The sequence below is a fragment of the Acomys minous genome, assembly GCF_964271855.1.
Source record: "Acomys minous genome assembly, chromosome: 6".
Classification (NCBI taxonomy): domain Eukaryota; kingdom Metazoa; phylum Chordata; class Mammalia; order Rodentia; family Muridae; genus Acomys; species Acomys minous.
The window spans coordinates 120,416,128-120,468,175 of NC_140487.1; the positions used below are offsets into that span (position 1 = coordinate 120,416,128).

Consider the following 52,048-nt stretch of genomic DNA (forward strand, 5'->3'; position numbering starts at 1 on the left):
ACTTGGGTTTGAGTTTTGTGCAGGGTGATAGATATGAGTCTATTTGTGTTCTTCTACATGTAGACACCCTGATAGATCAGCACCATTTGCTGAAAATGCTTGCTTTTATTTTTTTTATTGTATAATTCTGGCATCTTTATAAAAAATCAGGTGTGTCCACATGAATATGGATTTACATCTGGGTCTTCAATTTGATTCCGTTGACCACAACCTGTCTGTTTTTATGCCAACCATGCAGTTTTTATTACTATAGCTCCGAGTTACAGCTTGGACCAGGGATGGTGAGACCTCCAGAAATTCTTTTATTACACAGAACTTTGGTTTTTTAAAACTATCCTGGGTTCCTGGTTTTTCCGTATGAAGCTGAGTATTGTTCTTTCAAGATCTGTAAGGACTTGTGTTGGAATTTTGATTGGTATTGCATTGAACTTGTAGATTGTTTTTGGTAATTTGGCCATTTTTTTTCTATGTTAACCCTATAACATGGGTTTTTTGGAGACAAACTTTATTTTTATTTTTTGATTATGTGTGTGTAGGACTGCACATGAGTGTGTAGAGGCACACATGAGTGCTACACCCATGGAAATCAGAAGAGGGCATTGAACTCCATGGGGCTAGAATTACAGGTGAGTATGACCCACCTGCTGTAAGTGATGGGACCCCTCACTCTGACCCTACGTAAAAGCAATATGTGCTTTTAACCACTCAACCATCTCTCCAGCCTGGCAAGGACAAGGCTCTTTGTTGTTGTTATTGCTGTTTGGTTTGTTTTTGAGATAAGGCCTCACTGCAGAGCACTGGATGTGCTGGAACTCTCTGTAAGGCTAGGTTTGCCTCAAGCTCTGCTTGCACTATAATGGTGGGACCATCTATATCCTTAATAAAACTGTCCTTTGGGTGCTCATCCTTTTAGTAAGGGACAATCATGGTAGAAGGCCACACTACTATAGGCTCCTTCTTAGTATCCAGACCATGGAGATACTGTTCCAACTGCCTCTGCCTCCTGGATACTAGGACTAAAGGCATGTGCCACCACACTAGGCATTAGTGCTATTTTTAAATCCCATCTTCTATTCTCACCATAATAGGTACAAGTAACCCACACTTTCCCCCATTGGGCCTTTTTTACCTTACTGATTGCAGAAAGCTAGAGAGATGACACTTTAGAGTAAAACGGGGAGTGACCTCACTAGGCTAAAGTAAAGACATTTTATTTCCAATGGCAGGAAGAGTATACCAACAGTCACTATGATCTGTCCACAGGGATGCTGACAGTAAATGAGAAACCATAGTGCCCATGAATAAACTCTATTACCAAATTTTTAGATGATCACTGGATGTAAGAGAAAAGTGATCAAAATCTATTGCCATGACCCACTCAACCCCCACAGGTGAGTACAGACCAAGTCTCCATAAGGAAGGGCTCTGAGTCTTTGCAACAGCTATATACTTATTTTGTTGTTGTTTGTTTTGCTTTTGTTTTTCAAGGCAGGGTTTCTATGTAGCCTTGGCTGTCCTGGAACTTACTTTGTAGATCAGACTGGCCTCAGACTCAGAGATCTGCCTGCCTCTGTCCCCCGAGTGCTGGGATTAAAGGCATTTGCCACCGCCACCTGGCATTTAATATTTAACTAACTGATTTGTTATGTGAGACAATGTTTTATGATGATTCCTGGCCTTGACTTTGGGTGGGGGAGAATCTCTTGATTTTGCTTTTTAGGGAAATATTGTTACAGGTAGGAACTACCTTGCCCAGCTCTTGGTCTGTTTTAAATCTACTCTAAAACTTCATATTGCAAAGATCCTTAGAAACTATACACAGGAAAAAGAAAATAATCCATTTTCTAGGAATAATCACCACTCATCTGCTGTGGATGGATATTATTCCTGAAGGATAACATAGCTAGTGAGGTTCCTGAGGTCAAGATAGGATCTTCCTGTGATTGGCGGACAGGCCACCTCTAGCCTCAGTTGGGCTTCTCGATCCACAGATAGATTTTTTTTTAGGTGTTCCCTCTGCTTGCTAGCTGTGTTGTCTATGTAATAGGTATACTGGGACACTCAAAAAGCTGGTCACAGAGTGGGAGTCACTATGGCAGAGTCATGTGGACCTCACCCTCTCTGCACAGATGGTGAGGAAAATCAGTGCTGTATCGCACAAAACACTGCAGACCTCAAGCTCATCAAAGACCTAAAAACAAAACAAAACAAAACAAAAAAAACCAAAACCACACTCTCCTTTCACTCTAAGTCACCCGCCTGAAATGCTCCTAACCCTGACACACCTTGGGAATGAGTGTGCATGGTCCTGGGGTTACTCACGCTGTGATTCCGATTACAGCTGCTCCCCAGCTGTGATGGCTCCACTGAATCAGGTAAACAGAGTGCCAGGCACTTGGAAAAGCAGTAGGTCACCTGCTCTGTGTCTTTCCCCCATTATCAGTTAGTAAGAGCAAAACTATCTGCCTCTCCGTGGCAGGGCCAGCAGGGCGCGTCTTGCACCATCATTACAGACACAGTCTGTCCTGCTTTGTGCCCTGAAAAACTATGCAGATGGCCTTTCTCCAAACCTCATACTTCCCTGTTGCACTGAAGGACTTATGCGGGTCCCATTATATAAACAGAGAGTAAATACTTCAGCTAATGGAGTACTTAGACTCCAGCCAGAATAATATATATGTGTGTGTGTGTGTGTGTGTGTGTGTGTGTGTGTGTGTGTGTGTGTGTGTGTGTGTATATTTCAAGGCACAGAAGCTGCTCTTGGGAAAGAAAGTTTATATTGGAGCACGACCATAAATAAGTCAGCACCATACCATCAAGTGTTAGGTGTGCCTTGGGAAAGTAGTTTAACTTTGCAGCAAACCTGGCTGAGTTGCACTCAAGCATCTTACTTCCACTCCCTATTGTGACAAAACACTCTAATAAAAGCAACTTAAAGGAGAAAGGGTTTGTTTTAGCTCACAGTTCAAGGTACGACTCATCACGGTCAAGGGAAATCAGAGCAATGGAATTTTGAGGCAGCCGGCCACATTTCACCAAGAAGCAGAGAGCCATGGATGCATACACGCTAGAACTCAACTTGTTTCCTCTACACAGTCCAAGATCCCCTCCCCAGGGAATGGGGAATGGTCATTACAGTTAAGATGATCTTCCCACATGAGTTCATAAAATTAAGATAGTCCCTCTGGTGGGCATGCCGAGAAGCCCGTCTTCTGGGTGATTCTGGGGCCTTTCAAGTTGACAACTAGCACTATCCACGACACACAGAGGCTGTTCACTTTTAAATGGGATGTCTGAGGTGTGCTTCAGGAGCCAGGCACTAGAGTGAGCATATTATGTAGGCCCTACAGTTGGAGAAGTTAATACACCAGGAGCCCAATGCTAGAGAATCATGTGCCCCCAGGTGCCTGGATGGATCAGCACAGCAGAATCAGAGAGACTATCCCACATTTCCCAATATTCCTTTAGCTCCTCCCACCAAGGAAACGCAACAATGCTCTGGGTTCCAAGGGAGAACCATTTCAAGGCAATGACAAAGGACCTCAAAATGAGTCTGTGATTTTTCTTTTTTGTTGTTTTGTTTTGTTTTTGTCTTTCGAGACACAGTTTCTCTGTGTAGCTTTGGCTGTCCTGGACTTGCTTTGTAGACCAGGCTGGCCTCGAACTGACAGAGATCCACCTGCCTCTGCCTCACAGAGTGCTGGGATTAGAGGTGGGCACCACTGTGTGCAGAAGAAGCCTAAGATTTGTATCTGACCTGCAAGTTACCCAATTAGACTACTGAGATACACTGAGAATACATGGACACCAGACTCAGGTTCAAAGTGTTTCTTTCTTGTAGCAGAACTGCTGAGACCCACATGGCTTGGGTCCCAGAATCTGGGCTAGAGGCAGAGAAGAAGTGAAGAAAACACAGACACACAGACGTATGTACAGCAAAACTGGGATGTGGAGGGATTCTGCTGACATTACTGATACTTTGGGAACCCGAAACCTTTCAGCATGTTTATTAGGTACAGCAAGGAAGAGGGGTTAGTTTCTACCGGATCTGTCTGAAGGTGGGCGGTCTCAGGTTGTAGACATCCAAGAAGAGGGAGCCACGCTTGTTAGTCTTTGCACATACACACTGATCAGTCACCCCTAACTACTTATCTAGAGGATCCTGGTGACACATCTCCGTGTGTACATCCCGTGTATGAACTGTGTGTGGTGCCTGGCTGTCCCTCACAGAGGACCTCACTCTGTATCTATTGGACAGCACAGAAAGCATCGCATGAGCAAGGAATAGGACTCTTTACAGAAAACTCTAACAGAGTTTACATGGGATTAAGTCACTGGATCCAACTGAGCGCAACTGGCCCAGATAACAAACATCATCGTTTATCAACCAGTGTCCATAAGGGCTTGCTTTTAACTTCTGTATTTGTTGCTTTCAGCTAATGATACACATGCATTACCTGAATTAGGGTATGGAAGAGTACATAACATAAGATTATAGTCATGCATTAGCTTAGGTTGTATGTTTTTCGGTCTAGATAAATGTTTTAAGTTGACAGAGATGAGATATGATAGATACTGATTTTCATTCAGAGTTTTAGACTCACCAAGATAGGAAAGATGTCCTCTGTAAGGTTGCCAAATACAATTAGCCAAAACACCATAAATGTAACATTTATATAATTCCTGACTGTTTCATGGTTCTTTTCGCTGTGTGTAATTTTTTATTTATGTATAATAATATAAATTTATATGCCAAAGAATAAAATCTTTAGAAAAAAAAAAGCTTGGCCACTTGAGAAATTCAAGGCAGGTAAAGTTGTCTGTTGCATTGTTCTCTTAAATTCAGGTTAAACAGTTTGAATATAGAGTAGGGAATCAGTCTTAAGTCTTAAATGAATGCAGGGTATACTATTAACTCTGGCTGTGAGATCCAGCAAACATTTTAATCTCTTGGTTGTGAGAGATATTGTCATAACATTGCATCACCACTTCCAAAGAGTAAGTTCAGGCCCTTGGGAAGGAGGTGGCATTTGAGATTATGGGATCCAGAGAGTGGGGGCATTTCTTAGAGGATACAGGTTGACAGAGCATCCAATGAGTGATACTGGCTTATCTAAAACTATCGGATTCTCAGGGAGCTATGCTGATTTTGTAGTACCCACAGCCTCCTATTACTACGGTTCCCACTTGAAACCAGCAGGAAGACTCTGTTTTTATCTGTTGTTTGTTGTTGGCCTGAGGCAGCCAACATGTCAGTGTGTATTATAAAGGTGTAAAGAACGTTTATCAGCAGGCTGGGAAGGTAGCACATTGGGTGACGTGCTTGCTACACAAATGCAAGGATCTGTGCTCAGATCCCCAACACCCATATAAAAAAATTCTGGTACAGTGACATGGTTGTAAGCGTATTATTGGAGCAGGGAAGAGAAAGCCTGATCCCATAGCTATAGCCCATAGACAGCCAGCCTAGCAAAGATAATGAGCCCAAGGTTCAGTGATAGTGACTATCTCAAGAAGTAGGGTGGAAACTGATGAAGGAAGATGCTGCCTGCCAACCTCAGAACTCCCATATGCACATACATTGGTGAGTGTACCTGCACTTACATGTGCACACACACCCTCATACTATGCATGATTGTGCACACTCTTGCACACATGCACAGCACTTATGTTTATGAGAGGTGCTACATATGTTGTGGCTCATCCTCTCCCCTGATAACGTATCTCAACGCTGTTAACACTGTAGAGCCAGAAAAGCCTAACTGTGGTCTCTGCCCCCCTGAGAGCTTCTGGTTGACTCCAACTCTTCCACTCTGCATAAGTCTCACTGTGGCATCCTGCACTCATATACTCGTGAACACTAGACACTGAAAGAAAACAACACAAACACAGCAGCTTACAGTGCAGCCCTCTGGAATTTCAAAGCAGTCAGATCTCTGAAAACTATATTGCATCAGGGAAGAAAGCCGACAGCCTCGAGGAAAGGCTGCAACAGTTTCTTGTTTTTCCTACTGCTGAGGAGGAGGTGGCTTCTGTCTTTACCAACTGGTCTGGAGAAAAGGGCACCAGGAAGATGAATGACAGCTTCCCATAGGCCATGGGTTGTGTTTACATGATTCAGTGGAGATGTTACATCTAGGGGTCAGCTGCAGTTGTAGTCACCTTCTGAGTAATTTTAGGCTCACCTATAGGCATCATGCAAGGCCTGTCTGACTTTCGAACATTCCAGTCAGGTGAGTGGAATCAGAGTATGATACGTCCTCCATAGTCACACTGAGTTTTACAGTGCACCACGGGATGCAGGGTGACTTCCACCTTACTACCTTGGCAAGAAGGAGAAAGCCCAAGGGACTTCTCTACGGCCCTTCTTAACCGCAGGGCGTCTCAATTTGTGGTCAGAATCAGTGTGGGGTTCCTTGCGTCTCTCGGTGTACCTTTCTGCAGGACACATCCCAGCAAAAAGGTCATAAGAAACAAATGTGTTCATAGACCAAGAACACTTCCGGAAATTAGTCTTGGTCTGTCCCCTAACCATAATAAGCCCTTCTGACTTCAGGAGCCGCCACAGCAGTATTGTACCTCAAGATTAATATCCATGCAGAACAGATGTCCAGTGATCCTTGGGGAAACTGTATCTTCTTTTTTCTGCATAGTCTCCATCTGTCAAATGGTTGTAGATCCCTGGTGGGCTTGGAACCATTTGGCAGAAGATTAAAAACAGATACATGGAACGAGCCAAGGGAGGAAGTAGGAAAATGGGCAGTTTGCTGCCATCTGGTGGCAACATAAGAAGGCCGTGACTTGAAGAGTAAAGTACATGTAAATTAAAATATGTAGTTGGTACAACGAGTCACAGTCCATTCATTCTCAAGGAGAGCTGACCTTCACTTCATATCTTTGAACTAACTTGGATTTGGAAACTACGTGAGAAACCCAGAGCTTCATCTTGTTGATTTACATAATATCACTAAATTTTGCATGTTTTCTTTTTATTTTGTCTTATGTGTATAGGTGTTTTGCCTTCATGTGTATCTGTGCACTATGTAACTGGAAGGAATAGGGGAAGATGTTTTAATGTCATCAATCACCTCCCATCTCTATAAGGAATTTCCCTTTGTTTAGAAAAAGCATTCTGATGGATGTAATCATATGGTTGGTATTATTATTATTATTATTATTATTACTATTACTATTACTATTACTACTACTACTACTACTACTACTACTACTACTACTACTACTACTACTACTACTATTAAATACAGTTCTTTGCCTGCAAGTACACGTGCAGGCCAGAAGAGGGCATCAGATCATGTTATAGATGACTGTGAGGCACCATGTGGTTGCTGGGAATTGAACTCGGGACATCTGGCAGAACAGTCAGTGCTCTTAACCTCTGAGCCATCTCTCCAGCCCCAGATTTCAATTCTTAATGAGTTATAGTCTAATGGTTTTGTGGGCCTGTGAAACTTCTGCTGGGAGAGTTCTAGCATATTAATTTTATGGAATGAAGGCTGCCCACTGAGTGTAAGTTCAAGTCCACCAACCACATCTTTAGGTCTGTGGGATGGCAGCATTCCACTCTGGGGACCCGTGGTGCTCACTATTTCTTTCCTGTAGGCATACAGTTATTGTGTAAGTCAAATGCTGGTTTATGTATCTGGTTGCCTCACTTGTGCTGAGACTCTCTTGTCTCACTGTTGTAGGAACACTGCTCTCTCCAATTGTCCCCTGGTATGTCAACAAAGCAGCTTACAGGAGAGAGAATAGGGCCTGGACTTCCTGCAAGCCTGGGGTAGGGGAGTTAGAGGAGGAAGTGAGGGGATTGAGCCACGGAAGGGGCCCAAGAGACAAAGGAGAGAGAGAGCTGGGACAGCGAAAGGTACAAAATGCAAGTATCTTTAGGATATACGCTGGGAAGAAACCAGACTAACTTAGAGAGTTAAGAATAGGCCTATAACTGCTGCTCAGTTATTGTGCTGTGAAGCTTATTATTAAACAAATATAAAAGCGTCTCAATTATTTGTGTGAGAGCCAGGTTAAGAGAGAAACAGAGAAATAAACACAGTCTGTTTGTTTGTTTATTTTTCATTAATTTATCCATATTACATCTCAATGATTAACCCTTCCCTTGTATCCTCCTATTCCTCCCTTCCTCCCGCTTCCCCCCTTCTCCCCTCCCCTATGTCTGTGATTGAGGGAGACCTCCTCCCCCTATATATGCTCTTAGATTATTGAGTCTCTTCTTGGTAACTTGCTATCCTTCCTCTGAGTGCCGCCAGGCCTCCCCATCCAGGGGACAACATGGTCAGAAAAGGAGGCACCAGAGTTTGTGTGAGAGTCAGATCTCATTCTCCACTCAATGGTGGAGAATATCCTGGTCATCAGCTAGGTCTGGGTAGGGGTTCGAAGTTTACTGCCTATATTCTCCTTGGCTGGTGCCTTAGTGTGAGGAGGACCCCAGGACCCAGATCTGCCTGTCATAAAGTTCTTCTTGTAGGTTTCCAGGACCCTCTGGATCCTTCTATTTCCCCATTCTTCCATGCTACTCTCACCTAAAATCTCAATAGGATGTCTTCTCCTCTGACCCACTTTCCTGGTAAGTAAAGTTTTTCATGGGATGTATCCCTTGGACTAGTGTCTCTATATAAGTGAGTATATACTGTTTGTCCCTTTTTGCTTCTGGGTGAACTCACTCATTATGATAATTTCTAGATCAATTCACTTGTCCACAAATTTCGGGAATTCCTTGTTTTTAATAGCTGAGTAGTATTCCATAGTGTAAATGTACCACAGTTTCTTAGTCCATTCTTCTACTGAGGGACACATAGGCTGTTTCCATGTTCTGGATATTATGAATAAAGCAGAGCCTGGAACACAATTTCCTGAACAGTACACTAACAGCACAGGCCTTAACGTTAACAATTAATAAATGGGACCTCATGAGGCTGAGAAGCTTCTGTAAGGCAGGAGACACTGTCAGCACAACAAAGCGACAGCCTACAGATGGGGAAAAGATCTTCACTAACCCTTCATCTGACAAAGGTCTAATATCCAAAATATATAAAGAACTCAAGAAATTAAGCACCACAAAACCAAATAACCTAATTGAGAAATGGGGCTCAGAACTAAACAGAGAATTCTCAACAGAGGAATATCAAATGGCTGAGAAACACTTAAAGAAATGCTCATCCTCATTAGTCATCAGAGAAATGCAAATCAAAACGACACTGAGATTCCATCTTACACCCATCAGAATGGCTAAGATCAAAAACTCAAGTGACACCACATGTTGGTGAGGATGTGGAGAGAGAGGAACACTCCTTCATTGCTGGTGGGAATGCAAACTAGTACAGCCACTTTGGAAAGCTATCTGGTGCTTTCTCAGAAAAATGGGAATAGGGCTTCCTCAAGACCCAGCTATTCCACTCCTTGGAATATACCCAGAAAATGCCCTACCATACAACAGGGACATATGCTCAACCATGTTCATAGCTGGGTTTTTTTGTTTTTACAAATACAGTTTTATAAAAAAAAATATGAACACTTTCCCCTTAAACGATAATACCCTCTGTGTCTGAAGCTGAAAACAGAAAACAACAACAACAACAACAACAACAACAACAACAGCAAAACCCAAACCAGTATCTTTCTGCTTCTCTTGGGTAGGACCCTGGACAGTTGCCCTTGGTTCAGGGTTCTCTCAGCTCTGATGGAGGGTCAGCTAGAGCTCTTGTTATCTCAAGGCTCATCAGGAGAGGATCAATTTGAGAAGCCTCAGGAATTTACTGGCTATCTCTAAAGCAGTGGCTCTCAATGTTGCTAAAGCTGCAACCCTTTAATGCAGTTCCTCATGTTGTGGTGACCCCATTCAGAAAACTATTCACATTGCTACTTCATAGCTATAATATTGCTACTGTCGCAATTGTAGTGTAAATATATGTGTTTTCTGCTGGTCTTTGTAACTAGGCTTTTGGCTACGTATTGACTTATTATAACTACCACCCTTCTTAGTCCCAATCCCCTCTATCTCCCAACACTAGATAGGTTAAAAAAAAAAAGATAGATGGTAAAGAGGGTGTATATCTCTTTAGACTACTTCCTGCTAATTAGGACATTGAGTTCCTTGTGGCAAGGCTAATCTTTCTTGTCAGGATATCTCCAACCAGCAACCATCAATCCAGCAACCATCAATCCAGCAAACGGCAATCCAGCAAACAGCAACAGCAAAAGCAGCAGCAGAAGCAGCAGGTGCAGCAGCTTCCACTACTTCTCTGGGGCTCTGGCATTTTTTCTACTCTCTTAAGGGTCCTCAGAATTCCAAACATAAGCTAGCTGCAGCTGGCAACCTCTCGCTCCTCCTAGAGCATGAGACAAAGCACAGTTAGTTACTATGGGCAATCTGAAGCAATTCCATATCCAACACTGGAGATTAAAACAAAAAAAAACATATTTATACAACATAACTGTGTTATAAAAGAAATCAAAATTGGGCTAGAGAGATGTCTCAGAGGTTAAGAACACTGACTGCTTTTCTAAAGGTCATGAGTTCAATTTCCAGCAACTACATGGTGGCTCACAAACGCCTATAATGAGATCTGGCGCCCTCTTCTGGCTTACAGGCAGAATACTGTATACATAATAAATAAATCTGAGAGAGAGAGAGAGAGAGAGAGAGAGAGAGAGAGAGAGAGAGAGAGAGAGCGCAAAATTGTCACTATATGTCTTAGTGAAAGTTTTTGTGCCATGCTGGTGAGGATGTGGAGAAAGAGAAACACTCCTTAATTGCTGGTGGGAATGCAAACTTGTACAACCACTTTGGAAATCTATCTGACACTTTCTCAGAAAACTGGGAATAGGGCTTCCTCAAGACCCAGCTATTCCACTCTTTGGAATATACCCAGAAAATGCTCCCCCACACAACAAGGACATATGCTCAACCATGTTCATAGCAGCCTTATTCATAATAGCCAGAACATGGAAACAACCTAAATGTCCCTCAGTTGAAGAATGGATAAAGAAACTGTGGTGCATTTACACTATGGAATACTACTCAGCTATTAAAACCAAGGAAATCCTGAAATTTTTGGGCAAATTGATGGAACTAGAAATGATCATACTGAGTGAGTTAATCCAGAAGCAGAAAGACTCACATGGTATATACTCACTTATAATTGGGCACTAGCCCAAAAGGGATGTCCCATGAAAGTCTTCACTTACCAGGAGATTGGGATAGATGTGGGGACATCCCACTGGGACTCTAGGTAAGACAAATATAGGAGATGGGGAGATAGAAGGACCCAGAGGGTCCTAGAAACCTACAAGAAGAACACCATGACAGGTGGATCAGGGCCCAGGGGTGTCTGCTCAAACTATTGCAGTAACCAAGGACAATTCATGTAGTAAACACTGAACCCCTACTCTGATCTAGCCAATAGTCAGCACATTCTCCAGTGGAGAACGGGGACTCACTCTGACATGAACTCTGGTGCCCCATATTTGACCACCTCTTCTGTGTGGGGAGGCCTGAGGGCACTCAAAGAAAGAATAAGCAGGCTACCAAAGATGAGATTTGATAGCCTATGACCATATAGAGGGGGAGGAGGTCCCTCTCAGTCACAGACATAGGGGAGGGGAATAGGGTGAAAGCTGGAGGGAGGGAGGAATGGGAGGATACAAGTGATGGGATAACAATTGAGTTGTAATCTGAATAAATTAATAAAATAAAATAAAAAGAGTTTTTGTGCCTTTGTGAAAGAGCCATCCGATCCCCCAAAGGATCACAACTCACAGGTTGAGAATAGCTGATCTAAAGTCCCGAATGCTCCCCTCAACAGAGCATGGCACAATAGTGTGCAACTTCAAAGGACTCATTTGGTATCATTTCTGTAGGAGACGAAGCAAGCTATCTGTGGATGTTCTAGTGTTTTATTCACACAGAGAAGAGAAGTACCAAGGTCACCAAGGGTTCAGCATGTTTTGACATTGAGCAGATGGGGAGAGGGAGTAGAGAACAGATAGGTAAGGGAGGGGCGTGTCTGGTTGCTCCCTCCTTTGTGTTCTTCCTCATTGTGGCTCTCCTGGTTACCTGCTCTAATCTCTGCTTTCACACTTGAGAGGAGAGTCACAGAGCACAGTATGCACTTTACCTTCACTTCAATTCTCCTGACCTCCCAGAGACCTGGCTGTGGATCGGCATCTCCTTCCATATAGTCTTCCCTGCACTGGAAGTCCATTTGCTACCCGGAGTTGTCAACGCTTCGGATGATGAAAGACTGACCTGCTTTGGGGACAAGTTGCTAGAGCTCCACTGCTTCTGGGTAGGAGCAGGGCCAGGTTGTGATCTGGTGAAACCAGTTCACACGGGAAGTGGGGGGGGGCGGGGGGAGTTTGCTTTCAACATCAAGAAGAGCTTTAAAAAGGTGAAGCCAGGCCATGGTGAGTCTCTGTAGGTTATAAAGTGCCTTGGGTTTGTGCTTGAGATGCTCAATGAAGCCTTCTTAAGGCACAGATTTTCCTCCACTCACTGTGAACAAAGAGTAGTACCATGGTTTTTTTGTTTTCCGTCGGACTCTTCCTCGCTGTCATGTGTCTTCTGGTCCTGGGAGTCAATGCTTGGGTTCTCATAGACACTCTCCTCAATACTGAAGTACCTCCTTCCATCCCACACCCGACGAAGCTTCGGATCCTCTACTACATTTTCCATCTGATGGTGACATGGGTAACTTTTGTTTCTTAATGACTATGCTCTGTGAGGGTGGACATAACATTAGCGGCAGGGAAGTGTTTTTTTAAAAATCCGCATAGCCTAACAGTCCAGTGTGTGCTGCTCAGTAGTGATATGCCACATGCTGTGTTATTGACAACGGGCAGAGCTATGCCCACTTAATGAGCTGAGCGTCTTATCTTTTCACTTGCCATACAGGGGTTGTGTTAGCAAGGAAGACATTTATAGGGTCTATTTCTATTTTTTTTCTTTTTTTGATTTTTCAAGACACGGTTTCTCTCTGTAGCCTTGGCTGTCCTGGACTCACTTTGTAGATCAGGCTGGCCTCAAACTCACAGAGATCCACCTGCCTCTGCCTCCCAAGTGCTGAGATTAAAGGTGGGCACCACCATGCCTGGCTTGGAGTCTATTTCTTAAAAGAAATAATCTTTGGTTTTATACACTTTGGATTGGCAAATGCACAGTTCATAATGACCTTGCCTAGGGTAATGTGAATCTTTTTGTTCCTGCTGAGTTGGTTAAAATATGTCCTTTGGTTCTTTGGTAAGAGCCTTCCGTTGGTGTCCTGTGGTCCAATAAGCTCCCAATTCTCAGAGCTGATGGTTTTTGTTTGTTTTGCTTTGCTTTGTTTTGTCTCTTAAATATTTTTGGATGGTTGGAACTAGTAGACACAAACCACAAAACTAGATTTATTATCTCCTAGAGGAGAGTTAGAGGTAACCAGCGAAAACTTAATCTATTATATAGAGTCTGAGGGAGATGAAAAAAAAAATGTCCTGTCCTTTGTCTCATCTGAGGCCCCCAGACAAAGGACAGAATAACTGAGGACCAATTTTGTTTCTATTAGTAGTATTATGACTCCCTTGAACCTTGAGACTGTTAAACCAAAGGTCAGGCTGGCAAGTTTATATGCCACATATGAAAGACTAATAAAAGTGTAGAGAAATAAGAGGGAGAAGGCTGTGAGTACAGTAAACTATGACCTGGGAGCATATGTGTTTTGGAATAGAGTCCAATGTGTCTGTAACAGTAAGTGGAGGAAGGGATGAATTTAACTTCAGGGAAGCTGTGGTCAGGGACCAGGTGGGGCCCTGGGGGCCTTGGAAGATAATCAGTGTTGCCCAAGTGAGATGGGTTGTCCAGCTAGCAGATTACAGCTCTCTGATTACCATAAAAGATATTGTGTAAATTTTCTGTTGGTATCATAAACAGGAATAATGTTAGAGAGTAAAGCATATCTTGGGCCATTTTTTGGTGCTATAACAAAAATGGACGAGCCCTTCTTTTTACTCTCTGAATACACACACACACACACACACACACACACAAATACTGTGCATTTAAAAAGTTGCAATCAATCAGAAAGAGGACGAATTTTCTTATATTGTAAATGCTTTCAATAAGACAGGGACACGTGTTGCTAGTTTCCATAATAATGGGAGATTTTTTTTTCAGGCTGCTGAGGGAGAATTGTTAACTGTCTAACTAAACTGTGGATCCTATGTGTCACATTATCAACCTGCTAGGGAATATGTACCCACTAGTACAATAATGGCATGACTGTCATGGGGTAATCAATCACCTCCTGATTAGATTTTATGCCCACTTCACAGGAGGTACCCCATATCTCGTGCTGCGAAGTCTGGCCAAAAGTCAGTTGCTGGGGGAAGTTAAAAGTCCTACTGAGTAAGCCAGCATCTTGTTTTGCTAAGAGGCATGACACGCCCATCCAATTAATTTCTATAAGTGTGTTTGTTCCTCTGCATTAATTTATCTTTGATCAGAGGGGCATCTCTTTTCAGTGGTTAACAATGACTATAGGGGCTCATAGCTGGACAGAAAACTGAGAATAGATGACTGTGGAATGCTCATCCATAAATGAGACGTCTAGAGCATCCTCTCTAAGGCTTAGGAACCATTGTAGAGGAAGGGTTGGAAAGAACGGAAGAACCAGAAGTGGAGGAAACACTTTGGAACTCCCAGCAGCTCTGACAAGATCTCCACAAGACCGGGTCCATCGATATGGATGGGGGTAGGATCTCACAAGGCCCTGTCCCTTGCTAAGGTTGTTAATGTTTAATGGGGGAAGGAAAAGGGCATTCTAAAGTGTTATAGATAGTGGTAAGTCCCTCCTGAAAACAACTCTTCACCCATGTTCCTGTAAGTATAGCTAATGAAATTTACCGGGTCACAAAGAAACAAAATGGGAGTTGGGAAGGAGAAGGTGACCAGTGGGAGCAGGCAACAGTAGTAATGTATTATATACAAGTATCAAATGTCTAAATGGAATTTTTGTAGTTTTTTTTCTTTTCTTTTTTTTTTCTTTCTCCTCCTCCTTCTTCTTCTTCCTCTTGTTTTTTTTTTTTTGTTGTTGTTGTTGTTGTTTTGGTTTTTCAAGACAAGATTTCAATGTGTAGCCTTGGCTGCCTTGGACTCACTTTGTAGACCAGGCTGGCCTCAAACTCATAGCAAACTGTCTGTCTCTCCCTCCCGGAGTGCTGGGATTATCGGTGTGCACCACCATGGCTGGCTATGGAGCATATTTTTGTCTATAATTAATATACACTACAAGATTTCTACAGTTATTGCTGTTGTTGGTTTTTGTTTTTGGTTTTTGGTTTGGTGTTTTTGAGACAGGGTCTTTCTGTGTTAGGCTTGGCTGTCCTAAATTCACTTTGTAAACCAGGCTGGCCTTGAGCTCATAGAGATCTGTCTGCCTCTGCCTTCCAGGTGTTGGGATTAAAGGCATGCCTCACCACACCTGGCTCTAGAGTGTTTTTTTAAAATCTTTTTAGGCTTTTGAGAATTTCACACAGGAATACTAATGTGCAATTATGTCATTTCTCTCCTTACCCCTTCACACTCCAGCTCCTCCTGTGGTCTGCTCATAGTGTGTGTGTGTCTGTGTGTGTGTGTGTGTGTGTGTGTGTGTGTGTGTGTGTCCTACAGAGTCCATTTAGTGTTGCTGCTCACATGTACATTTGTTCAGTGCTGAACACTTGATAACCTATAGGGAACTCTTTCTGGTGAAAACTGATTCTTCCTTTCTCAGCGGCCATGGATTGCCTGCAGGTCTCACCTAGACAGAGCCTTGTGTGGATCTTGTTTAGGCAACCCTATTGCTGAGATTGCATGGGTCAGCTTCCCTGTCATGTCTAAAAGACCATATCAAGCAGCACACACCCTGGTCCTCAGCCATTTACAGTCTTTCTGTTCTTCCTCTTTCACCTTTCTCCCCGTGCCTAAGGCTTAAAGCCTTGTGTTGTAGACATACCAACTTGGGCTGGACACTTATCAGGCACTTATTCTCTGTATTTTGTCCAACTGTGGCTTCCTGTAATGGTCTCCTATGTTGTAAGAAGTGTCTTTGATGAGGGATGCAAGCTTCATTTATCTGTGGGCTCCAGGATAAATATTTACAACACAGCAAGGAATGATGTTTACTCAGGAAAACAGAAGTAGTAGGTTCTGCTCCAAGGGCTATGGCCACTCCAACCACGGAGGGCTGCCAAGGTTTACACCAATCATGAAATCCCTCCTACTGAATGGCCCTTAAGTCCAATTAGGTGGCTGTTGGTTACCAACCAGATAAGAGATCCACTACTGTACCATTGGAGACATATTGACAGACTAGTCACTGCTGTGATTCATAGACTTTACAGAGAGGTAGGACTACTGATGACTTTTCTTCTTTACTGATTTTCTTAACATGTTCTGATACTATGGGAGCTAGTCCTTAGGGAGGAAGCTTATAGGTCACTTCCAACTCTATCCTCCAAGTCCTGTGGTGTCTTCTGCAACAGGGGTTTCTTATCTTCAAGTTCTTGAAGACAACCAAAGACAATGGCAGGATTGTTATGTTATTTATGTTTATATTGGACATAGCATATATATATATATATATATGTATATGTTATATTGGAAATAGCTTATATTGTTTGAGGAGTCTCTTGGACTTCCCTGATCTACAACTTAAAGGGATATTTTTCATGCCTGGTTCTAGGATTTGTGTTTAATAATGAATGGCTCTTGGGAACTCTGAGCCTCTCACAGGCAGTCAGCTAGTATGTAAGGATGGGGAGGAAGGATGAAAAAAAAGTTATAGGAAGAAGATGTAAACTTTTGCAACTTTCAGATGAACTAAATTATTGATCACCTAAATGTTTGGGATGCAACATGTGCAGCTTAATGAGGTCCTCTTCTCTGAGTCAATTCATCCACAAGTGACTTAACTCAACCAGCTCTTGGGTAACTTTCTTGGAAACATCAAAGTGACTTTAGAGTATCGGTACATCAATCCTTGCAGTGAGGTTTCCTTAAGTAACTATGGTCGTTCCACTTTGCATAAGGACGAGATACAGAAAATGCTGTAGGGAAAGTGGTAAGACTCTCAGATGACCCTCACCCCCACCCAATCCAAGAAGGATAGTAGAGGTCACATAAAGGAAAGCTGGTTGTGGTGGTCTGTGCAGCCTAAGGAGCTCCTGACAGAGATTCCACTGACATGTAGCAGGATCTTGACTTACGTCACAGAAACAGTTTGCAGAATGAATTGGTCTGAAACACAGTCAGAGTTCATTAAACACAATGTACACAGTCAGAATTGAGTGAGGGCATTAAGAAAAAGAGACACACTTCAGTATCCTACTGTATCTGTGGATGTTGGTTTGGAGGTTTAAAAAAAAAAGATTTATTTATTATTATGTATACAGCGCTCTGCCTGCATGTACACCTGCAGGCCAGAAGAGGGCATCACATCACATTATAGATGGTTGTGAGCCACCATGTGGTTGCTGGGAATTGAACTCAGGACCTTTAGAAGAACAACCAGTGCTCTTAATCTCTGAGCCATGTCTCCAGCCCCCTCTGTATACATTTTTTGAATGAGTTTTTCCAAAAGGGTCACTTCTACCAACATATTACATGACTCTATTAGTCATTTTTAGTTCGTACTGCACTAATGGCCAGTGTGATTGAAAAAACAGTCCCAAATTTCACAATCAATGCTTCACAGGAATAATTCAGGCTGGATTCTTTTGAAAGTGGCAGGAACCATTAAGAAAGTTAAGTTCACTGGGCAGTGGTGGCTCACGCCTTTAATCCCAGGATTTAAGAGGCAGAGGCAGGGGGATCTTTGTGAGTTCGAGGCCACCCTGGTCTACAAAATGAGTCTAGGACAGCCAAGGCTACACAGAGAAATCCTGTCTCAAAACAGCAGCAGCAGCAGCAGCAACAACAACAAAGAAAAGAAAAGAAAAGAAAAGAAAAGAAAAGAAAAGAAAAGAAAGTTAAGTTCATACACCTACCATGGTAGTAGGGAGGTGGAAGGGTAGGGGTGAAGGGAGAGAGGGGTAGGGGTAAGAGGGGGAGAGATGGAAGGAGGGAGGATTTCTCTCCTAGATGAGATTGTAGGCTGATTGTTGAGGGGGAATTATGCAGGATTATTTGTGAACACACTCCTGATTAGAAAACAAAAAACAAAAAAGATAAAGCAAGGCAGGGGATGGTGGTCCACCCCTGTACTTCCAGCACTTAGGAGGCAGAGGCAGGCTGAGGCCAGCCTATTTTACATAGTGAGTTCCTGGCCATGTGTTTCAGAAATGAATAAACAAACAAACCAAAAAAAGTGGGGCTGGAGAGATGGGCCAGTGGCTAAGAACACTTGTTGCCCTTGAGGAAGTCCAGGGTTCAGTTCCAGGCACGCACATCTTGGCGCACAACTGCCTACAACTCCAGTTCTAGGGGATCTGAAACCCTCTTCCAGCCTCTGTGGGCACTAGGCACTCATACCATGCATAGACACTCACACAGGCAAAACCCTAAAACACATAAACTAAAAACAAATCTTCTTTAAAAGTCGAGAATTCTCCTCATGCTTGTTACATAAAGAGGTGAAAGCAGCCATCAATCTTTACTCATTGGAGTAAAGAGATATCCTACCTCATCTCTTTTCCCTTCCTGCATCCCCTTAATTTTCTGTCTTTCCACCCACCTCTCCACCAGGGGACTATATTCGAGAAGTTGAGAATTTGCTCCATGCCAAGATTTTTTCAGACTGTACAAGATGCAATGGCCACGAAGAGGAACCACAACGTGGTAGTGACTGATCTGTGTTTTGGGGAAGTCCCAGTGAGGCTGTTCCAGCCCAAGGCAACTTCTTCCAGTCTTAGGCGAGGCATCCTCTTCTACCACGGAGGCGGTGCAGTGGCAGGCAGCTTGGGTAAGAAGCATCCCCCGGGGCATGGGGCAAGTAGTACCTCATACCTGCGTCACGTCAACTACACACCCATAGGCCCTTTCAGGGTGGAGCCAAAACAAGCAACAATTGAGGATCCTTCACTAGTGAATAGAGTAATGTTGAGAGTCACATCTACGCAATCAACTACACACCCATAGGCCCTTTTAGGGTGGAGCCAAAACAAGAAACAACTGAGGATCCTTCAGTAGTGAATAGAGTAATGTTGAGAGTCACATCTATGCAATCAACTACACACCCATAGGCCCTTTCAGGATGGAGCCAAAACAAGCAACAACTGAGGATCCTTCACTAGTGAATAGAGTAATGTTGAGAGTCACATCTATGCAGTAGTCTCAGGTGGATGGTGAAAAGCAATATCCAAGATCCCAGCATAACAGGTATGGATGATTCATTTCCCTTTCTCTTCCCTCTCCTCCTCCCCCCTCTCTTCTCCTTCCATCCTTTCCCTTCCACTCACAGCCAGCATCGTATCTACTCTGTCCCACAATGATGCCAATCCCATGTATTTGACTCAATGCTGTTGGGATTACTATGTCTGCCCCCCCCCCACTCCATACCCTTGTAAGGATGTCATAGTTCTATTTTATCCCTTTGGGCCAATCCTTCCTTGAATCAGAGGGATCTTTGAAGATACAGCAAGCAACCTGTCATTGCTTATCTTCAGCTTCTCCTATGCCCCTCAGCGACCTTTCTGAACTGCCTCACCCTGAGGTTAAATCCCACCCACTGCACTATGTTACAAACACATCTGTGGTCTGGGGATAGGCCCCCCCTACCATCTTGGCTACCATTTTTGCTTTAAAAAAAATGCACGAGTCAGTGGATGTTTATACAAGTTACTGCACAAAAGGAGACATCGGTGAGTGAACTGGTACATATACACTTGGGTGGATGAATGTGTGGAAGCTTGCGTGCGTGCGTGTCCAAATTTTCCCCGTGAGAGGGCAACTTCTCCCCTCTCCTCTCCCTGACTCGGGGTCACTTTACTGCCACCTAGTGGTGGAAATATCCATGTTAGTTATAGAGCTGGAGACGTTACCATGGTACCCCCGTCTCTCTCTCTCTCAGTCACAAACTATGTATGTGTCTCATCTATGAGACCCATGTGTATTCTCCGTCATCCAAACCCACTAGGAAGAGCACTTCACCCCAAGTCTCCAGTCCCTGTGGATGGCAAAAGCAATGATGGCTTAGCAGATAGTTCCAGACCACATACTTATTAGCTTCAGCCCCTCTCGAGGCTCAGGGGACACTTGTTCAAGAAGACTCAGTCCCTGACCTATGAACTTGTGAGTCAAAAGAGAAGGCTGGGCCATGCAGGAGAACACAAATAAAGAGGTGCCTCCAGAGTGAATTCCAGGGCATCTAGTGATATACAGAGAAACTCTGCCTTGAAAAAACAAACAAACAAACAAATAAACAGATGAGAGCAGTACTTAATATACTGCTCCAGGGATGCATTAATGCTGAAAGACGTACTGTCTAGAACTTCAGATGCACCGAAGATACCATTTTGGAGGCTGGAGAGATAGGTCAGTGGTGAAGACCACCTCCTGCAGAAAACCCAGTCACAGAACCTACAAGGGTGGATCACAAGCACCCTTAACTCCACCTCTAAGCCATCTGACATTTTCTCCTGGCCTCTGCAGTTGCTCAGATGACATATACTCACACAGATACAGAAATGACACATATACCGAAATAAAAATGGAAAAATCTATTATTAAATGTACTATACAAAATTATTAATACTCCCAAGCTGTCAATCTTAGCTTTGCAGTCTTGGCATTGTCCCTTTCAGATCCTTAACTTTTCTTGGCCTTCAGTTTTCTATCCCTGTAGAAGTTGAGTCTCTCTGTCACTCAAGCTCAGACACTCAGAAGCTTGAGACGAATGCCTGGCTTTGCCCAGGTAGAACCGGTGCCTCCTCACTTCAGAGGAGACAAGGATAGAGACAGACAGAGGACCTCAACTTCATGGCTGCACAGCAGGGGACATCCTAGGGCTATGGTGGACACTCCTTATGAGCTAATTTTTACTTGCTCTTCTCTTTCAGATTACTTCCATAGTCTGTGCAGTTTCTTGGCCCAGGAAACAGACTCAGTCCTCCTGTCAGTCGGGTGAGTGGCAGGGACACTCAGTTACTCTGTTTTTTTTTTTTCATTGCTATGAATTCTACCTGAAACCAATCTGTGTCTCAGAAGGACACGTATTACAGAAGAGAGGAAAAAGAACTAGAAGCCTCTTGAGAAACATATTTAGCTTTGGCATGTACCAGGCTGGTCACAGTATAGCTGTATCATTGGGATAAGATGGAACCTTTCTGAGGACTTTGGGAAAGGCACCATTTTCGTTAACACCCAGTTGACTTACCCACAGTGGGTTTCCACTGTGTCTGGACATGAATATTACCACTAGAATTCATGTCTCCAATAATCTCCCAGACAATGAAGATTCGTGAACAGGCCCCGCAGAGAGGCTGCATGAAACTATTCTGAGATTGGTCAGTGTGCCATTCTGCTAGATGCTTGCAGAGATCTGGTCCATGGACCAGTGCCTGTTGAATGACTCAGGCAGAGGAGGGATCTGTTCTGCCAAAGGGCCTCTGTGGAAATGGCCTGGGAGGAAATGCCTGAATATAGGGAGATTTTCTCCTCTCCTCCCCCCCATCTCTCCTCTCCTCCTCTTTCTTATTTTTTCCCTCTTGTCTCTCTTCTCTGAATGCAAGCAACTTAATTTTTACATTAACTTCAGTTCCCCATCTCTGTGTATAGGCAGTCAGACCAGCAGGACTTTTGATGGGCATTTTTCCCCTGTCAATTCAGATTATTTTTCTGCTTTCAAAGACAAATGCTTTGTTTTCTATTTTTATTGATGTATTTATGGGGTCATGCAAATATGGAGGTCAGAGCACAACTTGCCAGATTTAGTTCTCTCCTGCCACCACGTAGGTCCCAGCGAATTCAGGTCCGGTCAGGAGGCTTGGAAGCAGGCTCCTTAATATCTTCAGCCCATGATTGGCCTGATCATTTCTAGGCCTCGCCCAGTGAGTCGGAATGGAGGGACCAAGCTGTTTTTGACTCTGGCAAAATTCTTTAGGCTCACCTAGGGGTAAAAGGGGAGGGGTTTAATAACTATTCTTACTTGTTTAGTTATTTCAGGATTTAATCCAGTTTGGTCTCGGGTGCATAGAAGACCAGGTTCAAATGCACTCCACCCACCCCTACACATATTGTTACACTGTTTTATTTTATTATTTTATTTTAATCTTTTCTCTTCAGGTACAGAAAGCTTCCTGGCTACTGTCATCCTTTTGCTATTCAAGATTGTGTGAATGCCTCAATTCATTTCCTGAAGTCCCCGAAAACCTACGGGGTAGATCCCTCCCGGGTTGTCGTCTGTGGAGAAAGCCTCGGAGGCACAGCTGCGGCCGTCGTCACCCAGACCTTATTGGGCAGACCAGATCTTCCACAGATCCGGGCTCAAGTTCTTATTTATCCAATCCTTCAGGCCGTCAATTTACAGTTACCATCACATCTGCAGAACCAAAATATCCCATTACTTACCAAATACATCATGTACAAATTTATGTATAGGTATCTAGCCATTGACTCCTCCTGGAAGGATGCCATATTGACAGGAGCTAATGTCCCCCCAGATACCTGGATGAAATACCAGAAATGGCTTGACTCTGACAATATTCCCCAGAGGTTCAGGGACAAATTTCAGCAACCCAAGTTTCCTGCTCCTTTTAACAAGGCAGCTTATCTAGAAACCAAACACATGCAAGACCCAGGATTTTCCCCTCTTTTAGCAGATAATAAGGTCATTGCCCAACTTCCAGAGGCATTGTTAGTGAGCATGCACTGGGACATGCTCCGAGATGACACTTTGCTCTACAAGAAGCGTTTGGAAGACCAGGGGGTGCCTGTGACCTGGTACCATGTGGAGGACGGTTTCCATGGATGCATAACCTTGTTTGATAATAAGACTTTTTCTTTTCCTTGTACCTGGAGTTTAATAAATGCCATTGTGAGTTTCACAAAGGGCATTTGAAGGGTCATGCATAGAAAGAAGTGGTAGAGCATTTGCCTGCCACAATAAGGCTCTCAGCTAAATGTTTAGCACTACACACTGACCGGGCAAGCGCGCGCGCACACACACACACACACACACACACACACACACACACACACACACACACACACAGAGAGAGAGAGAGAGAGAGAGAGACAGACAGACAGACAGACAGACAGACAGACAGACAGACAGAGACAGAGACAGAGATAGAGGCAAAGGGGTTGACAGAGAGATAGATGATAGATAGATAGATAGATAGATAGATAGATAGATACATACATACATACATACATACATAGACAGACAGATAGTGTACAGAAGGCTTCTGACCTTATTGACCTTAGTTGACTTCCAGTTTTCAGGGAAACAAATGTGGAGTTGGTGCACGAACAAACCCGAAATGCCAGGCGTGAGGTAAAAGTCTACTGACTGAAGGCTTGCAGCCCTAACCACGCCCACTGCTGCAGTGAGGAACATTCTCCACCATCCTTATTTGTAGAGTGAATATGAAAGAAGAAAGTCAATGCCTTTATATTTTCTTGAATTTCAACCTATGTTCTATATCAATAAATGTGAACAAATAGTAAGAATGTCAATGCTGTAGTCTCTGTGCTGCATAACAACACATCTTGGGCCAACTCCTGATGAGGGAGGCATGTCTCTTTATTGATGAGATCAAAGCTACTGTTGACAGGACAACTCACTTGGGTTCAGAGGAATCCCTACCACCAATTTGGCTACCCTTGGGCTGAGCGATTGCAATATTAAAGACACATTTTCAGGAAAGAGAGGTAGGAAAAGAAAAGGAGGAGGAAATAGAAAGAAAAGGTGAAACCACAAGAAGTTTTTCCTAGGCTCAAGTCTTTAGTTAGACATGCAAGGTCAGGCCCCTGCCTACCACATGGTACTCAGATCCAAAGTTGCTCTGGAAGGTTCTGGAGGCTACCTGGGCTATGAAAATGCATTTTAAATGACTTACTTTTTATTTTATGTGTATGCATGCTTGCCTGGCTATGAACTGACACATGGGGTGCTGGAAACTGAACTTCAGTCCTCCACAAGAGCAGCAAATTTGCCTAGCTGCTGAGCTAGTTAGCTCTTCTTTCTTTAAAAAAAAAGTGATATAAAATAAAGGTGTGCATGTTCATATCCCAGATGGTTTCCTTACCATTTTCAGAATTTGTTTATTTCCTTATTCACTTCACATCCCAATCATAGCCACCCTGCTCTCCTACCAGTCTCTCCCTCCCTTCCTCATCTGCCCTCCCCTACACTTCAGAAAAGGGAAGTCAGGCCCCTTCCCTCAGCTCATCAGGACTGAGCCCATCCTCTTTCACAGTGGCCTGGAAAGGAAGCCCCACCAGGGGAAGTGATCGAAAGCAGGCAACAGAGTCTATGTTAGAGATGGCTCCTGCTACCTTTATTAGGAGACCCACATGAAGACCATGCTGCCCATTGAGAATATGCATGTAGGGGGCCTAGGTCCAGTTCATGCATGGTTCTTGGTTGGTGTTTCAGTCTCCATAATCTCCCCCATGGCTCAGGTAGTTGGCTCTGTTGGTCTTGTGGTGCTCCTGTCCCCTCCAGGTCCCTTTATCCTTCTCCCCCACTTTCCCACGAGACTCCCTGCATTATGCCTAATGTTTGGCTGTGGGTCTCAACATCAGTTTCTATCTGCTGCTGAGTGGAACCTTTCAGAAGACGGCTATGCTAGGCTCCCGTCCGCAAGCATAGGAGAGTATCATAAATAGTCTGAGGGGTTGGCTCTCTCCCATGGGGTGGGTCTCAGATTGGGCCAGGCATTGGTTGAACACTTCCTCAATCTCTGCCCATGGCTTCTTTTCTCTCTGCAGGCCATCTGTCCTCCCACTCTCAGTCTTCCCACATCTGATCCCCACCCTCATTTCCCTCCGAACTCCCTCTCTTATCCTGTTCCCTCTCTTCAACCACTTCCCCTGTCTATTTTATTTCCCCTTCTGGGAGATATTCAAGTATGCTCCCTTGGGCCCACCTTGTTACTTAGCTTCTTAGAGTCTGTGAATTGTAGCATGGTCATCCTGTACTACACAGATAAAATCTGCTTCTGAGTACATTACCATGTGTGTCTTTCTTGGGTATGGGTTATCTCACTCAGGATGATATTTTCTAGTTCTGTCAATTTGCCTGAAAATTTCACAATCCAGGCCATTTAAAGAAATGCATTTCAAGATCATCTTCAGCTACACACTGAGTTGGGAACTAGCCTGGACTATGTGGATCATTGTCTCAAAAGAAATCCTCTTTTTTCCCCTTTTGAGACAGGGTCTCATTATGTAGCCCTGGGCAGTCACACAATTATATTCTCCTCTGCCTCATGAATATTAAAAATAATAGTGCCCACAATGACTACTGTCTGAAAACGAAGTAACAAAGTAGCTTTCTTTATCTAGTGAGCATACATAGCCTTCTGATTATTAGAAAATCTTGGCCTTTGCCTGGTCAACAAAAGTATCTTATCATAGAAACAGGAAATGCCTTCCGCTTTTCATGGTGGGGTGGCTAAGTAGCTTATGTACAGCCTGACTTTTCTATGGGCCTATAGATGCCCCAGGTCCCACTGCTCTCCACATGCGATGAAGTGGTGAAACTTTATGCACAACCATAGCTTTTCTGAGTCCAGTACTAATGTTCATCATTGCTACAATTGTGACAAACTACCCACGAAAACAACTCAAGGAAGTAGAGAGAGATTTTGGAATGAGGTTCCAGAAGTTTCCACTCATCATGGCTGGGAGGCTGTGACAGAACAGACCAACTTACATGGGAGACAAGAAGCAGTGAGAGAAAATGGCCAGCATAGGCTCTCTCCTGATCCATTTCCATGAACAGTTTTTAGGGTGTTGCCCTGTACATTCAAGGCTGCAGTGCAAGGAAGGATGGAGAAAAGCAGTAGAGATGTAGGCAAGTGCCTGAGGCTAAGGCCCTGTGCCATTCTTCCTCATGTTTCTTGTGGTACACAGTACAGTTTGGATCATAGAAACATCAGCTCTTCCCACTCCAGCTTTCATCTGCGCTCTCCCCCCCCCCCTTTTATAAAGGTATCCATGCTTGCGTGTATTCCTCTCCATCCCCACCAGTGCAATCCTATCTCAAGATCCTTACACTAACTCAGTTTGATGACATACACAGCAACCATCACCTAAATGATGGTCACCTGCTGTTCAGGTGATATATCTTTGAAGACCAGCATCAGCATCCTGCCAGTGACCAACCTGAATGCCCAATCATGTGTACTTGGTACCTAAAAATACACTTCGGATAACATAGGTGCTTTTTTAATTTAATTTTATTTATTTTTTATTTTTTATTTTTTGATTATTTATTAAATCAGCAGCTTAAAACATATTTATTTATTTATTTGTTTATTTATTTATTTATTTACTTATTTATTTATATGAGTGCTCGATCTGCATTCATACCTGCATGTGTGAAGAGAGCGTGAGATCACGTTATAAATGGTTGTGGTTGCTGGGAATTGAACTCAGGACCTCTGGAAGAGCAGACAGTGCTCTTAACCACTGAGCCATCTCTCCACCCCCCCCCCAATAGGTGCTTCTTTACCCATATCTCAGCAAGAACGCAATCACAAAGTGCCATGTTCCTCTTGTTTCTTCTCTACCACCAACAAGGATTACTAACGTTACAGGACTAAAAACCTGGCAGGACTGACTTCTTATTTTGATAGTAGGAATAAACCCAGGACCTCCGGCAAATTATCACACACTTTACAAAGACCCTGTACCATCATTCCTTGATTGCTTTAAAATGTGGTGCATTAATGACTAATTTGAGCTTTGTGTACCCACTACATTAGAAGATTCTTGCAGTGAAAAAAAATAGTCCAAGAGGAGGGGAAAACCCATACCAGAGCATTGCAGGTGGACAGTGGTCTAACACTGAAAAAATCCAACAAAGGAAGTGGCTATGGATATGGGAATTAGGTTTCTTGTTTTACGTTTTTGAAAAGTGTGCTCAGTGCTGGAAAGATGGCTCAGTTCATAAAGTAAGAATTGGAGCTCAGGACACTTAAAATCTGATCAGGTATAGTAATAGGAAGGTATGTAGGAAGTTAGACATAGCGGGTCCCCAGGTCAAGCTGCCTAGGACTAGTGAGCTCCAGATTCAGGGAAAAACCGTGCCTTGATAGATACAGTAGAAAGCAACTGAGGAAGACACCCGATTTCAACCTCTATACGCACATGTGCACACATGCACGAGAGTATACACACAGGTGTGTGTGGGGGTGTGTGTAGGTGTGTACATGCTCATAGGAAAGGTGTTTACTCTCTCAAAATTAGCCAATCTAGGTTAGGGCAACACATTTCTATCAGCATGGCCTTAAACCTCAAAATATGTGAGTGTGGGACATAAGATTCATACAAGGAGCAATTGTGAAACTCATTTCTGATATTAAGCAATGAGGGTGGTGAATAGAGGGGAAAGGTGACATGGGATAAGATGGGTCATTCTAGACACCTCCCAGTGCCCTTTCTCACTGTGTGGTTCGCCAACCTCTCCAATCACCGATTTCACACCTGACAGGAGGGTTACAGAGCATCTTCTATGACTTCAGTGAGTTTCATCAGCCTCCACCTGGCATCACTTTTCAGACAACCCCTTCCCCAAGAGTTCCCATCTCCTAATCAGGTGGAAGACTCCATGGGTTGTGTGAGATGAAGGACTGTTCTGTCCTGGGGAGAAGGTACAAGGGCTCCCCACTGCCACCGGCTGGGCAGGGACCTCTCTGGGTTGGGGTTGGTTTGTTGCAATCAGCTCACATGGGGCTTCTTCCAAGATCTCTATGGGTTTGAAAAGGGGTGAGGTTAGGCCATGGTGCTTCTCTGAAGGATTTGAGGGTGAAACGTTCCATGAAGTCTTCCCAGGGCTCAGGTTTTCCTCAGCTCACTTTGAAGGAGTAAGAGAGCCATGTTTCCCTTGGTAGAATTGCTCCTCATAACCATGTGCTTCCTGGTCCTGGGTTCGCGTAGACCACCTCCTTCCTATTGACGTGCTTCCTACCATCACACATCTGGTGACATTTCAGATCCTGCACTACTGCTCTCAATGGATGGTGACATGGGTAAATTTTATTTCTTAATCATCACGCCCCGCTGGGGTAGGCAGAACTTTAGCCCAAGGAAAGCGTTTTGCAAAGATCCACATAGTCAGCCTAACAGCCATTGTGTGTTGGTCAGTAGTGATACACTGGATGAAATATTGAGGGCTTCTTACAAACAACACGGCTGTCCAGTGAGCTGTATGTGCCCTGTTAATTCCTTTACTTTACACATTAATAAGCCATGGGGAAGACACCGAGGGGCTGGTTTCTAATGAGAAACAGCCTGAGAACCCTTACAAATGCCATTTGTAGGTGTAGTCTGTGGTGACTCTCCCAGGGTTGAGCAGGTGGCTCATTAAGTCTTTACCTCTTTGGTTAAAAGACTTCTGGTTCCTCCTCAGGAAAACAAGAACTTTTAGTTAGGGATATGTGAGCTCAGCCTCCTGAGGCGTGCTTAAGACTATGGTTATTGACCAGTTTGGTATGGTTAGAGACAGCCATCATGAGCTAGGGCCCTGGGTTTTTAATATCTTCCAGGCAAGAGTTGCTGACAGTAAAAAAGTTGATTATAGAGTGGGAGAAAAGTCTTATCCTCTCTTAAGTTCAGTCCTGGATTATAGAAAACTAAATAGACAAAGGAAAATTTAACTTAAAATTAATTTGATATATGAATAGCTTTATATGACCTGAGGTGGCAGGGGGGGGGGTGTTTTCTATGTGCAGAATATTAAGAAGTGATTAGCCTAAGGGCTTAGAAGATCTTTAAAGCAAACTGGAGAGGCGGCTCGGTAATTAGTTCTCTTGCAAAGAACCCGAGTTCAGTCCCTAGCACACAAATAGTAGCTCACAACCATTTTAAATTCCAATGCTGGGGGATCTCTTGCCTACCTTTGGCCTCCAAGAGGACCAGGTGCATCCACAGTACACACGCAGGCATGTAAGGAGAGTACTTATTCACATAAAATAAAAAAATATTTTTTAACCTCAAAAGAAAGTTGAAATTAAAAGGCAAGGGAGTTTAGAATCTGGGTGTGGCAAACCCCCTATTGTTCACTGTGGGAGGGATCTCTGGAAGTTTTTGTTGAGTTCATGAAGCTTCCCCTCAGTGTAGACTGATGGAAATCTAAGTCATTTTTCCTGCCCTTCTTTGTATAGGAATATGTTGAGATACTGTCCCAGTGGACAAAGCTCAGGAACTCTGCTATCCTCAGACAAATACACTATTTCCATTAGAGATCATGGAGTCTTTAAGTATCTTCTAAAGTCGCAGTGCTCCTCTTGCTGAGAGAGGCGAGCGTGTGACAATACAATATAGGTCAAATGCAGCAACTGTGGTCCACTGCCATGCCTTGCTTCATCTGTGCCTTCTGGGTCCATGGATGTGTTAAGAGTGACCGCTAACTCGTTAACTTAGCCATCGCCTTAGCTCTACAGTGGTCGCATTGCTGATCTGCTCCTCCTAGAGAGATATACACAGCTCTCAGGTCCCAGTCATGCTCCTTTCTCCCTTGGGAATGACAGAGGTCATGACATCAGGCTTAGTGATGGCCACATCCCCATCAGCTGCCTCCTTCACATTTGGAGAGTATCATATTGTCACTGCCAAGGACATGAGTGATGCTCAAGAAATCGGGGGAAAGGCAGCCAGACTTTGTAAAGGCTACTCTATTCAGACTAGCCTGAAATAGATGAGGATTACTCTCTGCTTTGTGGATGAGGCAACTGCAAGGGAGGGCATAAACAAAGTTTGGGGAAGCAGTGAGGGCTGGACACAGGCACTATAGCTTCAAAGACTGTGCAGAGGGGGCTGGAGTCTGTGACAGGTTTTGTAACAAGCCTAGGCTTTGCTGTGGACTCCAAAGAAGAGAGAGCCAGAGTCATGTGGGCCTAGAAACCAGAAAGATTGGCTTTCCTTACACTCTTTGAAGGCATGGCAAAGCCATAAGCAACCATGGAAATAAAATATATCATGGTAGAAATTAGGTGAGACTGACATAGAACTAAGTTATTGGGCCACAGGTCTTTTCTACAAAGGCTACCAGAAGAAAATTGAGTCTGAAGGTAGACATGGCTCTTCTTTCTTTAGTGTTCAAATCTCCCTTGCCCTACATCTTCATGAACACCTGTGTATATTCATGCACCTTGAGAGAAACCAGTTGTGCCACATTCAAGTGGAAGCTTTGCACAGAGTTCACAGTTGAGATGGGCAGCTGCATGGGCACCATCTGAAGGGCAGGAAGGATAGAGGAGCCTTGAAAGCCTCTAACTGTTTTCTCTTTGCCACAGAGGAATATACTCGAGAAGCTGAGCAGTTCCTCCACGCCCCACTTTTTCCACTTTGTACGAGACAGCATTGTGTCAATGCAGAACCTTGGTTTATTTGTGAAGGTCCTGTGAGGCTTTTTCCACTGAAGACAGTCTCCTCCAAGCCCCTGTGAGGCACCATCTTCTTTCATGGATGGGGTACAATATTTGGCAGGCTGGGTAAAAAAACGGGAGAGGGGCCTCACAATCTCCACAACCCTACCCACTTTCCCATGATGATATCTTGGAAGGGAGTCAATGCAAGCAGTAATTGAAGCTCCTTTGTGGGAAGCAGATTAAGAATGAAGGTCATGTCAGTCAATGGGGTGTCGCCTCCATAACATTATTTTCTACAATGCATTATCGTTGGGGAAGTGGTAGGCTAGTAGGGCTTACAAGGAATTAGGTGCAATGCCAAAACTCCCATTTCTTTTTTGCCACAATGGTCCTAAACCCATTCATTGCTCTCAGCTCTTCTGAATCATCTCGGTCCAAATTCATCTTCACTTGCTTACTCCCTTCAGCCCTGTATCTAATCGTGGTCCCACTGCTCCGTTGCAAACAGTTTGGCTGGTTTTCTTTCCACACCAAAAAGATATTTGAAAATACAGTTCAGGGCTAACCATTTGGTGTCGGATAATCAAATGGTGTTCTCTTCCTTGGGGAAGACTATTTCTCCTGTTCTAGGCATTCTTTAATAGCCTGTAGTCCTTTGTGTAGGGTTGAGGCCTTGTAGGCTTTCCTCAGTCTTGGTTACCATGTCTTTTGTTGTCATCCAATACCAAATAGTCAGCCCTGAATATATATACATACAAGTATCATTACACATATTTAGGAATATATATATATATATATAAACACCCCATCCCACACACATACATATAATTTAAAAATAAACAAACTCTTCAAAAATACTAAGGAAAAAATTTTCACAAGGCACAAAGAATTCATATGAAAACAGACACTAAAGGGCCTGAGTGCAAACACAATGTAGGAGCTTATTCTAAATATTTTTAGTTTTTTATTTAATTACACTAGACTACATAAGACCATTTTAAACAACTATATAATATATTTTGAGCATAACTCCTCTTAATACTACTATCTTCTACCTTCTCGCCCCTCTTACTAGCCTCACTTTCTCTCATTTTACTTCTAATTTCATTGCTACACATATGACCTTATAGATCTCTGTAAAAGCTGGCACCCACAAATGAGAGAAAGTGGATGACATCTGTCTTTCCGTGACTGATTTAGCTTCCTTGGTATACTTATCTCTAGTTGTACCCATTTTCCTGCAATCAACGTAACTTCAAATTCCACTGTGTGTACATAGATCATTTTCCTTATCCACCCTTCTACTGTTGGACACCTAGGTTGGTTTCATAACTTAGACATTGTATATATGCTGCAGTCAACACTGATGTGTAAGTATCTCAGCCAAATACCCAGGGAGTCGTATAGATGGATAATATAGAAGATCTGGCTTTTACTTTTTGAGGAATTTCCATAGTACCCAGACTAGTTTTACATTCTCACCAACAGCGTATGAGAGTTCCTTGTCTCTGTGTGTATCCTCTCTGGCCTTTGTTGCCATTTTCCCCTTCCTACCTCCCTTCCTTCCTCCCTTCCTCCCTTCCTCCCTCCCTTTCTTCCTCCCTCCATTCCTACCTTCCTTCTTCCATTCCCCTGCTATCTCTCCCTTCCTTCATTTATATCTCTCTTCCCTGCTCTTCTTTATTTTTTTTTAAAGACAGGGTCTCTCTATATAGGCCTGACTATCCTGGATCTCACTATGTGGATCAGGCTGGCCTTGAACTCACAGAGATCCACCTGCCTCTGCCTCTGTCTCCTGAGTGCTGGGTTTAAAGGCATGCGCTGCCACATCCAACTTGTTTATTGTCTTAATTACTGACATCCTGAGTTGAGATGGAATTTCAATGAAGTCTCAATTTGCTTTTCTCTGATATCTAGTAAGACTGGACATTTTTTTTCATGTTTATTGGCCATTTACATTTCATCTTGTGAGCTTTCTGTTCATTTTATTAGCCCATGCATTGACTGGATTGTTTGATTTCCTTTTTAGTTTTTTTTTTTTTTTTAGTTCTTTGTATATTGTAAATAGTAATTCTCCAGCAGATGTGCAGTTAGGGAAGACCTCTTCTTCTGTAGCTGTCTCCACATTTGTCTTCTTCACTGTGCAGAAACTTTAATTTCATAAAATATTATTTGTCAATAGCTGACATTATTTCCTAAGCATCTGGGCCCTGCTCTAAAAGTTTTTGTCTGTGAGAATATTTTAAAAAGCCCCTCTACTGTTCCCTGTATGAGTCATAAATGAGGCATGCGCAAAAGTGGAGAAAGTCATGTCCACTGGCCTCACCAGAGCAACCTGGTGCAAGGAAACACAATTTTGGAAGTTTTCCCATTAGGACATATTTTGACACTAGTTTTGATTTTGTAAAAGACTACATCAAAATGGTATTATCTGGCCCCGTGATTTAACACCCTCTGGTAACTCATCTGTCATGCTCTTGTCCTTGTAAGTCTAAATAAGGCAAGTAACGTGCAAAGCTCTGAAATAGGAATTACCTGAGGTATTTGAATAGAAAGATGCCTAGGCAGGTCCTAGGGATGAGGACAGAATTAGCAGAGTCTCCATATTGTGTATGTAAACTCCTCTTTGAGACTTTTAAGGGCACACACATCCTGATTCTCTGTGTCCAGCCATTCCTACTTTAAAAGTCCTCAGATGAAGCTAATGTGACCTTATGTGGTAGGGCCATTGACAGACCAGCTGACTAGAAAATTCAGACCAGATCCCAAGGATCATTGGCCTCCAAGTCTACTTTCATCCTCTGCTGCACACTGTAGATGGTATGTATACCCACCTAGTAAGCACCCCTCAATATTAGAATTATCTAGTGTACCAAGAAGAGACTTGATACCCTATGAGCATATACAGGGGGAGGAAATCCCCCTTAGGAACAGTCATAGGGGAGGGGAATAAGGGGAAAATGGGAGGGAGGGAAGAATGGGAGGATACAAGGGATGGGATAACCATTGAGATGTAACAAGAATAAATTAATAAAAAAAAAACAAAGGATAATACGAATAGTAAACATCAAACCCCTACTCTGATCTACCCAATGGATAGGACATTCTCCACAGTTATGTGGAGAGCGAGAACTGACTTTGACATGAACTCTGGTGCCCAATATTTAACCACCTCCCCTTGGCAGGGAGGCCTGGTAGCACTCAAAGAAAGAATAATCAGGCTACCAAGATGAGACTTGATAGCCTATGACCATATAGTGGGGTAGGAGATCCCCCTCGGTCTGTCTTAGACTTAGGGGAGGGGAATAGGGCGAAAGCAGGAGGGAGAGAGGAACAGGAGGATACAAGTGGGATAACAATTGAGTTGTAATCTGAATAAATTAATTAATTAAATAAATAATAGTTTTCAACTTTACAAAAAAAAAAAAAAGAACTATCTGGTGTCACTTAGAGAATCACAGTGTTTGCTTGCCCTAACTCATAGATTGTGATCCAGTGAGTTGTGACAGCCTGGACATAAGATGAACACGGACTGATAAGGGTCCCCGTATACCAATGGCCAAGGAAAGGGCAAAGTCAAAGAAGAGTTCTGTCCCTGGACCTGAGACTGGGTATGATACACACTAATGGCAGGGGACCTGCCTCCTAGAAGTCCAAATGGACCACCATACTAAACCAAATTAGCCATCTAATCATCATTTGTTTCCTAATAAAATACATTCATGAATCTTTTTGAGGCAGGGTCTCTCATAGGCCGGGTTGACCTCCAACTTGCTGTGTAGTTGATAGTGAACTTGAACTCCGCATCCGCATCCCAAGAGCTGCTATCATAAGCATGTGCTGCCACACTCAGCTCACTCTAAATGAAATTCTTTATATTCCCAGGCTAATTCACAAAACATGACCACCCTTGGATTTGTTCCTTTAGATTTTCAATACTTCCTAGTCTTCACTTTCCCCCCCACCCCACCGACTGTAAAATTAAACTATACACAAGGTGAGCCCCCACAGTTCACTTGGTGCCCCCAGCATTCAAGAAATGGAGGCATGTGTCCAACTTTGCCTTCCCATGATGGCCTAAGTCACTTCAGGGAAGGCAAAATGAGAAACTGATATAAATCCATGGTCCTCAGGGCCAGATGTTTTCCTGATGCTGTGGTGAGGATTTCTGCGCCCTCCTCATGTACTGCACCAAGCCTGATCTTCTCTTGCAGACTGTTACCACAACCTGTGCAGCTTCCTGGCATGAGAGACAGACTCGGTGTTGCCGTCAGTGGGATGAACGGTCTCAAATGGTAGGTAGATTATCCACAGAGCAAGGGAAAAATACAAAGAGTGCCAGCTCTAGATGTCTTTGTCCCTAGGGAAACTCTCACATGCAGATATAGCATCATACAAGTAAGAAAAGGCCTGGAAAGCTACTCATCACTGGGGGACTGAGTGGGATACCCATGGTGAAAATTGATTACTCTTATTTGATTTTTTTTTATGCTTTTTCAAATACCAAAGAAATAACCTAAAGGAAGAACAAGTTCCAGAAACTTCACTCAGTCTATGGCCAACTTGTTCCGTTGCTATTCTTTTTATTTTTTTCATTTTTTTATTTTATTAATTTATTCATATTACATCTCAATGGTTAGCCCCTCCCTTGTATCCCCCATTCCTCCCTTCCCCTTTTTCCCCTTACTCCCTTCTCCTTCCATTGCTATCCTATAAAACAGAATATTCTCAAAGTAAGAGAGCATAATACATCAAATGTGCTCATCTTGTGGTACCCAGGAGGCAAAGAGAGAAGAGGTTAGAGACAAGGTGCCATTCAAAGACACACCCTCAGAGATTTATACATTACAATAAGGTCAACATTATAATAAGCTATAAATCCATAAATTTTAATTATTTCATCAATGATATCAGAGTTCTACAGCCAGTTATCTCCAAAAGATTTGATCCACCTCTGGGAAACAAGTTGCCAACATAAACTTTTTTGAGGGATACTTTATATCTACACAAAAACATCCCATCCCTGCACATCCAAGGGTGATGATCAACTCATAGTGTAAAGTGCATCTAATGCAAGAGCTACCTAGTTTAATAATTCCAGTATTGCTCAGTGGTTAAATTCCAAAGTCTTTTGAAACGTGGCCCAATTCTCAGCTGTGAATTGCCACACAATCAAAACAGCAAATTGCATTCTTTCAACATACAATGGCACAGGGCAAACAGCTTCATTCACCAAAGGAAGAATCAGTGACACAGAGAGAAAAGCCAGGGCCAGAAAGACGAAAACACAACGAGGCGAACAGTGTCTTCTGGTTCCATGCCCATATCTGGCACACAGTGCTATGGTTTCATTTTCTATGGATTTGAGCAGTTGTGCATCTATATCCCCGATGGCTGGCATCTACATGGCCTCCCTCCTAGCCTGCCTCTGTTCTTTGCCTGTGGTGTTCTTCAGCATATTTTTCAAGTTCCTAGCATTTCTCAGGTCTCCATTGGAGTTCAGCTTTCACATCACAGGGTTACATGTTCCTTTTCATAGGCATGATGCGGGGACTCCAGCTGTCTCATACTTTACCTGGCCACCCAGGCTCACCTTTGAACCTGGATGGAGGCCTCCACAGCCCAGGGACTATATTTCACATGCTTACGTGTTCAGCATCATGTGGGTGATGCCGAACTTGCCACTAGCTGCAACACTTGCTGGGCTCCCTTACAACATGGCCACCTTGGACTTTGAGTCTGTGCAGCTAGCTATGGCAAATGAATCCTGGGAAGGCAATTTTCTAGGTGGACCAGCGCGAGCGGGTTACCCTGGCAGTACTATAGCCTCAAGCAAAAAAAAAATCTTTCAAACAAGTTTAAATTTTTTATCCTGGGGTCTGTAATGAGTGAGGTCTGTCCAATATCTAAGATGCCCTGGAGGACTCTTTCTCTCTGTCCAGGTATAAAACATTTGCTTCACTTGTTTTTATTTATTTTTAAGATTTTAGTATGTATATATCTGTGAGTACATGCACACATGTGGGTGAGGGTGTGCAAAGAGGCCAGAAGAGGCCATCAGATCACTTGGGGTTATAGGCATTTTCAAGACACCCACTGTTGGTGCTGGGATCCAAACTTTAGTCCTTATGATTGCGCAGCAAACCCTCTTACCCACTAAGCTGCCTTTCAAGCCCTTTGATTTGTTTTTAAAGGTGCTATACTTCCTAGCAACTGCATCCTCCATGTCTACAACTTTTCTAGACAACTATATATTTTTTTCTGTTCTATTTTTTGCTTAATTCTCACAGGCTAGGTGAGCTGGCAAGATAATCTAGTGTGTAAAAGTACTTTCAAACTGGTCAATGTTCTGACAGTTACTGGAAAAGGAAATCAAATTATGAATCTATCAGGAGTTGAACAATTAATAATGCCAGAAGCTTTATGGTACAGTAATCTCACAATGCCTGAATCAACCACCGGTGCACTAAGATTTAAACAAGAAAGTCTTTTAAGGGATCAAATGAACCATGTGATATTAAGAAATATTACATAACCATTTAGGACCATGAAGGTATTCCAAGATAAGGGGATCTTAACAGGACAATATTAATTAAGGAAAATACCTTCAAAAACTAACAGCTTAAGAACTTTTTTGGGTTTTTTTTTTTGAGACAGGGTTTCCCTGTGTAGCCTTGACTGTCCCAGACTCACTTTATAGACCAGGCTGGCCTCGAGCTCACAGTGATCCACCTGCCTCTGCCTCCCAAGTGCTGGGATTAAAGGTGTGCACCACCACGCCTGGCTAGCTTAATAACTTTTATGTAAAGTCAAAGTAATTAAAATCAGTAGAATGTTTTGTATCCCTGGAGAGATGGCTCAGTGGTTAAGAGCGTGTACCACTCTTGTAGAGGACCTTAGTTCAGTTCCAATCACCCACAACTGTCTGTATTCCAGATCTAGGGGATCCAGTGCCCTTATCTGGTCCCCTCAGGCACTGCAGTCATGTGTGCAGGTACACAATGCATGCATGCACCATTAACAGTAAAATTTAAAAATCAAATATCTTCTAAATAAACAGGATCAATGACATAATATAAATAGGACAGACTAGTGTGACATGCTCATTAGAGTTCTTCCTTTCAGCGGAGGACTGGAGGATTATGGGAGAGAATTAGGGCGCCCGGAAATCACAATAAAGGCCCCAGTCATTGCTGGATGATGCTTCTTCAGGCATTCATTACATGGTTTCAAAACTACTGTCCTAGTTTGCTTTCTGTCTCTGTAACAAAACACTCTGACCAAAAGCAAATTAGGGGAGGAAAGGGTTTAGTTTGTTTTCCCTTTCAAGTCACGGTCCACCATGGGTGGAAATCGGGGCAGGAACTCTAGCAAAATCTTGAAGCAGAAACAGTGACGAATACTGCCTGCTGTCTTGCTCACAGGCTCGTGCATAGCTAGCTTTCTAATACGTGCCAGGACCAGGACATCCGCACTACCAAAGGCTTCAGTGAACAGTGCCTGAGAGAGATGCCTGAGAAATGCTGGACATGAGAATGCTTTCTCTCTTCTCCTTTCTCCCATCTTGTCTTCTCTTCTCTCCTCTCTCCTCTCCTCCCTCTCTTCCCCTCCCCTCCCATTCCCTCTCCTGTCCTCTCCTCCCCTCTCCTCTCCTGTCCTTTACTCTTCTCTCCTCTTCTTTCTGCTCCTTCTCTCTTTCCCTTTTCTCCTTCTTTTTCCTGTCTTATCCTTTCCTCTTCCCACTTTTTCTCCACTCCCTCTCTTACCCCTTCCCATCCCCTTTTCTCCTCTATAAATGAAAGCAGCCACACCTTGATTTTAACTTTCTTTGTCTACTTCTGCTTACTTGTGCACTGAGAATAGACAGTTGCCTCTTTTCTGTCATTATATCTTCATACTTCCAGTGGTAACCCAGCCTTTAATGGTTGAGCCATTTCTCCAGCCCTTGATCTATCTTCAAAGCCTACAGTTTCCACCTTGCATGGTGCATCAACAGTATCTAATCAAAACATTGAGTTTAAATAGAGGATTTCAGCAACTCTGACTTTTGGAAGCTTCTTCAAACTCACGTAGAAGAAAATAGAGATGTCCGTCTTCAATTGCTAGGGTCATGTGGAAGATTAAGTCCAGGAGACTCTTGAGTGAGTAGAGGATGCACTTCAAAAAGACTCCAGCAGTCGCTGCACACACAGACACACACACACACACACACACACACACACACACACACACACACACACACACTGATGTGCTTGTCCTTTGTCTTTCTTTTGTAGATGTCAAAAACTTCCTTATTATCATCATCCTTCGACGTGTCACGACTGCCTGAATGCCTCCATTCACTTCCTGGAGTCTCTGAAATCCTACAGTGTAGACCACTCCCAGGTTGTGATCTGCAGAGAGAGAGAGAGAGAGCATCAGAGGTGGGGCTGCAGTTGTTATCACACAGACTTTTGTGGGCAGATAAGATCTCCTCAAGATACAGGCTCAGGTCCTGACTTATTTAGTCCTCCAGGCACTCTATTTCCCAGTCCCCATCCCATCAGTAAAACTCAAATGTCCCATTCCTCACCAAAGATTTAATGATGACCATTGTTTGTAAATATCTGGCTATTGACCTCGCTTGGAAAGATGCCATGATGACATGTGCCTGTATGTCCCTGAGTGCCTGGAAGAAATACAGGAAGTGGCTAAGCCCTGACAACATCCCTTAAAAGTTCAGGAGTGAGTACCCTCAACCTGAGTTACCTGCAGCTTTTAATGAGGCTTCTTATTTAGAAACCAAACATACTATGAATATAGACATCTCTCCCCTCATAGCAGATGACAAAATCATTGCTCAGCTTCCTGAGGCATTCCTGGTGATCCTTCATTGGGACAGTATCCGTGATGATGCCTTGCTCTACGAGAAGTGCTTGGAAGACAAGAGGGTCCTTGTGACCTGGTACCATATAGTAGATGGCTTTCATGGATGCATGATTTTGTTTAATAAGAACTCTTTCTCATTTCCCTGTTCCTTGAATATAATTAATGCTGTAGTCAGTTATATAAAGGGCTTATGAATGACTGCAGCATGGTGGTAGGGCAATCACTTAGTACGCACAAGGCTCTACTTTAACCTACAGCAGGGAAGAAAAATGAATAATAAAATAAAGGAATAAAAGATAGGAGGTACGACAGCATCCATATGGTGCCTTGGATGAGAAGGGCCAAGGAGGATTCTGACCTGAGGGTAGGGCTGAATATTATTTTTTAACCCTTTCTTTTAATTTATAATATGTGAATTTTGTCACATATTTTTACACATGAATATTCCAAACTTTGCTCTTCTTTGGTGCACATATAAAGTCTTATACCATCACCCTAAGTCCTCTAAAATGATCTCTAGATTCCCTTTTATTTTCAAGCCGCATATGTATGTCATGTTCATGTGCATTTGCATATGTACACGTGAGAGAAAGACAGAGAGATGTACATGTGCGTGCGTGCGTGCGTGCGTGCATGTGTGCGTGTGTGTGTGTGTGTGTGTGTGTGTGTAGACAGGGTCGCATTCTGTAGTTAGTCTTGACTAGCCTGGAATTTGCTATGAAGAACAGGCTGACCTCACACTCACAGAGTACTGTGTCTCTGCCTTCAGGTATATGTCACTATGCTGAGCATACCATTAATTTCCTAATGGTTCTTACTAGGGCAGGATACAATCTCAATGTAGTTTTGATTTGAACTTTCCTGATGACGAAAAATGTTGATTCTTTTTTCAAATAATTATTAGACATTATGCTTTTTAAAAATATTGCTTAATTCATCTTCCCATTTATTTATTGGATAATTTGGATTTGGGCAATTAATCTTTTGAGTTTCTATGGTTTCTTGAATGTAATCCCCTATTGAGTATATAGTTGACAAAGATTGTCTCTGATTATACCCACTGCCTAATGACTCTGTTGATTGTTTCCTGTACTGTGTGAAGCTTTTCAGCTTTGTGCAATCCCACTTGACAATTCCTGCTGTTGTTCCTCAGGATAATGGATGCTTTCTCTAAGGCCGTGACTGTGCCTATAATTTGTGTTATCTCTTTGTTTGCGCAAGCAGTTTCGATGCTGTAGGTCTCGAAGCCTTTGACCCACACTGAACTGGTAGTCACTTAGAAGGAGAAAAGTTTAGAAGAAGAAAGTTTCTTTCTTTTACATGTGGCTGTCCAATTTCCCCACTTCCTTCACGAAAATGGCTGTGAGCCTTTGCACCTTAACGGAAAATCCAGTGGGTTGGCTTGGGGTTCTGTACTGTGGTGTTTGTTTGCTTGCTTGTTTGTTTACGCAGTTTGCTCAGATAAGGGCTTGCTATGTAGCCCTTGCTGGCTTGCTACTCAAACTTACAGCAGTTCTCTTGCCTTATTACCCAGTACTGAGAATACAGACCTGCACCTCTACACTCAGTCTGTTGTTTCAAGTAAAGATAATTTAACTTCTTTTGAATTTATTTTTCCCTCTTGCCTATGGTGCTCTAGTGAAGACTTCAAGCAGCACATTGAACAGAATGGGGTGGATGGGCATGATTCCATCATTCCTGATTTTAAAAAAAAATGCATTCGGTCTTCACCCATGTAGTGTAATACTGGCTGTAGTTTTGTCATAGGTAGGCTTTTCTATGCTGAAGCATACTCTTTGTATTCATAATTTCTTTAGGGATTCCATCATTAATGGGTGGTAGTCTTTTTTTAAATTATTTTTTATTATTAATTTATTCATATTACATCTCAGTTGTTAGCCCATCCCTTGTGTCCTCCCATTCTGTCAAAGATATGTTTAGAATCTATTGAGGTGCTCACGTGATTTCTGCCATCACTCTATTTTTAAAATGTATTTCTGAAATGGTTATTCTTAATGTGCTAGGATCCAGGAGTCTTTATGTGCCATATTACTTTTATTTTTTTTCCTTTTCTTTTTTTTTCCCATATTACTTTTATTGACGGGCACGTGTTTAACCATCCTCGTACTCCTTGGATGATGTAACCAACTCCATCATCATAGGACCCTTTTGATTTGTTAACTGAGTTTGTAAATATTTTGAGAAATTTTACAAACATGTTCATTGAGGCATTTTTTTCCCCATGGTATTCTGTTTTTGTTGTGTGCGTATCTAGTTTGGGCATGAGGATGACAGTTTGTAAAATGTTTGACACTGTTCCTTCCCTTTCTGTTTTATGGAGCAGCTCGAGGAGCATTATTAGTTTTAGATCTCCTCCAATACACTTTTTCTAGTTGGAGGAATTATTCCATCAGTTGCTCGTGATGACACTTCAGCCTCATTGCTCATTACGGCTCTGTGTAAATTGTTCATATCATCTTGCTTTAATTTTTGTAGTTTGGACGTGCCTAGGAATTTGACCATCTCATCTAGATTCTTCAGGAGTCCAAAGAACTTCCTCATTACCCGATGGATTTCATTGTCATCTCTTTAATGCTTTTCCAGATGTCGTTTTATTGAATTAAGGAATTGTGTTTTTATTAGTTTGGCTAAGTTTGGTTGATCACATTTTGAGGGGAAAAAAAAAGGCAGTTGCTTCTTTTGCTCATTCTTTGATTTATTCTTTACCTTCACTTCATTTCACATCAAAATGTACCGGGATTTCTATTCTTTCTTTTCATCTATTGTTTTGGGATTTGTCTCATTCTCATTTTTCTAAGAACCTTTCTTCCTTTTATGAAATGTGTTCTTTCCTGTGTTTTTGTAATTAAAACTGCCTTTTCTCTTCCTCTGTGAGTGATATTCATGTGCCCTTCAGAAGGCACCTTGAACAGTGGGGAGCAGGCCGGCCACCTTGACCAAGAACTCCACGTCCACCCCTGTGGGAAAAATTTTGCTGAGGTTGTAATTTTAAAACTTTTAAATAAAACTGGAAAAGGAAAAAAAAAGCTCACCCTGCGGAACTCTCAGTGCTATGCTGGAATTCTGAGTACCCAGTGTACTTGCTGGCTGGCTAATAAAGACTTCCTATTGGCTCAAACCCATGTCTGAAAGTTTTCTCTGGTGACTGTCCTACAACAATACCCATAAAATGGAAATAAATAAACCAAATCAATTCTGCAAATCTCTTCTTTTCTAGTTGAAGTCACAGCATCTCATCTTCTGGAGACCATTATTTAGCCTGCTGTCTGTAACACATGACCACTTTGTCCCCAGCTCCTGGATCAGCAATGGAGTGGGGCACCCAGACTGACTTACCTCCAAGTATATGTTGTTACATAATGGATTGTGAACTGTTCTCAGACACGGATGCTCTTGGGTGAACTGTTTAAAAAATTATTTATTTATTTACTCACTTTACATTTTGAAAATAGCCCCTTCCCTCCTCTCCTCCCAGTCCCCTTCTTCTCGCCTCTCCCACACCTCCTCCCCTGTTCCTCAGAAAAAGGGAGCCCCCCCTACACCCTCATCCCAGCTCATCAAGTCATATCGGGACTGAGCACTTCTTCTTCCCCTGTTACTTGGCAAGGCAGCCCTGCCAGGTGGGCGTGGTCAAAAGCGAGCAACTGAGTCCATGTCAGGGACATCTCCCATTCCCATTACTAGAGGAACTACATGAAACCTGAGCTGCCCATCTGCTACATCTGGGTAGGGGGCCTAGGTCCAGTCTATGCATGGCCCTTGGTTAGTGCTTCTGTTCCACAAGCCTCTCTGGGCCCTGTTTAGCTGTCTCTTCTGGTCTTCCTATGGAGCTTCTGTCACCTCTAGGTCCTTGTATCTACCCCCAACATACACACTTTATCAAAAGACTCCCTACACTCTGCCCAATGTTTGACTGTGGGTCTCCGCATCACCAACAAACAAAATAATCCAATTAAAATCTGGGGTTCAGAGCTAAACAGAATTTCTTTAATCCCAGCACTCAGGAGGCAGAAGCAGGCAAATCACTGTGAGTTTGAGACCAGGCTGGTGTAGAGAATGATTCCAGGACAGCCAGGATGACACAGAGAAACCCGGTCTCAAAAAAACAAACCAAACCAAACCAAATTAAAAAAAAAAACTAAACACAATTCTCAACAGAGGGATCTCGAGTGGCTAGAAGCACTTAAAGAAATGCTCAACATCCTTAGTGATCAGGGACATGCAAATTAAAGCCACTCCTAGATTTCATCTTATGCCCATCAGAATGGCTAAGATAAAAAACTAAAATGACAGTACATGCTGGTGAGGATGTTGGGAAAGAGGAACACTTCTCTATTGCTGGTGGAAGTGCAAACTTGTACAACCAGTTTGGAAACCAATGTGGGGGTTTCTCAGATAACTGGAAATAACTCTACCTCAAGACCAAGCTATACCATTCCTGGGCATATACTTAAAAGATGCTCCACCACACAACAAGGACATATCCTCAACTACTTTCATAGCAATTTTATTCATAATAGCCAGAATCTGGAAACAACCTAGATGTCCCTCAACTGAAGAATGGATAAAGAAAATGTGGTACATTTACACAATGGAACACTACTCAGCTGTTAAAAAAAACAAGAAAATGGTGAAATCTCCAGGCAAATGGATAGAACTAGAAAAGATCATCCTGAGTGAGGTAACCCAGACCCACAAAGACACATGGTGTGTACTCACTTATAAGTGGATTTTTAGCCTTATAGCACAGGACACACACAATACAATTTATAGACCCAAGGAAGATAAGTAACAAGGGGGACCCAAGGGAAGATAATTAAATCACACACAGAAGGAGAAAAAGAATATATAGTAGAAGCAGTAGAGGAGAGATAACAAGGTAGAAGGAACATAAAAATGAAGGTGAAAGAGAGCAAGGAGCAGGGCAGAGAGAAGAGAAACCATGAGCAGAGACGTCTTTGTGACAAACTGGAGACCTAGGACAAGGGTAGGCTTCTGGAAGGATATGGGGGTGTCTCTACCTGAGACTCCTAGTAGCAGGAGTCATGGAAATTGAAGAGGACACCCTCTCACTAGGCAGGAGTCCTAAGTGGAGAGGGAGGGAACACCAATCCATCTACAGAGCCTTTGACCCAAAATTTACCCTGCCTACAAGGTGTGCAGGGTTAAAGATAGAGCAAAGATTGAGGGAATTGTCTAAACAATGGCTGGCCCAACATGAGACTCACCTCATGGGAGAGCGATAACCTCTAACATCATTAACAGTACTCTGCTATGTTTGCAGACAGGAGCCTCCTATAGCTGCCCTCTGAGAGACTCCACCCAGCAATGGATCCAACAGATGCAGAGACGCACAGCCAAGCACTGGGTGGACTTTTAAACGGGACAGCCTACTTCCCTTTTGAGCAAAAGGACCAAGCATTGAAAGAAATGATAAATATTTGGGTTTCACAATCTGCAAAAGACACTATAGCCTTCTCATTGTGAGAAACCTGCACATTCACAAGTTAAATCCTCCAAAATTTCAACTGCACAGATTCCTTAGTTAGGGCAAGCTTCTGTTATATGTGGATCCAAATATGTTAATTAATCACAAATCCATTTTGTAAGATGCTACACGGACAGGGGACTGATTTATCTAAATCAAACCTTTAAGAGACCCAAGAGACTATGGATAATGTCTTGCCAAACATCAATAAGCCATTTGGTCTTTATCTGCATGAAAGGCCAGGTGTTACAGCAAGGGTTTTAGAGCACTACTTTGTTTGTCTAAGTAATTATATACAGTGACTCAAGTTGGCCTCCATGCTCAAGGACCACGAGTTCTGCATCCCTATTACTGAAACAGGCCAAAATGATAAGTGGTAAGCACTGACTGGCGGCTTATAACCCCTAACGGGCCTCTTATGCTCTAGGAGCAAAAACCCATCCTATTCCACAAGCAACTGGAGGTCGTAGTTCTGAAGTCAGTTTTCACAACCCCCCTCTGACTCTAGAACCTTGACAGAGACTTAAAGAGCCAGTTCTGTTGCACGTCTCACGACTGCTTCCAATACTTCCAGAGTAGCAATAAAAGTCCGTCGAAAACAAAACAACAAACAAACAAACAAACAAACAAACAACCTAGAAAACTCCTGGCCAAGAGATTAGAAGGTTCTGACCTGGGCAGAGAACTAACATTTCCAGTTGGGCAAAGTCGGTCAAGTGGTCAAGAAACTACCCCTAGGAACATGGGCTCACCTTAAGCCACGCTGAAGAGAGAGGAGGACTGATTTTCCTTTAATGAAACACTATACTTTCTCTTCCCAGAATTTCTGCTAGTTGGTGCAGTCCTCAAAAGCCACAGTGGGTTTGAGCTGGGTCTGCCAACATTTCTGAAGCATGGGCCGGGAAGGCATTTTTTGGTTTTTGTTTTGTTTTGTTTTGTTTTGTTTCCTTTTTCTATCTCTTTCGGATGCTGATGGGAACCTACGTGTGACCTTGGGCTTCTTTACTCTTTCTCTGAATTCTCCTTCCTTTCATGTGGCTGCTTTCTGACATGTGTCTGGCATGGCCTTTTCTCTTCTCTCTGTTATTCTCTTCCAGGCAGCTGTTGAGTTTGATAGCTTGGCTGCTTTCGGCTTTCTTTGTTCTTTTAAACTTTAATAAAATCGTTTTTGAGCCTTCCTGTGGATCTACTATTAAATTTATTTAGTTTTTGTTTGTTTGGGTCTCGTTCTGTAGCTCTGGCTGTCCTAGAGCTCACTATGTAGACTAGACTGGCCTCAAACTCATCGAATTTCATCTGCCTCTGCTTCTCAAGTGCTAGGATTAAAGATGTACTGTAGTGGATATAAACAAGTGATTATTATTATTTTGGTTTTTTTTTTGAGACAGGGTTTCCTCTGTCCTGCACTCACTTTGTAGACCAGGCTAGCCTCAAACTCCCGGCGATCCACCTGCCTCTGCCTCCTGAGTGCTGGGATTAAAGGCGTGCACCACCATGCCCAGCTGTGTTTTTGTTTTGATCCCAAGTGTGGGATGAGGAACAGACTTGTGAAAGAACAAGTGATGTTTATCTACTTAAAAGTTTAACCACTTTCTTGCAGGGGGCTTTGTTTTTGCCAGCTGAATCAGATCCTAGTACAGACTCTGAGAGGCAGGGTCTCTTTGGGTCTTGGTATTGTTTGGCTGTTCATTGTTCCTCTTCGAGATGCTCCAAGAGAGGACTGCTCCAGCAAAGGCTTCAAGGCTCCGGTCTTTGGCTGCTGTTTTAGGTTCCAGGAGTAACTTCATTGGACTTGCTGGTCTGCTGAAATCCTGCCAACTACACTGCCAGGGGAATCACTCCCTGGAACTGAATTCAATAAGGTCTACTTCTCCTGTTCCCATAAATCTCCTTTCTCCCCTATCTAGGGTAGGTGGGTTGGGAGGGAGGTAGAAGCATCTAAAGAACCTTAAACAAAGTAGATTTGTAAAAGTTGGAGCCTACAGTGTACGCCACTATACCCAGCTTTAAATTATTTTATTAATGGCCCTGGGAACCCCAAATGGGAACTCAACATTTCTGATATCATTTGATGACCATAAAGGGATACCTCCAAATTCTTGTAACAATACATTAGATCTCATGATGAAGCTCTCAAAACCTGCTCAGGCACCATGCCTTCCTGCCTGCTGCCATGATGTTCATGGCCTCACCCTTTGGAACTTTAAGTCCCAACCAAACTCTTTCTTCTGTAAATTGACTTTGTCACGGTGTCTTATCACAGCAATAAAAAATAACTAGGACACCTATCTTCAGTTTGGCATGGAAAGAGAACACATAGTCAGAATTTTCTAAACCATGGCTAAGGCAGGAAGCATCACAGACTGTAGAATGTGCAGCCTTATAGAACTAGGGTTCACCAAAGTCCCTTTTAACACATGGCACACTGACCCCTTGGTTTTACAGCTCAATAACTTTTACATGGCATAACTTTACTATCTAGTAGGATAAGAGACACCTACCTCTTATCTCTGAGGTAATTTACCAAATAAGCAATTGCTTGGAATCCTGTGCTTTCTGTTCCTATTTTATTTTGACTCCTCTACATGAAGAAGTATGGATTTTACAAGGTCTTCTAAGGTTACAAACTGTCAACAGCCTCTTTTAAAAAATTAAAACTATAAAGAACTTTCAAAGTTACATAGCAAAATTAGGCAGTGCAAGGGAAAAGAGCCAAGTGACATGCAATAGCAAAGCTATCAGGAACACACCTGAGCAGGGATCATAAAAGCCAGAAGGACCTGGGCAGACATCTTGCAAATCCTAAGAAAACACAGATGCCAGTCAAGACTACTATACCCAGCAAAACTTTCAATCACCATAGATGGAGAAAACAAGATATTCCACAACAGAACCAAATTTGAACAATATCAATCCGCAAACCCTGCACTACAGAAGACGCAAGAAGGAAAACTTCCACCAGTGGAGGTTAACCATACTCCTAAACACGCAGGATATAAATGACTTTACTACAACAAAACCAAAAGTACAGAAGCACACAAACACACTTCCACAACCAATATCAAAATAAAAGATTCTAATAGTCACTGGCCATTAATATCTCTCAACACCAATTAACTCAACTCTCCAATAAAAAGATACAGACTAACAGAATGGATGTGCAAATAGGACCCATCATTCAGCTGCGTATAAAAAGCACACCTCAGCCACAAGTATAGACATTACCTGAGAGTAAAGGGCTGGACGAAGGTTTTCCAAGCAAAGCACCCAAGAAGCAAGCTGGAGTAGCCATTCTAATATCTAATAAAATAGACTGTCAACCAAAATTATTTATAAGAAATGAGGAAAGACACTTTGTACTCATCAAAGGAAAATTTCACCAAGATGACACTTCAATTCTGAACATCTATGCCCCAAATCCAAGGGGACCCATGTTTGTAAAAGAAACATTACTAAAGCTTAAATCACACATCTACCCCCACAAATTAATAGTGGGAGACTTCAACATCCCACTTTCACGAATGAACAGATCATCAAGACAGAAAATAAACAGAGAAATAATGAAACTAATAGATGCCATGAATCAAATAGCCTAATAAATATCTACAGAACTTTTCACCCAAACACAAAAGTTTCTTCTCAGAAACTTACAGATTTTTTCCCCAAAATTGACCATATAGATGGTCACAAAGGAAGCCACAATAGATACAATAAAATGAAATTAATCCCTTGTATCTTATCAGACCACCATGGACTAAAGCTGAACTTCAGCAATAATAAACATAATAAAAAGCCTACAAAAACATGAAAACTGAACAATTCTCTGCTCAATGTCAACTGGGTGAGGGATGAAATAAAGAAAGAAATTAAACACTTCCTGTAATTAAATTAAAATAAAGGCACAACATTTGCAAACCTACAGGACACAATGAAAGCAGTGCTAAGAGGAAAGTTCATAACACCAAGTGCCTTAATAAATAAATTGGAGACATCTCATACAAGCAACTTAACAGAACACGTGAAAGCACTAGGAAAATAGAGGCAGACACACCCAAGAGAAGTAGATGGCTGAAAATAATCAAACTAAGGCCTGAAATCAATAAATTAGAAACAAAGAAAACAATTCATAGAATCAACAAAAGCTAGAGCTGGTTCTTTGAGAAAATCAAAAAGGCAAACCCTTAGCTAAACTAATTAAAAGGCAGAGGGAGACTATTCAAATCAGCAAAATAAGACATGAAAAGGAAGACATAATGACAGACATCATTAAGTCTTACTTCAAAAACCTATATGCCACAAAATTTGAAAATCTAAGTGAAACGGACATTTTTGATAGATTCCACTTACAAAAATTGAATTAAGATTAGGTAAACAAATTAAATAGTCCTATATTTCCTAAGATGAAAAAAAAAAGCCCAGGGCCAGAGGGATTTGGTGCCGAATTCTACTAGTCCTTCAAAGAAGAGCTAATACTAACACTCTTCATACTATTCCATAAAATAGTAACAAAAGAAATATTAAAAACTCATTCAATGAGGACACAGTCACATCACACAAAGACCCAACAAAGAAAAATTCAGACCAAATTTTTATATGAATATTGATGCAAAAAATACTGAATAAAATACTTGGAAACCAAATCCAAGAGCACATCAAAAATATCATCCACTATGACGTAGTAAGCTTCATCACATGTAGTCAGGGCTAGTTCAATATATGGAAATCTGTCAATATAACCCACCATATAAACAAATTGAAGGAAAAACCCATATGATCATCTCTTAAGATGCCAAAAAAGCATTTGACAAAATTCAACACTCATTCATGTTAAAAGTCTTCGAGAGATCATGGTTACAAGGCACATACCTAAACATAGTAAAGGCAATATACAGTAAGCTTATAGCTAAAATCAAACTAAACAGAGAGAAACTTAAATCAATTCCACTGAAATCAGGGATAGGACAGGCTATCAACTCTCTCTGTATCTCTTCAATATAGTACTTGAACTTCTAGCTAAAGCAATAAAACAACTAAAGGAGACCAAGGGGATACATATTGGAGGAGAAGAAGTCAAATTATCACTATTCGCAGTTGATATGATAGCATACATAAGTGACCCTAAACATTCTACCTAGGAACTTCTACAGCTGCACCTTCAGCAAAGTGGTTGAATACAAAATCAACTTTAAAAAAATCAGTAGCCCTCTTGTATACAAAAGACAAACAGGCTGAGAAAGAAATTAGGGAAACAACACCTAATACATAACATAACATAAACATAAAGTATCTTGGTATAACTCTACTAAGTGAAAGACTTGTATTAAAAATTTCAAGTCTCTGAAGAAAGAAACTGAAGAATATATAAGAAGTTGGAAAGATCTCGCATGCTCATTGGTAGGATTGGTAGGATTAACAAAATAAAATGGTCATCTTACCCAAACCAATCTGCAGATTCAATGCAGTTCTCACAACCCAATTCTTTACAAACTGTAAATGCACAATTTTCAACATCATATGGAAAAACAAAAATCACAGAATATCTAAGACAATCCTATACAATAAAATATCTTCCAGAAGAATCTCTGTCCCTGGTCTCAAGTTGTTCTATAGAGCAACAGTAATAAAACTGCATGGTACTGGCACAGAAACAGACTAGTGGATCAATAGAATCTAATCCAAGTCCCAGAAATAAACCCACATAACTATGGACAGTTGATTTTTGACAAAGAAGCCAAAACCATAGGATGGAAAAGAAGAAAGCATCTTCAACAAATGGTGCTTGTCTAACTGGATGTCTACATGTAGAAAAATGCAAATGGATCCATATTTATCACCCTGCTCAAAACTAAAGTCCACGTGGATTACAGACCTCAACATAGAAACCAGAACACTAAAACTGTTAGAAGAAAAAGTGGCAAAGAGCCTGGAACTCATTGGCACAGGAGACAACTTCCTGAACAGAACACCAACAGCCCGGGCTCTAAGATCAGCAATTAATAAGTGGAACCTCATGAAACTGAAAAGCTTCTATAAAGCAAAGGACACTGTCAACAGACCAAAATGACAGCCTACAGACTGGGAGAAGATCTTCACCAACCCTAAGTCTGACAAACGGATGCTATCCACAATATATAAAGAACTCAAGAAATTAAACACAGCAATTAAAAATGAAGTACAGAGATAAACAAGAGAATTGTCAACAAAGGAATCTTGAATGGTCAAGAAACACTTAAAGAAATGCTCAAGGTCATCAGGGAAATGCAAATCTGAGGTTCCATCTTACACCCATCAGAATGGCTAAGGTAAAAAAAACCTCATGTAATAGCACATAGTGGCAAGGATGTTGGGAAAGGGTAGAATGTCTCCACTGTTGATGGGAGTGCAAACTTGTACAACCACTTTGGGAATCAATCTGGTGCTTTCTAAGAAAACTGGGAATAGTTCTACCTCAAGACCTAGCAATTACACTCCTGGGCATATACCTGAAAGATGTTCCACCATACAACAAAGACATTTGCTCAACTACGTTCATAACCCCTTTATTCATAACAGCCAGAATCTGGAAACAACCTAGATGTCCCTCAACTTAAGAATGGATGGATGAAGAAAGTGCTGTACATTTACACAATAGAATACTACTCAGTTATTAAAAACAAGGAAAGCTTGAAATTTGCAGGGAAATGGATGGAACTAGAAAAGATCATCCTGAGTGAGGTAACCCCAAACCAAAAAGACATGCATGGTATATACTCACTTATAAGCAGATATTAGCCATATACATAATACAGGATAGCAATACTAAAATACACAGACCGAAGTAAGTAAAATAACAAGGAGGACCCTAGGGAGGATGCTGAGGACCCTAGGGAGGATGCTGAATTCTCATTCAGAAGGGCAAATATTACAGACACCAGAAGTTATTAAAGAGAGGGAACAGCATGGGAACCTACCATAGAGGTCCTATGAAAGATGCCACCCAGCAGAGGTTGGAAGCAGATGCTGAGACTCACAGCCAAACTTCTGGGGAGAGTGCAGGGAATTTTATGGAAGAGTTGGGGGATAGAAGGACCTGAAGAGGACAGGAACTCCACATGGAGACCATCAGACCCAACAAATCTGGGCCCAGGGAGTCTACAAAGACTAATA

At 42.4% G+C, this 52,048-nt stretch overlaps 1 protein-coding gene across 1 annotated transcript; it reads left to right on the forward strand.

The window, feature by feature from the left end:
* The first annotated feature begins 12,451 nt into the window (after nucleotides 1-12,451).
* Nucleotides 12,452-24,241, forward strand: LOC311599457 (arylacetamide deacetylase-like 4 family member 1). The gene is made up of 4 exons (XM_084785366.1): nucleotides 12,452-12,721; nucleotides 18,731-18,947; nucleotides 21,043-21,106; nucleotides 22,268-24,241. Exons 1-4 carry the CDS (start codon nucleotides 12,548-12,550, stop codon nucleotides 23,040-23,042), a joined length of 1,230 nt encoding a protein of 409 aa, XP_084641492.1. The 5' UTR covers nucleotides 12,452-12,547; the 3' UTR covers nucleotides 23,043-24,241.
* Nucleotides 24,242-52,048: the final 27,807 nt, after the last annotated feature.

What these genes read in the sequence shown, in the direction of transcription:
- LOC311599457 (XM_084785366.1), top strand. Translation starts at nt 12,548, where the DNA reads ATGGTTTTTTTGTTTTCCGTCGGACTCTTCCTCGCTGTCATGTGTCTT. An exon ending in TCCATCTGATGGTGACATGG is followed by an intron (nt 12,722 to 18,730) that starts GTAACTTTTGTT and finishes CCTCTCCACCAG; the next exon opens with GGGACTATATTCGAGAAGTT. An exon ending in TCAGTCCTCCTGTCAGTCGG is followed by an intron (nt 21,107 to 22,267) that starts GTGAGTGGCAGG and finishes TTTTCTCTTCAG; the next exon opens with GTACAGAAAGCTTCCTGGCT.